At 39.7% G+C, this 56,771-nt stretch overlaps 2 protein-coding genes across 6 annotated transcripts; both read right to left on the reverse strand.

Annotated features, from left to right (window-relative positions):
• Positions 1-22,319: 22,319 nt before the first annotated feature.
• On the reverse strand, positions 22,320-34,510 carry zgc:158398 (uncharacterized protein LOC568894 homolog). Of its 5 annotated transcripts, none has more exons than XM_048985932.1 (7): positions 34,382-34,510; positions 33,534-33,713; positions 33,061-33,319; positions 32,697-32,841; positions 23,919-24,075; positions 23,662-23,802; positions 22,320-23,062 (listed from the first exon to the last, which is right to left on the reverse strand). In XM_048985932.1, the coding sequence occupies exons 2-7, from the start codon at positions 33,690-33,692 to the stop codon at positions 23,042-23,044; spliced, it is 882 nt and encodes a 293-aa protein (XP_048841889.1). In that variant the 5' UTR covers positions 33,693-33,713; positions 34,382-34,510; the 3' UTR covers positions 22,320-23,041. The 5 variants fall into 5 exon arrangements, with proteins under 5 accessions (XP_048841889.1, XP_048841897.1, XP_048841871.1 ...); XM_048985940.1 differs by lacking the exon at positions 34,382-34,510 and adding an exon at positions 34,003-34,371 and having other exon boundaries at positions 33,061-33,196; XM_048985914.1 differs by lacking the exon at positions 34,382-34,510 and adding an exon at positions 34,003-34,371.
• Positions 34,511-36,494: 1,984 nt separating this feature from the next.
• On the reverse strand, positions 36,495-47,215 carry plbd2 (phospholipase B domain containing 2). Its single transcript, XM_048985719.1, has 12 exons — positions 46,961-47,215; positions 46,382-46,475; positions 46,036-46,194; positions 43,869-43,969; positions 43,546-43,760; positions 43,327-43,421; positions 42,978-43,138; positions 42,315-42,410; positions 38,347-38,418; positions 37,819-37,971; positions 37,511-37,673; positions 36,495-37,098 (listed from the first exon to the last, which is right to left on the reverse strand). The coding sequence occupies exons 1-12, from the start codon at positions 47,131-47,133 to the stop codon at positions 36,931-36,933; spliced, it is 1,650 nt and encodes a 549-aa protein (XP_048841676.1). The 5' UTR covers positions 47,134-47,215; the 3' UTR covers positions 36,495-36,930.
• Between the last annotated feature and the right edge of the window lie 9,556 nt (positions 47,216-56,771).

Raw genomic sequence — 56,771 nt, forward strand, 5'->3', positions numbered from 1 at the left:
GGTTCCCCTGTCTTGTCCCGTCCGTCACCTCCTCCCGGGCGCGCCCGGTGAAGCGCGCCTTTGGGGGGGATTCTGTAATGCCCGGCCCGTCCACTCCTCTCCCACCGTCCGACCACCCGATCGCCCATCGACACTTCCCGGGTGTGACAAGTGTGATATAAGTCATTTAGGCAACAAGATTTGAGGAAGAACCTAAATCGCGGCTAGAAATGATCGACCAGGCAGGCAGAAGTGTGCTTTCCTTATCTCACAAGTCATGGAAGGGTGGGATGGGGGACACATAAGTGTGGGGTAGGAACTGTGAAATCATGCAAGGGTGTAAGAATTTAGGATATAGTCTTGTTATTTTAAAGAAGGTGTACATGATTATTTAATTACATTTAATAGCAACCAGTAAGCTGCATTTAGCACCATGCTGCAAATACACATTAAAAACTTTAAAGAATGGTAATATAACTTGACCATAGTTTTTAGTTACACAAATATTTTAAGACATAACATGAAAGTTTTTCAAAGTAAGATGTACAGATGTTTTAAAATGTAACATGAAAGTTTTTCAAAGTAAGATGTACAAATGTTTTAAAATGTGACATGAAAGTTTTTCAAAGTAAGATGTACAAATGTTTTAAAATGCAACATGAAAGTTTTTCAAAGTAAGATGTAACATGAAAGTTTTTCAAAGTAAGATGTACAAATGTTTTAAAATGTAACATGAAAGTTTTTCAAAGTAAGATGTACAAATGTGGGGCGGCATGGTGGTGCAGTGGTTAGCACTGTTGCCTCACACCTCTGGGACCCGGGTTCGAGTTTGCATGTTCTCCCCATGTCGTCGTGGGGTTTCCTCTGGGTACTCCGGTTTTCCCCCACAGTCCAAAAACATGCTGAGGCTAACTGGAGTTGCTAAATTGCCCATAGGTGTGCATGTGTGAGTGAATGGTGTGTGAGTGTGCCCTGCGATGGGCTGGCCCCCCATCCTGGGTTGTTCCCTGCCTCATGCCCATTGCTTCCGGGATAGGCTCCAGACCCCCCGCGACCCAATAGGATAAGCGGTTTGGAAAATGGATGGATGGATGTACAAATGTTTTAAGACGTAACATGAAAGTTTTTCAAAGTAAGATGTACAGATGTTTGGGTGTTTTACAAAAACATTTTGTTATGTGTTTGCAGCCCAAACGTATTTTTAAAATGTACAAGGTTTTATGCATTCATTTTGTGAATTAGTTTTGAAATCTAATATGAACATGGCTTTTATTTTACAAAAGCAAAGTTGTAAAATATTGTAGGCTTTTTATCAAAGGAGATTTTGTTAATGTAACATGAAGTTTTTTTTATTTTCAAAGTTGCACAAGCATTTTAAAATGTATGATTTATACGTGTGTTGTATTTTTCAAGCTTGTACAAAAATGTTTATGTACATTTATCAAATGAGTTTTTAAAATGTACCATGACTGGGTGTTTTATTATTCAAAATAAAAGTCGTACATATGTTTTGTTATATGTATGCAGCACGGTTGTGTTTTTAAAATGTACTAATTTTGTGGGGTGGTGGGAATAAAGTGTATTTAAAGGGGTACCTCTCATGGAATCTACCAATCTTTACCAGCTGATGAACCCTGAGCCACATGGGGACTGGGGGTTTTAACCGTGAGACTCGACACCTAGGCATTAGATCCTAATGTCAGCAATGGTCCCCATGCATGTACACAGTGTAGGGTCAGGTCCAGAGAAAGCTGTAACTACGAGTGCAGCTGATTAATAGCATTTAATTTATAACAGTAGGAGCTAGTAAACTGCATTTAGCAGTCGCATTAAAACACGTTAAAGACTTTAAAGAATAAAGCCTTAGTTATTTTTTAATAAAGATGGCTTTTCAGTAAATGTTGGCTTTCCTACAAGGTGACCCCCGAGGCCTATGCTTATAGCATCCGGGTGCCTGATTTGAGATGCTTACTGAGGATGCCATGTTAACACCGGTAACTGAGCTGCACCATGTGTCACACTTAATGAAACTTAGTCCTAATTCAACAGAACCAGTCGTCATCCACTTTGCAGTGAGATTTCTGAGCGAAAAGTGAGCGAAGTTTCATTTTCTTACTTTACCACCTATCGGTTAGTAAGGGAAATGGAGGCGGTAATATGTCGGACACGTCATTGGCACTGAGCGCGAGGGAATGTGCGGTGTGGCGCGAGCTGCTAGCTGATGTAACGCTGCGAACAGTGGGGCTCTTACGTTTTTAAGATGCAGCTAACTATCCCCGAGACACTTTAGCCAGGTTCGTGTATATTTGCTCTTAAAGCTGCTGTCAATGCCAGGAGGGAGCTGGCTAGCAATAACATTTTTAGCTGGTCTTAAAGCTTGCTGTATTTTTCAATCAGTACATACACAGTTTAGAAGAAAACCTAATCAACATTTAAATAAATAAAAAATAAACATACAAAACTATTGAAATCTACCAGAAGCATGTGCATATTTTTCTGGTTCGCATGTTGTGTATGTGTGTGTGTGTGTGTGTGTGAGTGTGTGTGTGGTTGTCTAAGCACCGTCGGCCTAGTGTTTGATAGGTGATGGAGAAGCATACGGTCTAAACTGCATGCGCTTATGCCAACAGGTGTTTAACATACAAACACAGACACTTTCTTTAACGTAAAACATTTAAAGGCTCATTCTGTTTTGTCGACATTCTTAATTTTATTCAAGTAGCCTAATCACCTTAAACTTGTTCTATTTTACTGTAGAGTATTTTAAAACAATGTCACTGAAATGTCACCACATGTCAAAGCTAACAAGGTAACATGATTGTATCAGCGGAACAAAAAGCCGTCGCCTGGATATGTATAGACAGATCATGTATTGCTCAGCAAATCGACAGCATTTTGAAATCAGACATTGAGGCCGAATTTAAGTTGGTCACGAATGTATTTTTCTTCTGCAGCTAGAAGCGTCGTCTGAGCCTGATTTTAACTGGCATGTCGGTGTGGGATTCTTATAGTAGAAGTTATGTGAATTGCGGTACTCTGAAATTAAGTGATATGTGTATTAGAATCGTGAAGTGTCATCTTCCTTTTGTTTTAGGTTCCCCCTGGGCATTTTTATGAACTGTATTGCAATATCAGACAGTGTGTCATGAATTTCTGAAGGCATGTTATATATGACCATTTTTTGGATACGTCTCTTGTACAGTAGTTGCAGTTTGTCAGGACAAGACTGTTTGCCTAATGTGACATGGTGAACAAGTCCTGTGATTAAAGCATGTCTGCTGCTTAAAACATTGTGTTGTATGCTGAAGGTTTCTTGCTGGTACACGCTGAATTACCGTTCCATTAGAATATTCAAGTGTTATTTTTTAAATCATTTACTGAAATAGGTATTTATCTCATCATTGATGACTGTGGTCCACCTGTATGACAAGTAACCTGTCCCGGACAGAGGTTTCTTCAAGGCCTGTTGTAGGAACCCCATGGTGTAGCATTATGAGAAAGCATACAGGGAGTAGTACAAATGATCAGTCGCCCTGCCCCTCTTTTACTCATTTTGGATGCTTAAATTACTAAATTATGTCTTTAATGCTAATCTGTATGATTCTATGGTCTGAGTGAGTCTCCAGTACTACATGAATGGTAAACTTAAAAACTCTACTTCTCTTAGCTTAATAATATTTTCTTTCTTGAGTTGAATTAGTTTGTGTCTGATTTTCATTTTATTGATTTTCTGCACACTTGGATTATTTATTTGCCCCCCTTGTCTTAAAGGCTAGAGGGGGTCTGTGCTTGTGACCTGGCAATTATTTTCGGTGTTTGTCACTAAACTTGCAATATAAAATTTGAAGACAGGTCTGTGACCTGTGCTTGCAACAAAAAACGTCTAAGTGGTAGTACGCAAAGCACAGCACTGCCTATACTTTCTGAAAAGGCTAATCTTTATGGCACAGGCAGGAAAAAGGTGATGATCCACTAGCAGCTCCAAGTGAAAATGGGGTTTATTAAAGAAAAACAGAGCACCCTGGGGTAAAATACTAAACAAAAGGACCGCGAGGGGTCCGAAACAAGCTGGGAGAAATAAGAATGAACTGAAGAAATCATTAAGTAACACAACTAAGGAACTGGGCTAAACAGAGAGCAGGACTAAAAAAAACCATGGAGCCACTTTCACCCTGGTCTCCAGACCCATGGGGACCAACACAATACTCATAGACAGACATGTCAGTGCCAGTGGTTGCACTGAAGTTACCCGTGGGCACCCTCCAACCACTGAGAGGAGTTGTGAGAAAAATGTCTCCCTCAATGAAAAATCACTCACCGCGGTAAAGCATACACTGAGACAACAGATGAGACACCCAAGGAGTTCCATAGCCTGAGTCTCATTATATGCTTTATAATTAATAGTCCACGGGTGGACCATGGTTCTAAATGGCAAACACTTATTTTAAAAATAAGTAGGCTATAATTTGATATATTTTTTGAAAACATAAAACACACATCCACAATCGATAGCTATATTTAAAATACATAAAATTCATAATAATGGATTTTTTGCCCTCCAAGAATACACTCTTTGAAATTACATGATCCATTTAACTGCAGTTGGTAAAATGGACAGCGAGGAATTGAGAAAATGGCTCAAGGAGGTTTCAAAATTATAGAAAACCAGGATTGCCAACTTCAGTCAGCTGGCTGGCATGAGATTTTTAAAATGAGACAAGTCTGCACATGCATTTACATAAATGTAATAGTTCTATTGCCTTGTACTGTAAATAGTCTGTAGGGTTTGTCAATGTACTGTCAATGTACTGTAGCTAATTTTAGGTTCATGATGGAATAATATAGATTTTCCATAAGATTTCTTGCGTGCGCTTGAGTCTGAAAAAATAACTGTCACGCCAGATGCATGAGAGTTGACCACCCTGGAAAACCTGCATCTAAAATAAAGTCTGCTATTTGAGAGAAATTTGTGGTTGTTGTTGATCACGAAAACAACATGGTAAATGGATTTGCAGCATGTAATAATGAAATTTTTAGCATACACTAAAATTTTTTTTACAGAAAATAACCGTCATTTTTTACAGTAGTTTCTCTCTTTTAAAAGCTGTCTGAAAAACTAAAAAAATTACAGATATTATCCCTGAATTAATAAACCAACTTTTATTTGACGCATAACTCCAGTAATGAAAAAATACACGTATTTCACATTTTTAAAAGGAAAAATAGTGTTTATACTGTATATTTCCCACTTTCCCAAATTACATGCATATATATGTAAAATCACAATTGACTGTAATTTAAAATGTAACTCATAATTTAAAGATTTATGACCATACTAAAATGTAGCATTTTTCCTTTGTAATTTTGAGGTAAATCCTATTAGCTTTACATTACTTTGACATTTAATTTCTAAGTCCAATGTTTTTTTTAAATTTTTTAAATTCATGTTTTTTTTCTTTGCATATTGTGGGCGTGTCTGTGTAAATTGTATAGGTTGCTATTCTTTATAGGCACTAAAGAAAGGTATAACATAATATTGGCATAAAAATACAACTTCCCTCATGTTTGTTGCGCCCCACCTGTCTGGTCTTTTCCCCACTAGTGGTGGCCGCCCCACACTTTGAGAGGAATGGAGCTATACCATTGTAGTAAACATTATGCATCTGGCTAGCACAGCATTTGGCAGAAAAATAGGAAGAATACCAATGGATGATCTAAGTCATTAAGGCTGACGTGCAATTCATATAGCGTTTATAGTGCATATGGTTACTTTGCTGTTTTGCAGTGCAAAGGGGAAAATGTCAGTTACGTTTTCATTATCCATTGTGTTGTTATTATGTGGAGGGCAAACATTTCTAGCCATCAATGATATGCACATAGTCAGACTGTGTTAACAAGTTCATTTTTCTATGAACTGAATTTAACAGATTGACTAAAGAACTTGAACTAGGGTGCGTTTCCCAAAACCATAGTTCGAACTACGAAGGTAACAATACTGCGGACATACGTAGTACGATACATCGTTAAACGACGCATGTGTTTCCAAAACTATAGTTCGAACCAACGTTCGCAAACACTGTAGTTAAATTGCGTAGTTCAAACTACAGCTCGCGAGCTGTAGTTAGAAGCGTAGTTTCGGGCAAATATGTCAGCGATGGTGGAAAATAAAGTCTAATAAGGGTACAGTCACCATCTAAGTAAGAAATGTAATAATCTTTAATACCTTATAAGGAATAATTTAGCTCTGCGATCACATATTGTCATGCCGTGCGCGTCCAGTCCTCGTGTGTACCACCCCCCGATCATCCACATGTGCTTCCCCGATTGTACCCATCTGTTTCCTGTTCTTTTTGACTTGTCTTGTATATATCAGTCCGCATCTGAGTCAGTTCCCCAGATCTGTCATTAATGTTAGTACGGTCGCCCCAAATAAACCCTCGCGCCCCGCAATCCTGCCTACCTGCCTCATCTTTCCCTGCTTCCTGCTTGCTCGTCAACCCGTGATCGTATTAGCATATGCAGTTAGTGTGTATTGCTTGGTAAAGGATGTTGTGTACCCAGTGGCCATTGTGCCATATGGTACACTTCGCCGCGTATAGTAAAAAAAATAGAGAAATAATAAGAAAAAAATACTAAAGAAAAGAATAAAACCCATTAATAATAATAATAATAATAATAATAATAAATCATTATCCTTTGTATGTGTACACGTGTGTATTTGTAGCCCTATGCAAACCATTGGGTGTTGTGCAGTTTCTTCATTACATAACTTCAGAGGGACAAGTCTCCTCGAAAAGAGTACAGCACTTTGATGAGGTACTCCTTCATCACTGACAGGTGTCAGTGCCATAATGGAAGAGCAGAATGACACTACAGCGATCAGATACGAATCCATGCCTTTTGTACTCGGGAAATGACGTCTGTGATGTTTGGCTATTACACGCACCTGTCTATTCCAGGCAGCCACTAACATTCTGTAAGCGACAACGTCAGACCAGGAATTTGTAAGTGTTCGTAGTGTGATTGAAACACTATGAACTGAAATCAATGTAATTACAGGTGGAGCGTCTTTCACAAAATGCAGTGTCATAGCTAAAAGAGCTTCTGTTTACCACTCCAAGAAGCGTCTCTTTATTTTACCGCCATATATTGCTATTTCTGAGTTATTAGTTATTAATTATTCATATTATTAATAATGAGTTATTAATATTCATATTATTGGTGTTATGTGACTGACATGATAAATTGATGACATTATACTGTATATTTGTGTGTGTGTGATTATATATGTATATGATATTTATTTACAACCCCAAATTAGAAAAAAGTTGGGTATGTAATATGACAATCAAAGTGAAAATAGTACTTTGTTAAATTATCTTTGACCTGTATTACATTGAAAACAATACAACAGCACATTATTTAATGTGTTCCTCATGAATGTTATTGCTTTTCTCAAAATAATTTTTGTTCTTACAACACATTTCAAAAAAAGTTGGGGCAGTAAAGCATTTACCACTTTGTAATGTTATTATTCCTTTTCACAACATTTTGTCCCATTCTTCCTGCAAACAAGTCTTAAGGTGGGCAACATCTCCTACATTCTTGCAACAAATCACCTTCAATAAAATGACCACACCAGAAGTTCAGCAGAGAAATACATTTATTTTACAGGTTATTTTTTAATATACAAATATCAAACAGGGGTGGCATGGTGGTGCAGTGGTTAGCACTATTGCCTCACATCTCTCGAACCCAGGTTCAAGTCAAGTTCAAGGGTTAGATGTGTGTGGAGATTGCATGTTCTCCCCATGTCGTCATGGGGTTTTCTCCAGTTTCCCCCCACAGTCCAAAAATTTCTGAATTGCCCGTGTGAGTGTGCCCTGAGATGGGCTGGCCCCCCATCCTGGGTTGTTCCCTGCCTCGTGCCCATTGCTTCTAGGATAGGCTCCAGACTCCCTGCAACCCAGAAGCATAAGTGATTTGGAAAATGGATGGATGGATATTTTTTTGAGCTTGGTTAGCTTGTGGAACTCCTAAAGCAGCTAACAGGTACTGGCAGGCAAAGCAGCTTTGGCAGTTGCTGAAACAAAAACCGGAGTGTGGGAGGAGTTTGGTGAGGCCATGGAGAAGGGCTTTTGAAAAGATTCTGACAAACCATCAAATGACCCAGGAGGGGAAAGCAGGACATTATCCATGCTGTTTACAGCAGGGTTGGAGAACTGTTGACCTCAAATGTGGATATAGACATGCAGGGAGAGGAAAGAATATTTCAAGGACCTCCTGAATCCCATTGATTAGCCTTCCTTGGAGGAAATAGAGCTGGAAGACCCAGAAGAGGACTTACAACTCCCTAATTAGGTCACTAATTAGAGGACTGATTGGCTGAAGAGTCCTCACACCTGGGTTTGAACAGCTGACCTAAAGGTTATCCCAAAAACTTGCATACACACCGGCCCTTTGCGGATAAGATTGGTCACCCCTGGGTTAATGCAATGCAACATTAAAAACGTATAAAGACGCACCACAACATGGAGAAACGTAAAATCAAAACGCAAAAAAATGTATGTGAAAAAATAAAAAACGAAGTCTAACGCATTGCACATTGCATTGTGTTTTTTTGGCTTCTCTAGTGTGAACATTCTCCGAGGGTGTAACCTGTGTCTGTAACGAGCATCATGCACCTGTACGTTTCTAAAATGCGCTGCTCAAATGCATTTAACAATGCACTACTAACTTTACGCGTGGTTTTTGTTGGTCAAAAGCATAATGCTATTTCGTTACCTTGAAATAGCAATGTGCCGACTAGGCTCCCGGCCATGTCTCACAAAACACACAAGCAGGAAGTGAGCGCAAAATGCATATGGCATGAAAATGGGCACCGGGCTAGTAGTAAACTAGCAAAACCACTTTGCGTCACACTTTGTGCAAGTGGAAAATATTGCCCTATGAGTCATGAAGCTTACAAGGATTCACACAGACTACTTGTGGCAAAAAAAATGCCTGTATACTAATGTTTAGGGGACCGATTGGTTAACCCATTGAATCGTATACCATGAAAGGACTTATTTATGCTCTAGTGGAAAAGAACTGATGCAGATGAAGTATACAGTATAATCAGGTAATTTAGGAACATGAACTCATCTTAATTCCATCTTCTTTGTTCATTGGTATATTTTTGTTATATATTTTCAGATTCAACATGTGATTCAAAATTTAGGGTTTCCTACCTGTGCAAAAACTCCACTGTTGCACTGAGTGCTAATGGGTAGGAAATATTCAGGCAGCAGTGTAAAGCACTTGGCATTGCAGATGTTGGTGATGTGTTCATTTACAATGGTCTAGCCTTCAGACAGCATTAAGTGTTTGCTGTGACAGAAGAAATACCTATTAGATATCAATAGGGTGAATTAGCATTCATATCAAACATGAACGCAGGGAACCAAACAAATACAAGTACAAAATTATACATGGGTCCAAAAGCTACCACTGTACCAACAATATTACAAAGTCTAAACTACATCTTAACACAAAACCACTCAGCAGTTTTAACAGTCCATCCATCTGGATGGATGTAGTCAAAGCAACAATTGGTGCTGGATAAATAATGTTGTTACTTATAACATGGTATGATAAACAGCAATTATTAGTTATATAATATGATTAAGGTATTTGTATTATTATTACCCTTATATAGTAATGTGCAACCTAACCCTGGTCCTGAGTTACAGTGTTTCCAGACACCGTCTGATTTTAAATCTTTCTCTGGTCTTAAAATTGTTTATCAAAATGTGCGTAGTTTATTATGGTCAGGATTTGGGTTAAATCAACAGATGCTGATATTGTTGTAATCTCTGAAACTTGACAAATTTTTTGCTGTTGATGATATTAACATATTTGGATACAATGTTTATCGTACTGAATGGCCCAAAAAAGGTGGCAGTGCAGGAAGTTAGTGCAGGAAGCTATTAAATCGTTAGATCATAGAAAATCTTCTGGACCTGCTTTAATAGATCTTTACTTTGTAGCAGAGCCTCTTACAATCCTTTTTAACCTAACAGTAGAAAATAATGAAATTCCTTCTGTATAGGAATGAGCTTTTGTTTTCCCTTTATGAAAAGGCGTGACACAGCGAATTTAACTAATTATAGACCAATATCCAATCTATCGGTGCTAGCCAAAATTCTTGAAGCTCTTGTGAGTGAGCAAGTAAAGGAGTTTTTATATTGCAATGCCATCTTATCAAAAAAATCAATCAGTTTTTAGAAAGCATTGTAGGACCATCACAGAAGTAATGATGGTGATAAATGACAATGACTATTGTTAAGGTAAGAAACAACACTGTGCATCGCACTTTATTGATTTGTCAAAAGTGTTTGACACAGTTGATCATAATATTTTAAAACTTAGACTCCTGTATTCAGGACTCTTAGAGCATGCAGTTGCTGGGTTCATTAATTATCATAGTGATAGGACTCAGTGCATTAAATATGATGATTTGTGATGAGAACTTCTTACTGTCCACAACGGGGTGCCACAAGATTCTATATTAGGTCCCCTCTTATTGATTATATATTTCAATGGTCTGGGTCTAAATGTGTCACATGCTAATTTGCATTTACTGCTGTGGATTAACTCTTGCTCAAGCCATTGAATCCCTGCAGAAAGCATTTGTTGCTGTCTAGCATTCATTACTTCACCTGAAAATTGTTCTCAATGCAGATAAGATTGAGCTTATGTTGTTTTCCAACTGTAGGAAGTAACCACAAATGCTCCTCTTAATGTCTATACTTGAGGGAAATGAAATAGAGGTGCTTCATACCTATAAATACCTGGGTGTCATGATTGATGACTCCCTAATTTTCAAGCCGCATGTGGAGATATTGATAAAGAAATTGGGTTTTTACTTTCGAAACAAGTTGTGCTTTTCTTGTAATTCAAAAAAGCAGCTTGTCGTTACGACTTTTGTCTGTGCTGGATTATGGGGATCTTTTGTACATGAATGTTTCTGCTCAATGTCTTCGAATGATTGACACTCTTTACCATGATTCCCTGAGGTTTATTAGTAATTGTAAAGAGTTCACAAACCAAGTTATATTCCCTGGTGGGATGGCCTGCTCTAGCCACCCGATGGATAAGTCATTGGTATACTTTTATATGCAAGGCAATTCTTGGACTATTGCCTATTTATATCTGTACCTTAATTGCACCGAGAATTGTTGATCTTTATTCCTTCCGTTTATGAGATTATTTGCTTTCTTTTCCATATGCCCATATATAAATTGGGTAGAAAGGCTTTTGTCCACTCTGCACCTTTTGTGTGGAATATGTTGCAGAAAGACTGGAAATTAACTGAGAAAATCTCATTGAGCACTTTTTAATCCAAACTGAGAGTTCTTGAGGCCGACTCCATTACATGTACCTTGGTTTGGAAGATGAGCAAAATTTTAAAATAAATTTTAACTTGATAAACGAGCGAGGTCTTGCAATATGAGTACTATGTATATGCTTTGTCTGCCAAGCGTTACATAATCACAACTGAGCCAATGGTTCTTCTCTCTCTCTCTCGCTGCAGGATTGTGGGTAATCGTTTCCCATGCTCGGTCTCAGTCAGCGTGCCTCACTTGTATAGTCAAAATTTAGTAGAAATGCACCACCCGAATAAGGGTGTAGCAGTGCGAGCGATGAATCTGTTTAACGACAATGCAATGTACACATTTCTGCAAAATCCAAAAGGAGGCAAAAGCAGCTGTCATTTGATAGGTTCCTTGTTAAAGTCGCACAAACATAAAAAGATTCCAGTGAGCCAACAGTGATTCCGTTATAGTGAATGTCGTCCTACAAAATAACCCTTCTCTTCTCCTCTCTCTCGTCTCCCTCACACCATCCACGATTCTTTTCAAAGGTAAAGTGCAGGTTAATTTGTTTTATGTACAGTGATCCCCCGCTATATTGTGGTTCAGCTATCGTGCTCCCGCTATATTGCGGAATTTTCCCTGACACGTCACAGTTCTCTGTGTATCTTGTACCTTGCTTGTGGTCCGATTGTTTTCGTTTTGTTTTAGGCCCTATGATAGCTCCCAAGTGTCCTGCATCTTCTAAGCCTTCTGGTAGTAGTCAGCCTAACCACCAGAGGAAGACCTTGACTATTTAGAAGAAGGTAAAACTCCTGGATATGCTTCAGGAAGGAAAGCGTTACGTGGACGTCACTCACCATTATGGCTTGAATGAATCAACGGTACGATTTTCACCTAACACTGAAGAGTCTAGAACACATCTTCCACGATAGGTGGAGGATCACTGTATTTTTACTTTACATTTTGCATTAATCATTTTTATATGAATATTTTCGGGTTGTGGAATGAATCATCTTTGTTTCTAATGGGAAAATTCACTTTGATATACGAGTGCTTTGGATTGCAAGCATATTTCCGGAACGAATTATGCTCACAATCCAACGTTTTACTGTACCTGTTTTTCATAATCTGTTTGTAAATTTAATCCTTTTTATTTCGACTTTTGCTTGTGTTGTAACTGTGAAATTTTGTAACTGTGTTTTGTATTTTACTGCTGCCTATCTTGGCTAGGACACCCTTGAAAAAGAGGTTTTTAAATCTCAATGGGATTTTCTTGGTTAAATAAAGGTTAATAAAATAAATAAAATGAAGGTTATGTTTTGCTTAAAAATATATGAGGATTAAGTCTGAGGATATATACATTGTATAGACAAAAGTATTGGGACAAGTGACCCTTACACCCAGAGGAACTTTTATGAAATCCCATTCTGTGCGGGTCAGTCAAGTTCTTCCACTTGATATGCATACCGAGACATTCTAGATAATTATATGCTTCCAGTTTTATAGGAACAGTTTGGGGGATGCCCCTTTCTATTCCAGCAAGACTGTTACCCAGGGCACAAGGCAAGGTTCACAAAAACATGGTTGGTGTGAAAGAATTTGACTGGCCTGCATAGGTCCTAACCTCAACCCCATCAAACACCTTTGGGTTGAACTAGAACAGATTGTGAGCGAGGCTTTCACTTCCAATATCAGTGCCTGACCTCACAAATGCTCTTCTGGATGAATGGGCAAATTTCCCAGAGATACATTCCAAAATCTTGCAAAAAGCTTTCTCAGAAGAGTGGCAGCTGTAAAGGGGGTAGCAACTGCATATTGATGCCTATATGGAATTAGAATGGGATGTTATGGGTGTAATGGCCAGGTGTCACAATACTTCTGTCCATATAGTGTATGTTTCAGAATGGTGTACAATGCTGTATGCGAGAATGTGAGAGTTCCTTTTTATTCAGCCTGGGTTGAAAATGAGCCAATCTTAAGTACTACAGAAAAAAAAGTATGACTACACAATATAATGCATGGGATACTTGGACATTCAGCACAGTCTACCTCAGAATACAGGGTTCTTTCATCTGCTTTAGGGAACATCTGGTCTTCTTGAAATATTTGCAAAATAGAAGAAACCCAGCTGCATTAGCACCTGAAACATTCTTGCTCGACATTTCAATTTCCGTGAAAATGGTTTCTTTTTTGCCTGCCTTGTCGCAACACTAAAAGTATGATATAGCTCTCGCGCATTTATTGGCATTTGCCTTCTCATCAGTATTCTTGCCTGTAAGCTCTTTAGGGGTGTTTTCAGACTATCAATTTTTAGTTTGGTGAAAATGGACTCTGGTTTGACTTCCCCCTCATTGCGATTTGTTTGGTCAGGTATGAAAACATAATCACATTTGGGTGTGGACCAAAACAACCATATTCAGACCCTTCAGAAGGGGTGGTCTGATCCTTACATAAACTTCAGTTGGTACAGAATGCAGCAGCCAGAGTTCTAACAAAAAAGTTGATTGCATTACACCGATCTTATCTTCCCTTCAAGTCTTGGATTAACTATTAAATACTGCTATTAACCTATAAAACACTGAATGACCTTGCACCAGAATACCTTAGTGATCTGCTGACCTCATACAACCCTCCACGCTTGCTTCGTTCTCAAGGCATGGGATATCTGTTAGTACCTAGGGTAGAAAGAGCTACGGCAGGCTGCAGAGCATTCTCTTTTAGAGCTCCTCGGTATTTAGCCATCTCTCCAATTTGACTCTCCTTGTCGGCCCCTGGAGGATGGGCTCCCCCTTTGAGTCTGGTCCCTCCCAAGGTTTCTTCCTTCTTGGGAGATTTTCCTTGCTACTGTTGCCTATGGCTTACTCACTGGGGGCTTTGGGTGGGGATGCTGTAAAGCGCTTTGAGGCAATGTAATGTTGTGATAACACACTATACAAAAATAAATTTGTTGTTGTTTGTTTGTTGAGTCCTGTCCCAAACAAACTCTAGAGTGGTTTGTTTGTGGTGTGAAAGTGATCTGCATGTTTGAGCTAAACAGCTCCTGTCGCCAGGTGTGCTTTGTATTGTGGGATAAGCCAGAGTATGAAAACCAGTAACAGCAGCTCGATGAAGGAGAAATTATCTGAGGTCGTACTTGGTCTAGCAGCAAGGTATGTTGCCTTCTTGAAATTTGGGCAGATGTCTACAGCTGTCAGCTCCTAAAACAACTCATAAAAACTGAAGTATTTGACTTGTTGAACAGTGCCGTGTGAAAGTAAAAAAAAGAAAAACAGCAGGATTAAGAGGAAGTGGAGACAGAGGTATGACTGGCATTATCACTAATAGCATTTGAGCTCACAGAACTGATATATTACCTTGTTATACCACATCGAATTACAAATCCAAACATAATAAGCAGTAAATGATCACTGGCACATCCAAAGCAACATGTCAGTGCAGGAAAACCTGTTGCTTTAAGGTCCTTAACTTACAGCCAAAACAACCCTGCAATAATGCAAAATATACTCAATAGCGACATTCACTGAATGAAAAGAAAAATTGAATGAAAAGAAAAATTGCACAATGATCTTTCAATGGGGAAACTTTTAATTTCCAATTTTTGCTCTAATGGTAAACTGCTAAATCTAACTCTTCATAAATTGTCCACTTGAGTCATTTTATTATCCTGCTAGCGGTGGCTAACATAACAGCTACCTGTTGATTGAAAAGACCAATAACATCTTGACATACATCAAATCCATTAGCGTTATAATTTGTTGGTTGCTATCAGCACGGGCCATCCTGATCATACCCCACAGCTCATTATTGAAAGAGCATTGAACAGGCTTAAACAATGGAATAGTGTTGCCTTTGATACTATAGACCATGCCATTCTCCTAGACAGGCTTGAACATACAGTAGACATAAAGGGAGTGGCACTCTCTTGGTTTAAATCTTACCTTTCAGACAACTATCAGTATGTGAATTTAAATAGTGATTCCTCAGAACATGTCATGGTCAGATATGGAGTGCCACAAGGTTCAGTTTTAGGTCCTCTACTATTTTCACTATACATGTAACCTTTAGGCTTAGTTATTCGTAAGCATGGAGTCAGCTTTCATTGCATTGCAGATGATACACAATTATATATATCGGCTTAACCAGAAGATAGGCACCAACTTCAGAGAATGGAAGAATGTTTAACATCAAAAAGTGGATGTCAGGCAGCTACCTCCAGTTAATTCTAGACAAGACTGAGGTTCTCCTTACTGGCACTAAAGCCACCAGAAGTAAACTATCTGACATCATAATCAGTCAATTTGAATGGACTATCTATTGCACCAAGTACTGTTGTTAAAAACTTTGGTGTTAGTCTAGATTCTGATCTTTTGTTTGATGTACATGCTTCTAACATAGCCGTATTGCCTTCTTTCACCTGCGTAATATTGCCAAATTAAGAAACATGCTATCCTTTCAAGATGCAGAGAAATTAGTTCATGCGTTTATTACCTCCAGGCTCGATTACTGTAATGTCTTATTCTCCGGCTGTCCAAAGAGGTCATTAAATAAACTCCAGCTAGTCCAGAATGCAGCATCCAGAGTCCTCACCAAAACTAAAAAATATGATCATATTGCCCCAATTTTATCTTCACTGCACTGGCTGCCAGTTAGATTCTGTGTTGACTACAAAATATTACTCAACTTATAAAGCTGTAAATGGTCTTGCACCGCAGTTTGAGTGACCTCATTTGCAACTACATTCCGAATCATACACTTCGATCGCAAGATGCAGGTCTTCTATTCATACCCAGAATAAAGAACGTTACCGTTGAAGGAAGAGCATTTGCTCATAAAGCACCACAGCTATGGAATAAACTTCCTATTAGTGTTCGGAACTCAGACACAATCTCTGCCTTTAAGTCAAGGCTTAAGACGTACCTCTTTAGCCAGTCTTTTGGATAGTTAAATCCACTTTTCTAAGGTGAAGGGGAAATCTGGAGATTCATAGTCATTTGAGATCAAAGATGAAAGGGGGGATTGGTGCTGTCGTCCTGCCACTCTCACCGATCACTTAAGCTGTGGACAGTAGTTTGGCTTGATGCCAAAACCCCTGAAAACCCTCATGTCTGTGCTTCCTTCCAGGTCTCTCTTTTAGCCAGGCTGCCACAGTTACTTCAGTACTGCCGGAGGTTAGGTTAGGTGTAGGGCAATAACTCTTCTCCATTTTCCGACCTGATCCCGAGCCGACACTACACCGCTTGAACCCTCACATGAAACCAACTGGGACTTTGAAAACTATATGGACTGAAATTAATGTCAATGTAAATACAGTTTCATGCTCCCCAGTTGCCCAGAGGAGGATGGGGCATCCTTCCGAGTCTAGGTTCCTCTCAAGGTTTCTTCCTGATAGAGGGAGTTTTTCCTTGCCACTGTCGCCTCAGGCTTGCTTGGTGGGGTTTGAGCCGGTTATACTGTATGTACTTTGTGACAATGACTGTTGTTAAAAGCTCTATATACATAAAATTGAATGGAATTGAACTGAATGACCCCATGCAGACCAAAAGAAGACTGCTAGGAACAGCCCCAACTTTGATGCAATATATGATATAGCAAGATATTTGGAATGCATGGCAGTGCTACCAATGTCATATGTAATAAATTCACAATAATATGCTAGTTGTGAAGAAAATTATACTGTGGCGACTGCCCAGGGTTGGTTTCTGCCTGCGCTCATTGTTCCCAGCAGTGGTTGGCACTGTTGCCTCATACCTCTGGCATCTGGGTTCAAGTCTCTGCCTGGGTTCTATGTGTGTGGAGTTTGCATGTCCTCCCTGTGTCGTCATGAGGTATCATCCTGGTTTCCCCCCACATTCCAAAAACATGCTGAGGATGATTAGAGCTGCCAAATTTCTAAGTGAGCTATTGACACAAAATGTTGCCATCAAGTCAAATATTTAATTCATAAAAGAAATCAGAACATTTAAGTATACAAGTTGAGTCATAATAAATGAAGTGAAATGACATAGGGAATAAGTATTGAACACATGAAGATAAGGTGCAAAATGGCATAGAAAGCCAGGCGATTACCTGAAATCTGTCAGCATTGAGAGAGAAACCCTGCCCCCTATCAGTACTAATTGATATCAGCTGCTTTAGTCCCAATTAATTGATGGCCTATAAAGTCTTCTCATTACCCAGGAGGCACACAGGAAAGACTTCATAATGGGTAAGAGCAAAGAACTCTCCCAAGATCTTTGTAATCTTATTGTTGAAAAGCATTCTGATGGGAATGGTTATAGGCGCATTTCCAGAATGCTGAATGTTCCTGTGAGCACTGTGGGGGTCATTATCCAGAAATGGAAAGAGCATCAGTTCACCATAAATCGGCCACGATCAGGTGCTCCATGTAAGATCCCTGTCCGAGGAGTTCAAAGAATAATCAGGAGAGTTCTCCAAAAGCCAAGAACCACTCAGAGAGAACTTCAGGAAGACCTTGCATCAGCAGGTACTGTTGTTTCAAAGAAAACTATAAGCAATGCACTGAACCGCCAGGACATCCATGCACGCTCACCACGCAAGACTCCATTGCTGAACAAAAAGCATGTTGAGACTCGGTTAAAGTTTGCGAAACAGCATTTGAAGAAGCCTGTGGATTACTGGAAGACTATAGTATAGTCAGATGAAAGCAAAATTGAACTTTTTGGCTGTCATTCTACACACCATGTTTGGTGAAGAAATGGCACTGCCCACCACCCCAAGAACACCATAACAAAAGTTTGGGGGTGGAAGCAACATGGTTTGGGGCTGCTTTTCAGCAAGGGGTACTGGCAGACGTCATATTATTGAAGGCAGGATGAATGGAGAAATGTACCAGGACATTCTGGATCAAAATCTGCTGCCATCTACCAGAAAGCTGAGAATGAAAAGAGGGTGGACATTTCAGCAAGACAATGATGCCAAACACAACGCCAAGGAAACAATGAACTGGTTTCAAAGAAAGAAAATCAAGTTGCTTGAATGGCCCAGTCAATCACCTGACCTAAATCCCATAGAAAATCTAAGGAGAGAACTGAAGATCAAAGTTCATAAACGAGGCCCAGGGAACCTTCAAGATTTAAAGTTTGTGTGGAAGAATGGGCTAGAATCACTCCTGAGTGATGCAGACGACTGGTCTCTCCATACAAGAGGCGTCTACAAGCTGTAATCACCAACAAAGGCTTTTCTACAAAATATTAAAGTGTGTTCAATACTTATTCCCTGTGTCATTTCACTTTATTTATTATCACTCAACTTGTATACTTAAATGTTCTGATTTCTTTGTATGAATTCAATATTTGGCTTGATGGCAACATCTGGTGGAAATTTTGTGTCAATAGCCCACTTAGAAATCCCCTAACTGATAAAAATGCTGATGTGTTGAATACTTATTTTCCCCACTGTATATCTTAACACTCATGGGAGTGTCTGAATGACACTTAGTCTGGCCGCTCACCTATAACCAATATGTCTTGGGAGACCCTACCAGGGGCAGCTGCCACCAAAAACATTGCTCCTAGGATCATGGAGGCACACAAACCCCTCCACCACAATACGGTGGTGATTCATGGAAGTGGCTCAGGCGGTTGCTGAGGTAAAAACTTGGGCGTGAGAGGAGTTTAATAAGGCTATGGAGAAGGACTTTCAGTTAGGCTTGAAAGGTTTGGGCAAACTGTCAGGCAATGATTGGAGTGGAGAGCTGTTGACCTCAATTGGAGATATAGTCAGGCGGTGGAAGATTAGGAGATTTCGAGAATCTCCTAAATCCCAGAGATGTGCTGGAGGAACAATGTGGATTTTGTCCTGGTTGCAGAACAATGGACCATCTCTTAATCTTCACAAGGATACTGGAGGGTTCACATGAGTTTGCCCAGTCTACATGTGTTTTATGGACATGGAAATAGCAGGGGGGTACTCCAGGAATATGGGGTACAGGAACCGTTGTTACAGGCCATCAGTTCCATATACAAACAGAGCAAGAGTTTAGTTCACATTGCCAACAGTAAGTCAGATGATTCTGTTCACAACTTTTATGGACAAAATTTCTAGATGTAGCCAAGGAGCAGAGGAGGTCCAGCTTGGGGGTCTCATGATTACATCTTTGCTTTTTGCAGGTGATGGGGTCCTGTTGGCGTCATTGAGCTGTGACCTGCAACAGGCACTGGGGCGGTTTGCACCTGAGTGTGAGGCAGCTGGGATGAGCATCAGCTCCTCCAAGTCTGAGGCCATAGTTCTCGTCTGGAAAAGTGGATTGCCAACTCCTGGTGGGGCATGAGTTACTGCCTCAAGTGGAGGACATCAAGTATCATGGGGTCTTGTTCACGAGTGAGGGAAAAAAGAAGCAGGAGATCGACAGATGGATCAGTACAATGATGACGGTAATGCAGATGCTGTAACATTCTGTTTTGGTGAAGAGGGAGCTGCTCTCAATTTACTGGTGGATCTACGTTCCTACCCTCACCTATGGTCAGGAGCTCTGGGTGGTGACTGAAAGAAAGATCATGGGTACAAGTGGCCAAAAAAAGCTTCCTCCCCAGGCAGGCTGGGCCCAGCCTTAGAGATAGGTGAGGAGCTCAGATATTCAGAAGGGGCTCAAAGTAGAGCTGCTGTCCCTCCGCATCAACAGGAGCCAGTTGAGGTGGTTCAGGCACCTATCCAAGGATGCCTCCTGGATGGCTCCCTGGGGAGGTGTTTCGGGCATGTTCAACTGCGAGAAGGCCCTGGGGCAGACCCAAGACCCAGACCAGTCTCTTGGATAGCCTGAGAAGACCTTATATTCCCCCCAGTGGAGCTGGAGAAAGTGGTGAGTGAAAGGGAGGTCTGGGCATCCCTGCTTAAGCTGCTGCCCCCGCAACCCAACCCCAGAAGCAGCAGAAAATGGATGGATACACTAAATATGTGTCTTCTGGCGGCGCCACGAGCAGGCAACGGCTAACAGAGCTCCGGTGAATTCAGTGTTTTATCTTCAACACATATTCAGCCAGATGATCGTCCCAGCATGCTTCAAATCCACCACCATCATCCCAGTGCCAAAGAAGTCTTCAGTCTCCTGCCTGAATGACTACCGTCCCATCGCTCTGACACCCATCGCCATGAAGTGCTTCGAAAGACTCGTCATGTCACAGGTGAAAAGCAACCTCCCCCGATCACTGGACCCGCTACAGTTCATAGTGCCTATCGCACAAATAGGTCAACCGAGGACGCCATATCCACCGCACTTCACCTTTCCCTCTCTCATCTGGACAATAAAGACTCTTACGTGCGACTACTGTTCATAGACTTTAGTTCAGCCTTCAACACCATCATTCCACAAAGACTGTGTGTGAAGCTGAGCGGATTGGGACTAGGCACCTCACTCTGCAACTGGATTCTGGATTTTCTCTCAGAGAGGCCTCAGTCTGTCCGAATCGGCAACAGCGTTTCCAGCACCATCAGACTGAGCACAGGTGCTCCTCAGGGCTGCGTTCTCAGTCCACTTCTGTTCACACTCCTGACCCATGACTGCACCGCCCTGCACAGCTCAAACCACATCATCAAAATTCGCAGACGACACGACGGTGGTAGGGCTCATCAGCAACAACGATGAGTCGGCGTACAGAGACGAGGTTCAGCAGCTGTCCACGTGGTGCAGTGAGAATAACCAGTCGCTGAATGTGGACAAAACCAAGGAAATGGTTGTCGACTTCAGGAGAACTCGCCCCAGCCACACACCACTCAGCATCCACGGTTCCACGGTTGAGATGGTAAAAAAACACCAAGTTCCTGGGAGTTCACATCTCAGACGACCTCACCTGGATGACCAACACCACCTCCATCACCAAAAAGGCCCAGCAACATCTCCACTTCCTGAGACGGCTTAAGCGAGCCAACCTTCCACCTCCCACCCTCACCGTGTTCTACAGGGGCGCCATAGAGAGCGTCCTGACCAGCTGCATCTCCGTCTGGTTTGGAAACAGCACGGTTTCCGATAACTGACGGCTTCAAAGGATCGTCAAAGCAGCTGGGAACATCATCGGTGCGTCTCCCATCGCTGCAAGACATCTTCAACAAGCGCTGCAACAGGAGGGCCTCCTGCATCGTGCTTGACTCCTCTCATCCTTTACACGGACTCTTCACACTCCTCCCGACTCGATCTTCCAGGCTGCGGGATAGCTTTTTCCCACTAGCCATTAGACTCCTGAACACACTTACCCCCCCACACACACCCGGACTGCGAACAAATTGACTCCTGCACATCTGCACTTTACACACAAACTCTGCTACAAGCATTTTTGCACTTCTGCCACTTATTTGCACATTTTCCATATACAACTATTGTAACCTCCTCTACCTCTATCTCCAATATATATATTTTTTTGTATACCTTATATTTATTTACTTTGTTTACCACGTGCCTATTTGTTACATGTCTTTCTCGTCTGCACTGGAAAAAAAAACTGGAGCCACGTCATCTCGTCTCTCTATGTACCTGTACAGTATATAGCAGAGATGACAATAAAGTTTACTTTGACTTTGAATAACGTCATATGCTTTTAAAAGGAGCTGAATTACACATACACATTGATGTTTTAACCCTTGGTTTTACATTTCACCTTTTTCGTCTAATCTCAGTTGCAACATGAAAAGGTAGTGAGCTAGCAAAATGCTGCTAAGTGTGAAATATGCTAGCTGCAAAATCTAGATATAAAACACAAGAAACATTACATTAGATTCCTACTAAAAGTTACAAATGGAATAATTCATGTTTTGTGAAATAACTCAAGGGCACAGAACATGTGTTCATCCAGTAGTTGTCAATCAGGTTCAATGTTAAGTGCAGCTACCTGGAGGAGTAGTGCATGTCATTGCAGACAGCCTGATCTTGATTAGAACTCAAAAAATCCAGAGGATATATGTGGAAGATTCATCACTATGAATGTGTCACAATTGTGTTAGATATAGTCAGATATACTCCAATTGAAAACACGCTCAGACGTTAGGTTTTTTCATTATGGAAAATTCCTACTTTAAGACCCACACCATCCATCCATCTTCCACCTACTTATCTTGGACATGATAACAAGAAGCCTGCATAGGATACCAGTCCATCACAGCTTACATGCACTCACAAAAGTACACACCATGGGCATTTTAGAAATGGAAGTTAACCGAACTGCACATCTTTGGATTTTGGGAGAAAACAGGAGGACCCATAAAAAATCTGTGTAACGCAGGAAGAATATGGGAGCTCTGCAAGGAAACAGTGGGCTGCTGGAATTGTGAGGCAATAATGCTATGCATGAAACGACCAAGTAAACTGTAAGATCTGCTCTATTTAACAAAATATGTACACATTCATATAGTCTTAAGAAACGGAATAAAATTCAAAGGAAATAAACATTACTAAGCATATTTTGTGAAAGGTGTTGCCAAAAAAACAAAGTTTTTCTTCGTATAACAATCAGTCCAGACCAACCAAACACTTGATCCCTAAAAGGTCTTCCACGTTTAACATTACACTATTGTCTAGATGACCATGTTCTAGAGGTAGACTCATTCATCATTTTGTTGCCCAGCAGTTCAGGTAAATCACTTAATCAGTGGAATACAAGTTCAGTTCCAGTTATTCACCCATCCTTTTCAATATGACTTGGTTACTTATGTTGGTCGATGGGATAAAAACTAGAAAAAATTAGATGACTTGATAACATTCAGGAGTGGAGTAATGATTCCTGGAAATAAAAACGAAAAATGAGTGATTAATGAGAGATGAATATGCACAGAATATAATAACCATAATAAAATTGTGCATAAACACAAACACACACACACACATATTCCAATATACACCGACCAGCCATAATAATAAAACCACCTGCCCAATATTGCGTAAGTCCCCCTCGTGCCGCCAAAACAGCTCTGACGTAATTTTTTTCTCCTTCAAACATATCAATTTCAAGAACTGACTGTTCGCTTTTGTAATATATAATGGTATTCCTCACCTGTGCCATTGTAACAAGATAATCAATGTTCATTTCATTTGACAGAGGTTTTAATGTTATGGCTGATCAGTGTATTTTAATATTAGTTAATCTGCAACACTTATGCCTTATGTCAGGTTCAGTGAATTATAATCTAAAACAAAAATTATTTTAAAGAAAAACTAAATTACAAATAAGTATTAAGCTTAAAAATAACAATACGTAACTAGATGATCTGAAGCAACTGAATGAAATTAAGTGACAAAAATGATGCACAACATATAACAGAACACAAGTTCGGAATATATCCTATCATAACCATCTAGCATAAGATTTGTCATGAAGCATACCTTTTGTAGATCCTGCCCATTGCTCTGGTTTTTCCGAGACATAGAAAATGAGAAGCTCCCAGCAAAACAAAGCACAGCACATAAACTTAGCAAGCATCCAGCGAAAATCATTAAATGATGAACAGCCAGGTCTCTGTCTCCCTATAATTGAAACAGGTAAAAATAGGGTTGTGGGATTTGTGTGGTTATTACTGGAAAAAATGAAAACATCTGTGGTCCATACTGTTCACCCGTTTCTTGCATAAATGTATACTCACCTGGGAAAGCATGATAAGTTCAGGGTCTGGGTTAAACTCCATGCGGTAACAAGGCTCAGCTGACTGGGCATCTTGCTTATACTGGTCTGATGTCATGGCTGTTACAACAGAATGATCTGTATACGGTTCTTCTCTTGCTGGGCACAATGGAGGCATCCTGTTCAGTTACAAAAAATGTTCATCATGAGTTTTCTTTGAATTTAAAGCAGTTTCTGAGTGGCAGACCCACCATAAATTCCAGCTTTGTGAATCTCACAATGCAGTGTTTATTGCACCTAGATCCCAGAGGTTCTCAGTCAGGTCTGTCATTTTTTTCCCTCTGATGCATAGTACCTATCTTAAGTTTATATCTCTTAAGTATATGCCACATGCAGAATTATTAGGCGAGTGTGTATTTTGCTTATATCATTTCTTCTAACCAATAGTTTCACCCCAGATTTTTCACCAATTAAGAACGGACTGCTTAAAAATAAAGCATGCTCAGTACAGTATTTGGTCTGAGTTTTGGTCTGAGTACTTACTCTATGTAGTAAAATAGGAAAGAACATAATAATTCTGCACAGGGAAGTATAAGTAAATTAATATTACTATTAAAATGGGCCAAAAAGGACCTTACAGAGAGTGGAAAAAAACGAAACAGTAAGTGAAAGTCAGGGAGAGGTAAAACAATCGAGAATAGCAAAGTTTTAAAATGTGATCACTGCACAATTAAAGGGGAGACTTCCAGAGAAACTTTAGAATGAAAACTGCAATCAGAAGGAAATCTCCAGAAGTACTAAATGCAGTGTGCTACGTGAAATTGCTAAAATCACAAAGGCTGAAACACGACTTCAATAAGGCACACAAGCTACATCATCAAGAATGGGCATGGACACCTTCTCCAAGCACCAATAAGATGGTGGAGGAGTGATAATATGAGCTGCAATTATTAGTGATGAACTTGGCCAACCATTCAGACTTGCAGATGGTGTAAAAATGAAGAAGATCTACTACCAAATTCTAGAAGATACCTTCTTCAAACACTTGTCACCAGCTTTCAAAGAGGTTTTGCTATTTATGCAGGACAAGGTCCCTTACAATACATCAAAGAATTCCATACATTGGCCAAGAAAAGCTTGAAAGGTGATTGAATTATGACCTGGAAAGTCTCATCACCTAATTTAACCCCCATTAAGAACTACTGGACCGTATTAAAGTATGAGAACTTCACTGGTTTAATGTGTAAAAGGCTCATGATAGTCACTGAGGAGAAAGGTGACTACAAAAGGACATTAAACTTGGTAAAGTCGACTGTATAAAACAGCCGATAGTTTGTTATTCCTTATACAGACTGAACAGCAAACCGCTATTATTAGTTCTCTTGAACAGAGAAAAATCTGTGAATAATTGTGCAAACTGATAAATGACTTTCTTTTATTTTTGTTTGTGACAGACTAATGCACGGAACCCCTGAAGGGACCTGTGCAAAAGAATAAAATGCTCTTACTTTTGCATGCACATCTGAAAGTAACATCATTTTACTTTTTTGCACAGGTCCCTTCAGGGGCTCCATATTAATGTATTAATGCAATATTTTCTCTCTAAATAAATTTACCTTGAGCAAAAGAAAAAAAACTGCTGAATTCACTTTTACAGTATGTCCAATTTGTGCTAAAAAATCTCTGTCAGCAAATTTTGACTTATGACTGTTTCCCCTTTGCTGATGCAGTCTGTCCATACTTGGCATTAGGGCTGCATAATATATCATTTTGGCATCGTCATCTAGATGTATGTACGTGCAATAGTCACATCGACGGACGGGCTATGTCAAGTAAACACAAATTAAATTAAGCAGCGTAGACAATGCCTTTGGTGTTTTTGCTAAACTAACAAATGTCACACTGTTCTTATTCTTAAACAATCCACAAAAGTCTGTGTAATATAATCTAGGTCAATTTAAAGGTTTTTGGATACTTGCACGCGCAGCTAACAAACATGTCGATTGTTTTACATTGGTGATGTAAAAAAGTTCATTTAAGTATGAGAAACAATGGTCCTTTGTTGGTAATAATTATTTAGCACAAGTTTTATTTATTGCAATGTGTATTTACTTTTAAGTTGTATTTGCCATACGCGGAGCAGGCACAGGGCAGGGAAGCAGGTGAAGGGAGTCGGGTAAATGAGGGATTTATTAAGGGATCACGCACTCAGGTAACACACAGCAACGTCAAGATGTTAATGACCGGACTGGAGAAATATACTCTAACGCGGACTTAAAAACACAACAACAATGAGCATGACTCAGAACAGCTGGTAACGCGGGAATTCCACACGGGGTAGATGTGGGGGCATGGTACGCAAGAGGATCGGCATGATCGGGGCATGACGGTATTTTATTTTATGTTCACTGTGGCAATAAAAAAGGTTCAATTGGACAATAAAATCTATTTTTTCACTCGTTAACTCCCATATGCGATAAGCTTCCTTAGTTTAATGCTTATGCTCTGTTTAGTACTGATTAAGTTATCATTACCATTATACTTGGGCAATATCAGTTCAGTCTTTCTAGAATGATTAATTATAGCAATAGAGCTAATCGAACTAATTCGATTTTTTTAAATCCTAATATCACAATATACATCACAGAAAGAATAAATATTGTAATGTGATTTTTTTCCCCCCAATATCGTGCAGCTCTACTTGGCATATGTTATTAAGATTAAAGTTATTGATCTCAAGGGGAAATTCTGGTGCATATTTCAGCAAGAACATTGTCTATGCACTAACATACCTATAATGCCAAACAGTGTACAAAGACAGAACAAACAGTGCAAAGAAACTAAAGTGCAAACCGATATATAAAGCACACAGTACATAACTAAATTTGGTGTTACCAAAAATAAAGGGAGGAATAATAATAATGTGTAAATTAGGACAAAATGCACCAGACTGTATTGTAACATCTTTTAATGCAAGACAGAATGCTTCCTTAGGTTATGGCTGCAGGGATAATGGCATCCTGTGAGGAAATGTTGTGGTGTCTGATGGCAGCAGGCAGGAACGATCCCCCATAGTGTTTTTAGTCCACCATGGTGGAATAGCCAATGGCTTAATGTACTCCAGGATAGTGGCCCCTGAAGAGAATGGGTTGAACTGTTCATGATATTGTCCAATTTTGTTAACATCGCCTTCTCTGTTAATGCCTCCAGTGGGTCCAGGAACAGTTCTGTGATGGAGCTGTTGTTCCTGGTGGGTTTGTTCATGCATTTGACATCATTAGCATTGATGGCACTTCCCCAGGAGGGCACGACGTAGAACAGCACACTGGTCGCTGTGGACTACTAAAACATACACAGCAGCTTGCCACACACGTCAGAAGACCCAAACTTCCTCAGAAAGTACAGTCTGCGCTTCCCTTTTTTGTACAGTGCCACTGTGTTGTCACTTTGCTGTTCAGACGGACCCCCAGGATCGTGTAGCCCTGCACCACCTCCACTTGAATGGTTACTGGTCTCAGGAGCTCCCTGTTATGCTGGAAGTCCACTGCCAGCTCCTTTGTCTTGCTCATGTTGAGCTGCAGATTGTCTTGAGGTGCAGAGGGAACAAAGTTCCACTACTAGTCCTCTGTTCTCTGACTCGTATCCATTGCAGATATATCATACAATGGAGCAGTCATAAAAGAACATAAGCAGATGGCAATAGCTGAAGTTGTACTGGAAGTCTGATGTGCAGAAGACAAACAGGAAAGGGGACAGGATACTTCCCTGAAGTGCCCCAGTGTTTCTCACCATCATCTCTGACACAGTCCCAGAGCCTTGCAAAATGTCACCTGTTACTTAGATAGTCCATGATCCAGGAGACTGTGGGGAGATCAAGCTGCAATGCCCTACATTGGAGAGGCTGGATAGTGTTAAAGGCAGTGGAGGAGTCAAAGAACATGACCCTGACTAGTTCCAGCTTTGTCTATGTTGGAGCTGGCCCTATGAAGCTAGTAGTTCAGAGCATTGTCCAAACCTTGTGTGTGCCTGGTAGGTAAAATGCAGGGTATCCAACTGATCTGTTGCCAGTAGGCATGAAACGATGAATTGCGAATCAGTTAAAAATCGATGAAAAACTGGTGTAATATTACGCTTGATTTCACAATGTCAGTTCAACATCAGATGTCACTGCGTACACACGTCAATGTCATACATTTTTGGTTTTGACCGAAAGCGAGTTTGAATTTGAAATTGAGGACGCGATGCCCGATCTAAAATCGACGGTGTGGCAGCATTATAGCTTTCCGGTAATGACAAACAAAAATGGCGAGAAAAACACAGACAAGACAAAAACTGGGTGTAAACATGGTAAAAGACTGAAAACATACACAGATAGCACAACGAACCTTCTTCAGCATGTCCACCGGCACCACAATGAGTTCAATTCACCACTGCCAGAGCAAAGATTACTAAAAGGGCAAACCACGGTAAAAAGCTGCACATGCAAGCCTTAGTCTATTTGGTAACGCTTTATATTAAGTGCACCTTCATAATGCATTCATAGATCATTCATAAGCAACATGCAAGTACACCTTAACATCCTAACATCCCTTAACAGCTTAAACAAGTTAGGATGTAAAGGTATACATGCATGATGTTTATGAATGATTTCTGAATACTTAATGAATACATTATGAAGGTGTACTTAACGTTTTATGAATGCAATATAAAGCATTATGAAGGTGCCGTTAATGTAAAGCGTTACCATTTATTTGAATATTTTTTTTTCCATTTACTTTAGTTTGATTTGTGATTCTTTTAAAAACAGTATTTTATTCAATTTCAGTTGCAGTGACAAGAAGGGGACACATTTTGCACAGTTTACAAAGATAAAGGAATATTTTTCAATAAATTTGTCTGCAGCTCATTCTGTTAAAAAATCATGATAAATTTCGTATTGTGAACTCGTATCAAAACGTGAGTTGAGTGTATCATTACATCCCTAGTTGCCAGTGGTCAAAGTTGTATCAGTACCATCCTCTCGAAGGCCTTCATGATACGTGAAGTGAGAGCAACTGGTCTGAAGTCCTTAAGTTAGCTTGAGCACCCTCTCTTTGGAATGTGCACTACACAGAATGTCTTCCAGAGCTAGGGCACCTTCTGCAGACTCAGGAAGAGGAAGAACAGCTACTGTAGGACTGTATACTCATTTCCACTGGTTAAAAACAACATGTATACCAGACGAGGAGTATGTACACAACGACAGGCATTTTTAGTTCATTAAATGTTTTTGGCAGAGAATATTTCTAACTTAAGTGCCAAATCTTAAAGGTGCAAATAGAGTGAAAATCTCAAAATTTCCCTCGGTTGAATAAAGAAAGTTTGACACGTGGAACTGACATACCTTGAATCTCAAATACTTTTGTTCCCTCTTACTAATATAAATCCCACATGTAAGAGAAGATAATAAAACAGGATCATTCAAAAATCCTAGACTTGTGTAACAGTATTAACTATGCCCCCAAACATAACATACAACAGCCCATTTTCAAGCCCAATGGACAATCAGAATGTGCAACACATCTTCTTTCTCGAGAGGCAAGCATGCATGCATAGTTCCACTTTGTTATACTACCAAGTACAGGTGATCCATTGAATATCTAGCAGGGAAGAAATTTCAGGAACTAACTTATTGCAAAGGTGGCATCCTATGACAGCACCACACTTAAATTCACCAAGCTCTTCAGAATGACCCATTTTTTCACAAATATTTGTAAAGCTGACTGCATGGCTAGATGTTATACACCGGTCGCAATGGGCCTGAATTGAATTCACTTGAATTCAATGATTAAGAGGTATGTCCCAATACTTTTGTCCATATAGCAAATGCCACGAGCCTAGGACTTTGGAAAAAAAAATCCCTTGTCCTACATTAAGGAATATGGCTGATCGTCCAATGCAATCAACTGCATTATTTTAGTAGCTGTATCTTTAGATCTAATGCTGCCAACGTTGAATATTGATTTAGTTTAAATATCAGCCAGAAATATCAACCAAGACTGACACAATGGCCTGATGCCAATATCTAGATTTTTCTATCGATCGATACCAACGTTAAGCAAAATATTCTGCATCTATCATCTCTACGGCAGAAGCGTTCGAGTCACAAAATTAGTCTTCAATGTGGTTCCAATTTGACATTACTATTTATCAAATATTTAACCGCTTATTTTTTTCTATTAGTAACTGATGCAGCTACATGGGAATCACCACTTGAACAGATCAAAAACTATGTCTCAGTTTCTTAGGCTTATATACATTTTCAAAGCAATTGTTATTTCAAATGTCTTTGAAGCAATACAATTTTTATAAGAATTTGGGTACTTTTCTAATATAGATTTTAAAACTACTACTTTCTCAAAAATAACATTATTATCTTGCAGGAAATTTTGGCATAAACTAAGTTGGACCATACGTGTATGCATACATTACTGCGCTAAAATAATGTCAGACTGGCCCTGCTCTGGAACTCTGCTCAGACCAAACCATGCTGGACCCCACCCTCAACTATGTTAAAGTGATGTGATTGGCTAATGAATAAGTATTACCCAGGCTTGGTTTGTTGTGCTGCTAAAGTAAATGCATGTATACAGTAAATAACGATTTCCATTTTTACACACCATTCTAAAGCAAAAATTCCAATTAATGCATACAATTGATTTGTCTCTCAGCTTGTGTGTGTTCGCGCAATTAAAAAAATTATTATGCAAATAACACTGCAAAACTCCATGGTAAGAAGTTAAAATAATGTGTGCAGTCATGCTGCTCTTTTAGTTATGGGAGAGTAGTCAGCTACATTACTGTTCAGTCGAATTATTTGCTGGTGTTATGCTTTTACTTTATTAAAACTGTTAAGTTTGAATGCATGACAGAACTCCAAATAATTTAAGACATAACACTACACGCCATACGCCAGGCACAATGAAGAGGTGTGGGCACTTTCTACATTGTAAGACAATATAACTTGACTTGGAAGGGTATGTCAGAAATGAAAAATTGTTTTTGGGACATATCTGCCGAATTATCAGATTCATCCCAATCTATGTTACTGTATATTAACACAATGTATATATAATTTATGACACAGGTTAAGGAATGCCTATATGCCAATCTGTGTTACTGTATAACAATGTATATAAACTCAGTGACAAAAAAAAAAAGTTAAGCACCCAGACGGAGTGGTGGAAATTAAATTAATCTGCAGATGGTGAAAGGTCATGTCACTGTATTATAATGATTATAATATGAGATCAAACGGACAACAGAGTTAGCAGTATGAGCACACTGCTGGTCCCATGTTAGTTGGGAGTGGCACCTGCCCCGGGCCTCAATAGATGTGGCGATACAGTGGGGAAGAGAATGTTACAACCGTTGTATTCTGTCCTGCGTTAAGTTGGCCCACAGGCTGTTGTAACTGGCCCTCAAGATCCTGCAGATTAGCACTGGGCCAGAACTGACGTCTAAGCTGATCCCACACATGTTCAATTGGGGAAAGATTAGGGGACCTGGCACAAGCAGTCCGTAAACGCACGACGTGTGTGGGTGGGCGTTGTCTTTTTGAAAGACTGTACCAGGGTGCTGTCTCAGGAAGGGTAAGACATGCAGCCGCAGGATGTCATTGACATAGTGCTGTGCCATCAGGGTTCCCCGTATATCACTCCCAGACACAACCTGAAGTCATAACCTATGGCTCCCCACATCATGATGCCAGGAGTAACGCTGGTGTGTCTCTCCAGAAAATTGGCAGGATTAGTCCTTTCCCCTCGGTGCCTCTATACACACACACACACACACACACACACACACACACACACACACAACGGTCATGCATGGTAATGCAGAACCGAAATTCATCACTGAACATGGTACTATGCCATTTATCATTAGTCCATGCATCCCGGTTATGGCCCACTCCAAAAGCAGCCATCCCTGCACCGTTATTAACCGCAGCCTAGGCATGGGTCGGTGAACCCATAGTTTGCGCTGATGCCAGTCATCAAGTCACAGTGCAGGATGACTTGGTGTGGAGTATAGAGTCCAATACCTGTGTCCATAAGGCAGTCTTTCCTGAGCAGCCGGAACCTTCATTACATATGTGGGTGCCCTCACGTGTCCACTGATTCCAACATCGGGCGACTGTATGCCCCACATGCTGGGCAACTGTGCAATACGACCACATGCAAACCCACAATGGTACCCCTATCAAACTCTGTCAAGTGCTGGTAATGCTGTCTAATGCGTCTATGATGCATCCTCTGTGTCTGGTGACTAGACATGCCAGCTCCTTCCAAATCGAATCATTTACATACCCATCGCTGGTCTGCACGTGTACCAAATTACATTCAAACTGGACCATTACTTCTGGGAGCTTAACTTTTTTTGTCACTGAGTGTGTAATTTACAACACAGGATAAGCAATGCCCACTTATAAGTGGTGCCTTCTATTGTAAAATAAAACTCGGAATAACATTCGGAATATCCCGCGCTTTATCAGATCGGGTCTGCAATTTGTACTAGTGGCAAAACAGAAAAAGCGTGTTGCATGTTGATATCGCCTGATGTCGCGCTTCTCCGACACCAGGACCTATGCTCTATGAACAGCTGAATCACAAACTCATATGACAAACTCGAGTCCCCATCTCTGCTCTACGGGTAACATTAGTTTATATTTAGCTAGCTACACCAGAGTGGCATAGGAAAAATAAAAAGGGATGGATATCTTCAGATTATAAACCTCCATGTCATCATGAAATAGACTCACCTGGTATGAGGCACGAAGTGTGCAGGTGCCATGAAGCTCAAACAGGTGGATCCGGAGCTACTTCCATCACCTGCATGACTGGCATTCAGCTCCCGCTCAGTGAGGAAATGAAGTGTCAGGTTGAGTACTGTTTTCCCTGCTGGACCTTTGAATAAAATTGTGATAAACATAATAGCCTGATTTAGTATATTTATGTAAATAAACCATTTCTACCATACAATATGAGCATTGCGCATCTGGATACAATATTTTGTTGCCTAAATAAAGGACCTAAAATTAAAATTACAGGCATCTAATGTTGAAGAAGATATACAAGCTTATAAAACAGAGGTTTCAGAGAATGAGCTTTTGAGATAACACTCACCTTTCAAGCCCAGCAAACTTCCCCTGAGGGCCATTTTAAAGCTGGCAGGATGTTGTTTAGGAGTGCTTCCACTCAAGACCAGGGGTACTAGCAGGGACCAATGGCTGTAATTAGTTGAGACTTCACCTGCAGCCTCCTGCCCCAGCAACAGAGATTTGCTTACATGCTGCGCATCTGCAGAAGGAACCTTGTCCTCTGTGTCAGTATCCAATGCACATAACTTCAAGGCTGCTAAAGATCTTAAAATCTGATTCCAGTCCTGGAAGATTTTGGGGAGCAAAGTGAGGAACATAATTGAACTGATTCAACTAATATTTATTTTTGACAATACATTTATAGCATAATACTGTGTAATATTTACACCGTTTTCCATCGTAAACTTTACAGGTTTGTGTGATAGAGAAAGCTAATAGCTAATACTTTACGTCTCATCTTACATTGCTCGCGCACGTGTAAAAATAAACAGAGCTCACCTGAGCCACGTCTGGGTCCCTAACTTCGTATTTTTTAGTATAGGCTCCGAAGCCTATGAAAGCTGTGGCAATTGACACCATACACAGGAAAAATACGACAACTGGTGGATTATTCATCAGGTTAGTCCGTATGTTTTGAAACGGATGCCACTTTCCCATGGCCGTTCTACGGTCGCAGGCCTGCAAAATACAAGCTAAATGTTAATTCTTTACGTGTATGTGTACTACTGTACGCTAATCGATGCAGAAAACATGTAGCTAATACATACGCATGCACGCAAACTTGCTGTAAATGGGTTGGGGAGTCACTGGCTTTAGAATTCAGTTAAAACACATACAGCCAAAAGCCAAAGTTTTCTTATGACGTCTGTAGTATGATTTGTGTGATTCAACCCCCTTTGATTACTGTGACTGCAAGTCAACAAGCTATATAGTTAGCTTGCTAGGTTAAACATGTTGGAAAACTTACCAGCGAAAATTCCTGAGCGAAATACGTATATACAACACAAAATAACTTTAAACAAACTCGAAACGGAATAAATTACGGAATGGCAAGTAATTAGACAGAGATACAGCTATATAACGTCAACTTCTACACTTAGTCCCGACTGCTGGCTAGCACTGGTTAGCGATCTGCCTGACGGTGACATCCCCCATATCTGACATTCGCCTTGCAGACATTTCAGGCTAGAGATATTTTAAAATTCACTTTTATTTAAAAAAATATATATATCTAATTTTCAAAACAGAATTAATCAACCGTTTCAACGAGCTATACCATCAACTCAAGCAATTTCCCGACTACTACTACAACGTTTAGCACTGTGGGAAATGCTGTCGTCACTCACCTAATAACGGCAAGCTGGGACTTTACGAACGCGTCAGCGGACGCACATAAGACGCAACTCGCCATTAACTTTGGACAGACAAGGAAGGACTTGTTTCGGAACACAGAGTATGGGAACAAATAATATTGTCGAAAAACAAGTTGATCCTGTTTGATTTTGGGGTACACCCCACCATATACGTTTTTATTCACGACGTACCTGCTAATCTTGTTCAGGAGCCTGTCCCAGGCAGAATAGTACAAATCAATTTTAATTAATTAACAGTTCAACTTAATATACAGTATATTTTCTCTTAATGGACATAATACCAATGTGTATCGCTTGCTGTTACTTGAATAGCTTTTTTGCTAATATGTTGTATAGTGTTTTGTGTCTCTTTTTCCTGTAATCTTACGCTTCCTGCTGATTAGATCTGAAGTTTGGCCTAGTAGCATACGTGCCTACGTTGACTCCATGACAGCTGTATGCTTGTATTATCTACCTCACTTGTACGCCACTTAGGGCAAAAACATCTGCTAAATAATTACATGGAGATATATTATTTTTATCCTCAACGGGTGTTTTTTATGTACTTATTTCTGCTGATTTAAGAAATATATTCAGAATTTTGCTATCAACCATAATTTTTGAATGTCGTAATTACTTGACTATATCGATATTACATAATTCTTTATTAAGAATGCATGCGTATATTTAGGAGGATCTTATTTCCGTTTTTGAAATTTTATATTACTTTACAGAAGAGCGCAACGTACCCGTTTACCAGAGTTTCCAAGTTGTACGTATTTGGACATGCTAAGACATGTCCAGCTCTCTCACTGATATAGAAAATGAGATCAAGGCAAGTGGAGTCCCAGTATTCTTGCTTACGTCTGCTGGACCTTTAAGGGGGATGTTACTGAGGCCAAATACAGTAGAAAATCATACACTATATACATATACTGTAAATATGCGTATTGCTCATAATTTCACTTAAATAGTTATATTCCTATTATATATTTGACTTTTGGATAAAAATACTGTAGGATTCACCTGTTTTGATTTCATAACTTTGTTGACCAGTGTTATTAAATTTCTGACCATTTTCTATCAAAAATACCCATATTGGTGTGAAGATGTCTTTTCCTTTATATATATATATATATATATATATATATAAAATAATGGCACAATGCAGCTTGATGCCCCCCAGTCTTCTGGGTCATGGACTATCTAACAGTTTGTGAGGCTCCAGGACTATGAGTCGGAGATGACAGTGAGAAACACTTGGGAACTTCAAGAAACTGTCCTGCCCCCCTTCTGGTTTGTCTTCTACACGTCAGACTTCCAGTACAACTTCAGCTATTGCCATCTACATAAGTTCTTTGATGTCTCCTCCATTGTAGAATATATCTACAATGGAGATGAGTCAGAGTACAGAGGACTAGTAGAGGATCTTGTCTTGAGGTACCAAGGGAACAACCTTCAATTCAACATCAGCAAGACAAAGGAACTGGAGGTGGACTTCCACCATAATGGAGCTCCTGAGACCAGTAACCATCCAAGGGGAGGAAGTGGAGGTGGTGTAGGGCTGCCCAATCCTGGGGGTCCACCTGAACAGCAGAGTGACAACACAGTGGCACTGTACAAAAAAGGGAAGCACAAACTACTTTCTGAGGAAGTTCGGGTCTTCTGATGTGTGTGGCAAGCTGCTGTGTATGTTTTATTAGTCCATAGTGACCAGTGTGCTGTTCTACATCATGCCTGCTGGGGAAGTGCCATCAATGCAAGTGATGTCAAATGCATGAACAAACCCACCAGGAAGAACAGCTCAATCACTGAACTGTCCCTGGACCTACTAGAGCCAGTAACAGAGAAGACGATGTTGGCAAAATTAGACAATATTATGAACAATTATGCCCATCATCTTCAGGGGATTCTATATTGGAGCACATTTAGCCACTAGCTCATTCCACCATGGTGTGCTAAAAACACTACAGGGGATTGTTCCTGCCTATTACCATCATACACTATAAGGCCTCCTCATAACATGCCTGTCTTATATTACAAGACGTTACAATACAATCAGGTGAATTGTCCTAACTGCACATACAATTATACAATTAAACACAAGTATTATTCTTATCTTGAAATATTTATTTTTAGTAACACATTGTTTTAAAACTGTTTGCACTTACATTCCACATTTCACTTTATCATCATGTTTCTGCGAAATTAAGAATTAAAATACCTGGAAAATTTTGCATTTTGAAACAGCAAGTCTTTAATTTGTTATACTGTTATCTGGTACAAATAGATGTCTCCAAGTATTAAGCAAAATTCCTCTTAAAATGAATTATTTTCCACCTTTATTGCCATTTCATTAAATGCATAATTCTAATCTTTGGCAAAAGAGCTATCCAGCATGCTTTTAAGAAATAATTTGTCCGTAGCTCAAGACCTTTGCTGGGATGGTCATGGGAACATTTCCCTTTAAATTGTGTTACAGCTGAAACACCCCTGTGAATGTCACAGTTAAAGCGAAGAGCAGCAGAAAGAGTGGGAACAGTTCACCCCCAATGCACATGCACTGTGGGGAAAGCCCAGCGGTCGGGGTGGCCCATGTGAGACAGGTTGCTGTAAGGGGAAGTGCTCCACTGGAAGGCTGGGAGCTGGTCCCATGTGGGGCCACTTAGAGCCAGCATCTGGAATTCCCTGTACATTGTGAAGGAAGTTACCTGTGGGCACAAAGACACAATCAGCAAGGCATCCTCAGGGACATAAAAACACCAAACAGAAGTCATTAGGTGTTACCATCATGGTTAAAATACATATTAACATTTACATTTGATCGATTTAACAGATTTTTGATAAAGCAGGATCAGACAGTCCCTGGAACAAATGAGATTAATAGCCTTGCTGAAGGACCCAATGGTGACATCACTCTGTTGATGAACCTATGACCTTCTGATGTACAGTGTCCTAACCAAAGACACCACACACCACTCCCCGCTGCAGGTGTGTATAAACAGAGCTCAGGAAAGGAAACATGCTGTATCCTGGTGTAGACACCCATGGATCACTGAATTTAGAGGAGGCTGTGGTAAGCTGTAAATAGTGGTCTACTCCAAACAGGTACAGAAAGCTTACCTTCATATCTGTGCCCCCATGAGGCCTCTGTTTCAGAGCCCCAAAAGGGTAGGTGCCATTAGATGGGTTAAGGTCAGAGCGGGCGGATATGGCATTCTCTCCATTATTGGTGGGGTCACAACCCTGACATTTAGATAGAGGGTCTTCTTTGAAGTTGTTGTACCTGAGTGAACAACATGCAGAAAAGCAGCAGCTGACAATCACTGTAATTAAAATAAGAACAATGACAGAAGAACAATGCAAAAAGGTCCCACGCTTATTTAGGAATGTGGGGAAGGCACAAGACAACACAGGGAAAATAAACAGACCTCATGAGAAGGATCATGGAATCCATGTCAGTGATGAGACTTTGGTTCCGCCAGAAGATCTGGGCTCGTGGATTCATGTCAAAGGAGAACCAGTCTCCGTACTTCTCAACTAACTCATTGCAGCCACTAGTATTGAAAACTTCCTGATAATACCTATAAGAAGCAAGATGTCTTTATAGACTTCCTTGAAATATATTTGTTAACTGCCGCAGCAACTCAACACATCTTGGCAAATGTGCATCAAAGCACTTCACATACTTTTCTTGCACTTTAGTTCAACGCTAAGATGTCAGTGCTCGCACTTTAAAATGCCAAAAAGTGCTGATAAAGAAACAAGACAGCACTGAGTGCCAGTATTTATATTTGTTACATTATGCATATTTATATACAAAGGGCAAAGAGATACAAATGAAAGGTATATGCAAATTCAGCTGGTGTTTCCCAGTGTATATTACACTGAGAAATAGCTTGTATATAAGAGCCTGTCTCCATTTATGAATATCATACCATTTTATGGACAACACTTACGGAATATTATAACTGGCCCAGTATCCCTTCTGAAATAGCTCTTTGGTTTTGTCCTGAGCTACAATTAAACCTCTGTAACAGAAAAAAATACCACAAGGTAATTAACTTGCATATAAATATTTTCTTAATTTTGTTCACTTTGCTAATTTCATTATACTTGTATGTTAGATGTGACCAAATCATTCATCCATGCACCATCCACTGCTTATCCGGGTTGCAGGGGCAGCAGACTAAGCAGAGATGACCTCTCTCTCCCCGGTCACCTCCTCCAGCGGAATACCTTGGCGCTCATTAGCAAGCTGAGAAATATAATCTATCCAGCATATCCTCAGTCTGCCCTGGGATATCCTCCTGGTTGGATATGCCTACAGCACCTCCCCCCAAGGAGACATCATGGAGGAATACTAGACAGATGCCCAAACCACCTCGGCTGGCTCCTTATAATGCAGTGTTTCGGTAACTACCCAAAGCTTGTGACCATAGGAATGTAGATCGATCAGGTGAATCAACAGCTTTGCCTTTTGGCTCAGCTCTCTTCACCACAACAGACCAATACAATGTCCACATAACTGCTAACACTGCACTGATCAAGGTCCAGCTCCGTTCTTCCCACTGTATATAACAATATTCAGTGCAGGTCTAACCTTGATGATAGAGTAATTAACAAACCTAGGATGGAGGATCTGGCAGCAGATCGATTGTAATGCATCTGGGCAACTTCCCCTTTCGCCCCACTTATGGGTTGCCCTGCCCAATAGTAGTCCATGTCCTGCTCCTTATAATTATAAGCCTATATTTAACTTACAAGGTTAAAATTGTAATATTTTAACATTAGAATCAATTTGCATAAAATGAAAACATTCAAATCATAAGAATCCATAGCCTGTCTTTATCTATTGACAAGAGCTACAGTATATCAAACTGTTTTCAGCGGTTCTGGTTCCTTGTGTTTATGTTGGTTTTTCATCTTTTATTTTGTAACATGCCTCTTGGATTAAATTACACTGGTTTCTCTATTCCTGTAATTAAAAAACTGATACATATTAATTTCCTGAAATACTGCTAAATCCACTTTCTGAAATACCCCTGTAGTTATTGAACTTATAATAGATGGATACATCCAAAGCTCTTTTTGAACTGGATATATCATGTATAATTGCCCTTTTCTGTTTGCTCAAAAGCAAACTTGGTGTCATTGCTGTTAGTGCTTGTCATTAGCTGACAGTTTCTTCATGTATGCAAACTTCTTTCAATCTGTTGCAGAAAATGTTGATGAGAAAGGTTTAGATCAGTCATACTCACATCCAAATATTTTGCAGATTTGTGTTTTATCAAGTTGCATTCAGTGTCAAAAAGGGCTTTAGTCTGGCTTCTCACCTAGTACCCATTTGGCATGGAAGACCCTACCTTGGGCAGTTGCCCTGAACAACATAGCTCTTAGAATTTCAGGGGAAATGTTACATGCCAACCAATCATGCTTAAGAAGATTTTGTAGGGGGGGTGGGGAGGTATTTTTCTTTTGGGGGGTGTGCAAGCATCCAGGTTATATGGAGTACTTTGTCCCGCTAATTTGCATCATCTCACTAATAAAGAAGACTACCTTACCAAACCTTTACCTTATCAATCAGACTTATGGAGTTATTTTTCTGTCTAAAGGTAGGATATAGGAGGGGCGTTCGGAGATAAATTTTTTCATCCACAATCTGGTGCCCATTGCAGGGCAACTGAGATTTCTGGTTGTTTCCAATGGAGGGATCCTGGGTAGAGACGGGTAGGACGTAGAGTCTAACAGGACCGGATCCAGATTGTAATTAGGACCGGCCTGGTCCCTCATTGGGAAACATCTGAAACCACGGTGCCCTGGACCCAACATCCCTGACAGAATTAGAGCCGAATTGGGTTGAAATCTCGGTAAAGTCTCCATTTTTCATACTCGCTGTATTGCTTTGGATTTTTGTGAAGAGACCTTGTGTTTGTGTGTGTGTGTATTGGTGTAACTGAAGTTTTGGAGAGAGGCTAATCATGTGTGACATGTGGATAAGGTTCCGAGCATGGACACGGAGAGTCGGGGACCCTGGGGGTGAGAATGTCCACAAAGGGAGAGAACCCGTGGGGTGGGCATTGCTTGTCAAGGATGGGCTTCAGTATCCTCTCTGTCCCAAAGGGAGTAGCGGAACCGTGTGTGGGTGTTATATTGTCTGTGTTATAAAAGATCGTGTTAATTGTTACCCAGGGTGTTCCTATTCTCGGATGAATGAATAACTGGATCGTATGTGCGTGTTGTTTAGATTAAATGTTTTATGCGAGTGGTGCTGTGTTAGCTGTTACAGCAGTTTCAAGCAAGTGGTGAAGTCTGATCCCAGCGCAGAATCCAGATTAACATTTAATCTACAGTATCTCACAAAAGTGAGTACACCCCTCACATTTTTCTAATTTTTTCATTCATATTTTACAATATCTTTTCATGGGACAACACTGAAGATGACACAATGTAAAGTAGTCAGTGTACAGCTTGTATAACAGTGTAAATTTCTGGCACCCTCAAAATAACTAAACACACAGCCATTAATGTCTAAACCACTGGCAATAAAAGTGAGTACACCCCTAAGTGAAAATGTCCAAATTGTGCCCAACTAGCCATTTTCCCTCCCTGGTGTCATGCAGAGTACTTCATGGTACTTTAACAGAAAAACTTATATAATATTACATTTGATTTCACAACGTCAGTTCAACGTCAGATGTCACTGTGTATTCATTTCGACGTCTCGCATCAGTTTTTGGCTTTGACCGAACATGAGATGGTGAGCGAATTTGAAATTGAGCACACACCCCCTGATCTTGAATCAGCAGTGTGGCAGCATTTTAGCTTTCCGGTAATCACAAACGAGCATGTCCACTGGAACCACAGTGAGCTCAATTCACCACCGCCAGAGTGAAGATTATTAAAAGGGCAAACCACGGTAAAAAGCTGCACATGCAAGCCTTAGTTTATTTGGTAACACTTGATATTAAGTGCACCTTCATAATGCATTCATAGAACATTCATAAGCAGCATGCAAGTACACTTTAACATCCTAACATCCCTTAACAGCTTTAATATACATTAATAACAAACATTACACGATTATACTATTATAATGTGTGTTATTATTATATGTTTGTTATTAATGAATATTACAGCTGTTAAGGGATGTTAGGATGTAAAGCTATGCATGCATGATGCTTATGAATGATTTCTGAATACTTAATGAATATATTATGAAGGTATACTGAACATTTTATGAATGCAATATAAAAGCATTATGAAGGTACAGTTAATGTAAAGCGTTACCGTTTATTTGAAGATTTGTTTTATTTATTTTGATTTGGGATTTTTTTAAACAGTATTTTATTCAATTTCAGTTGCACTGTTAAGAGGGCACGCTTTGCACAGTTTAGAAAGATAAAGGAATTTTTTAAAATAAATTTGTCTGCAGCTCATTCTGTTAAAAAACTGTGAGAAAATCGTCTTGTGAATCATGAATCGTATTGAATCGTGAGTTGAGTGTATTGTTACATCCCTACTGACTACTTTACATTGTATCACAGTGTCATATCTTAAATGTTGTCTCATGAAAAGAAATAATAAAATATTTACAAGAATGTGAGAGGCACTCTACTATTTTTAGTAGCTTTGAGGATAATATACTGTGGTTAAGGGAAATAAGAAACGGAAAGTGTAGGTAGAATTAAGCCCATTGAACAGTGGTTTTATAAGTTCTGTGTGCAGCACTTATTACTATATAGCTCAATTGTGATTATCCTAACCCTGTAGTTTTTCATTTCTGTCTATTTTCTAAGTTGTTTTATTTCAAAGTAAATAATAACAAACCAAAAAAGAATTGTGAAGACCCTATATGAAACATTCAAGATGACTGTGTTACTATTTGTGTGGACAAAAATGTCAAACAAGGCAAGGTCTGACTCACGGAATCTGTTCCAAAACTGTGAAGAGCTGGCTATCAGCAACTGCTTGTCCTGGTTTAAAGAACTTATAATCAACAATCATCCATTGATTATTGTACCTTAAGGATCAACAAGACATAGTATCAACTTGTTATCAACAATCAGATGTAGTAACAAAACATCAATTCCATAATAATGCTTAAAGAAAATTTAGAACACAGATTTTTCAAGTAGTACTTACAACATAACCAAAGTTAATCAGCCAAAAAAAAATCTAATCTGTTTTTCAGTGCAGCTATCAAATGGTAAATGGACTGCATTTATATAGCGCTTTTCTACTCCTACGAGTACTCAAAGCGCTTTACATTTCATGCCTCACATTCACCCATCCACACACTCATTCACACACCGGTGGCGGAGGCTGCCATGCAAGGTGCCATCCTTCTCACCGGGAGCAATTTGGGGTTCAGTGTCTTGCTCAAGGACACTTTGATGGGGTCAGGAGGAACCAGGGCTCGAATCTGCAACCTTCCAGTTGCCGAACGAGAGCACTACCTCCTGTGCCACAATCTTCCCCATCAAAGATCCCTGATGTCAGCTATACCAGTTCAACATCTCATTACAACATCACTGTCTGCTGACTGAGCACACAAATGACCTACAGGACAGAATCAACACTGACTTACGTCCCACTGTTGTATTTGCTGAAAATGTCTGCCCACTCCTTGCCGCTTTCTGCAAGCCTATTGGCCACAACATTCCTTAGCCACTCCATAACTGTTCCCTTTGGGGTCACAAACTTCCATAAGGCAAGGTTATTGTTGCCTATGGTGGTCTCTAGGGTAACCTGACATTTAAAAGCACAGCAAAAAGAAAAATCAGTGCACAAGGTACACTATCACATTTCTTTTGTTTCATTCTCTGCAGGCATATGCCTAATAATCACAGAGGCAGTGGAATGTTCATCCTCTAAACCTAGTGTGTGAAATTATCAACATTGTATGTCTCATTAGGTACGTCATACTGAACTCTCACCAAACCACTACTAAGGATGTAGAAATCATCCCCTGAGAAGATAGAGCCTGGATATGATGAAAAAGCCTGGGTCCCTCCAGGAATAGGCACAACATCTAGAAAAAAGAACATACCAGAACACGTACACACAGCCTGTTTTTCAAAAACAGTTAATAGTTAACTAAACAAGCACTAATCAGGTGTTTGTCACAAGAAAGACCAAAGTGGTGGGCCTATTACCTTTAGGGGAAGTCCTGTATCCAAAAGAGTATTTTTTTATGATCCTGAGCATACTCTGATAGTTGTTCCAAGTGTCATGGGAAACAAGCAGATCTTTGTTTCCAGGCAACAACTTGACGAGGGCAGAACATGAGCCCGAACCCAGTGTTTTGGACAGTGTGGTTTTGTTGAGTGCTGCTTCCAAGTCCTCCAAGTCTCCACCCATCTGGAACAACCTGACAATGAAGGAAAAGCATCTGGACACAAAGCCAATATGAGATAGCAAAATGCTACTTCAGTCTCAAACAGTTTTTGTATGGCAGAAACTTAAGGTGGCAACTTACAGAAAGCCGAAAGGATTAATGGAGAACTGGCCACTTGGGAAGTTGACCTGGTCATTGTAGCCATCCTCCAAGCCTTTGAGTTGCAGCAGGGCAAGCCGGATCTGCAGGAGGGTTCCAATGACAAAGGAAATTTCCCAAAAACATCCAAATTTCAGAAAAGACTAGGAGTGTAACAGTGTACAAAAATCACAGTTCAGTATACACCTCAGTTTTGGGTTTAAAGTTTGATGCGATTTGGATATTTCTTCTTAAATTATTTATTATTAAAACCTCAGACAAAAAGACGTTTAGGAACAGTAAACCAAAGGCAATATTTGTTGATCTGGTGGGGTCAAAAATGACAGAACTGTATTCCTTGAACAGGCCCATCATCTCCGCTGGCCATCTAATCCGTATACATCCCACACTCACAAACTTGCACAACTTCTAAATGTACTAGATGGATCACCTGGAAATGTGAAAATTAATAAATGCTTTCACATGGAAGCTCCAATTTTGCTGCCCTCTGTCAATGCAGTTACAATTTTGAGGTGATGTTGAATCTGATCAAGTGTACATTTTTAGGTGTAGGTTTAGATACCTACAATGTTTTTAATAAGTAATTAAAGTAATAAAATACATCAAAGACTAAATAGAGTAAGAATAACAAATAATAAGAAATAGCTTGATCCTGATCACAAGGATAAGCCTCTAATCATCTTATGCTTCTCTTTTCAATTCTGGTGCAATTTGAGTCAAAATTTGAAAAGGTCCAGACCGGCACTCAGTGTTTGGAAAAGATTGACAAAATAGTTTTTGAGTTAACATGCTCACAATATCAAGTGTCTGAGCTTGTTATCACTGTGTTGTGCCATTTCAGTTTTGGTGCAATTTGTGTCATAATTTGAGCAGGGTAAACCTTCAAGCTTACAATATGTTTGCAATGGTTCAAATACATCTAGCAAATACTTTTTGAGTTATCATGCTAATGGGATAAAATGTATGAAACTACTCTCTTTTTGCTATCATTATGTGGCACTGCTTCTATTTGGGGGTGATCTGCCTCAAAATTTCAATTTGTTTTCTCCACAGCCCCGCAAAGTTTGAAAAAGATCCATACCATACTTTTAGAGATACTGTGATCAAAAGACCTAGTGTCTTCTACAGCTGCCATTTCCTTCCTTTGTTGCCACACAATATTGCTACTTCATTTTTGGAACAATTTGTCTGAAAATGAAACCAGGTGTAGATCTTCATTTCAAGTTATTGCCTTACATACCAAAGTGTCAGACAGTGAACAGGTACTAAAATCATATGTATTCCCTGAAGTCCAGGGGATACAATGACAAAACATACAGGATGCTTATTTGCACACTGTATAAATAAGTATGGAAAATAAATTTTACACATCAAAAATACAAAATCACTACAATCACAATGAACTAAATCCTGTCTAAATCCCGTGTTTGATATTACAGAGTTTGGTTGCATATCTGTAGCACAAAAGACACTCATAATCATTTTGTTTGCCCAGTCTGAATTACCAGGGAAGGGGTAGCTAACTTGAAGAGGTTGTTCCAGCCTTGCTCTGGTCATATACACATCAGATGATGTCATCGCAAATGAGCTAGCATGTCAGCTGTGTTTCCAGCAACATATCCAAGTCTGGCATAATGGAGCTGACTAACAGTCTTGCTCTTATCAATCACTCTTCTCCAGTTTCAGTGTAATTAATTGGGAAGTTAAACTGCTGATTATGACTGTAATGAACCAGCATTAGCCATAACCAATTCACAGCCACATTTAGCATATCTGTAATCTGTGATCTGTAACGAACTGAAAATTATGCAAATGGTACATGATGGATATGTGTCCCATTACATCCCTAGAACAGACCGAATAGCAAAACCGAATAATTAATGAACAAATTGTTACAAGCTGTAAAGTGCTAGCTCTATGTTTCAGAAGAGAAATCACTGCCAAAAGTGGGATTACAAATTGTATTAAATGTTAACTTCTTCATGTATTCTGGTACGGCTCAAAAATTGAAATGACATATCTTAAGGGAATTCAAAACCTACTGGTTCACAGTTGACAAATAATGGTTTGATAGCTGTCAAGCAGCCATTTTGTTATCATTGACAGACTCACTGGCTATCTAGCACCAAAAATCTATAACTTAATGAACCTGATGCCAATATTGAACGTCAACCCCCTTTTCCATCTGCGCTTCCATCCACTGAAGATTGGTGACGATGTAATTCCTCAGGTGCTCACAGTAGCTACTGCCAGAAGTTAATGAACCACAGTACCCTTCGATGGTATTCATCCAGTGCTTGTAGAGAAGCTTCAAGTAGTTGCCACCAAAAAAAAAAGAAGTGAAACAATAAAGAACCATATTTAAGGGTTATTTTTCCCAGAAATCACTTATACATCTACCATTTAAGTCTGTTTTATAAAATGTATTGATATAACTACCAGACAAATCTGCATTCTTATATAATTCTCCTCTTTTTAAGGTCTTTGCAACAAACCTGAGAAGTTACAGAAGCCTCTACGACTCCAGCTGCATACGCCTGCAGGCTGTCATTGTATCGGGGGTTAGTGGTCACTTCCAAATAAGCCCATCTGGTGGAAACGAAAATGCTGATATTGACGTACTAATAAAATACGATTATAGCAGAATTCGTGTGCATATAAAATATATTACATCAAAAGCAGAAGTCCTCAAACTATGTAGTGACAACCAAGTTCGTAGCCAAAAATACATTTCCTAAGGGGTCGTCAAAACAACCGACATGTCTCCTGCATAGACTTTTCCGACCGGAGGGGCTGATTTTGCAGGGAGTTCAAACAATTTTACTAAATGCCTATGTGTCTGACCAGTGATCAGTAACAAAAAAAGGATTCGAAGAGAGTTCCAATTAACTTTGGCGTTACAAACCGAAAAAAATTACATTAATAAACACAACAGGACAAAGCACGTGTTGCATCATAAAGCAGATTTAGTGCGCAATTTCTCCAAGATGTTGCTGCTATATAAAAAATGCTAGTGCAGCACACACAAAACGGTTACTGAATTTACAAACAACACAGCATAAGTAAGAATTTACCCTGTATTCTTAATGTCGTCGGTGAAATTTGCCTGTGCGATGTAGTCGAGTTGTGGTCCATTCTTGAGAGATAATTTACCCGTATCGAAAACTGCTGAATGAACGGTACCTAGGGTCGTACACAGGCAATACGACATAAAGAAATAAAACGATACAACAAGCTGTCCATACATTATCACACTGCTGCGCCGCGAAACTCTAACATATGTGTCACATAACTGGCTTCAACATCACATTTAGTAATGTGATCTATGACGTAAAGAAATATTAGAATTATGGGTAATGTAGTTGTGTCTTGGTTGTAGCAGGCGTCTTTAGCACTGGTGTAATATACTGTACAGCCGCTTGATGGAAGCATTGCGCTATTTATAGTATTCAGGGGCGCGTTTCCCGAAAGCTTCGTGACAGTCAGCAGTGCGCCATCTCGCTCTTAGCATCGACTGTTAGTTATGGAGTGTTTCTCGAATCCCTTCGTATTTATAGTAGTGAGTAATTTACGACTGTTCTGACCCACTCGTTATTTGCTATGTCTTTCTTTATTTGAATTTTTTGTATCATCCTGTCACAGAGACACAGAGGTCGCCCGTAACGGATCGCACAAACACACAGACGCTCGTTTTTGGATAATAATAATGGGTCAATATTGTAATATAAAATTATAATGCAGAATTCAAATTATTACAAGAGGGCTATATACCCCGTGTATGATTGTATGAGTAGATGGGTTGTGCACCATTCGGAACTGAATTGGGAATGGCCTATTCAATTCAATTCAATTCATATAACTGGTCAAAATCAGGATGCAGAATTGCATTTTTAATTTGAGTATAAGAAAGTGGAATTAAAATAGAATAGAATTCACATAAATGCATATTCATAGTGTAGGTGCAACTGTAACAATTAAGTATAATATCTGAATATGAATTATACATACACATGTTAACTTACAGAGGGCCCACCCCAAAGAGCAAAAATTACCAGTCGCCATGCCTCCTTGTTTGAGTACTTGCCAGAAAGTTGATGCACATCACTGTTATTCAGAATGAAAGAAGGCTATATTTGAAGTGTTACCTAATTTAGCTGTCATTTTGTGGACCATGGTGGAAGAGCACTTCATACATACGTCATACAAGTAACCCTGTCACAACCCTCTTGATCTGACAATCCAGACTCCTCACAAATGCTAGCACACAAAACAGTTAAATATACAGAAATAATAAACATTTGTCCATGGAAAATGACTTGGCATATTGTTAGATCAGACTAAAACAATTACAGTTTTTATCTTACAGTCTTGTAAATATAAAGTTACTCACTAGAACATCAATATTCACATCTGTCATCTTGAAAGTACTATTATATAATTATTTATGTTTTGCTAGATTGAATGATATTCTTGTATTATGTGATTGCATTAATTTTTTTTAAATGAGATGAATTTAATTATTCTTTCTGGTATTCCAAGTAGAAATCTTGTGGGTGTAGCCAGTTCAATTCACAGTATAATTCATAAACGGAATGGGGTACTTAATGAACTATCCAATGAAACTTCCTATATATTCAGTCTTATCCTTTAAAATGGGAAGGATGAATCACCCCTTACTACCAGCAATGACAATGCCAGCTATCCCGAGAACTCAACCAGAGATATCATTGAGACAGCACCATCCAAGAAGCCTAGCTGTTGCTCTAAAAGTTGTTTTGTGGGTGAACATGAACCCCATAATTAATAGAGAAATACAAGCTGGCCTGGGATGAAATAATGAGCCTCCTTAGTCTGATGCAGGTTAAGTAGAGCACACTGGAATTTTGCCCACAGTCCCACTATGCAGCTTCTGACAATTCTCTGCTTCTATGTCACCAATGGATTCCTGCAAACCATCGGTGATGCACATGGCCTCAGCAAGGCTGCTGTGTGTAAATCTGTTCATGCACTGATCACATTCTTATTGCACCATGTGTAGAACTACACACAGTTTCCAGCAGGAGGGGATGCCTTGCATGACACAAAAATTGATTTTCATGCCATTGCGGACATACATGGCATTTTAGGTGCAGTGGATGGAACCCACTCATATTCCCAGCCATTTGAATCCCTTATGCACCTGTCAAAAAGGGTTCTTGGCACTAGGTCTAAATGTCAAGGTAGTATGTGACCATCAAGGACATTTTACAGGGATTGTGTCCAAGTAGCCTAGAAGTACACATGATGCTTATATTTGGTCCATGTTTGGAGTGTGTCAGATGGCAAAGGATGTTGCGCTTGCTGATGGCTGGTTATTGAGAGCTGCGATGGGTTGGCGCCCGGTCCTGGGTTGTTCCCTGCCTTGCGCCCATAGCCTCCGGGATTGACGCTGGACCCCCGTGACCCTGAATTTGACAAGAGGTTTCAGACAATGGATGGATGGATGGTTATTGAGAGAGATCAGGTATGCTTTTACTGAATACCTGCTGACTCCAGTGTTGAATCCACAAACTGTGACTGAGGAGAGGTATAAGACCACACACCAAAGAACATACACTGTTGTGGAGAATGCTCTGGGCATGTGGACGTCCTCAAGAGCTTTAACATTTCCCCCTGAATGCTGCTGTGCCACTCTTGTTGTGTGCACTATGGTGCACAACATTGCAGTAATTTTTACATAAAAATTTATTTTCGGCCACCTCCACAGCAGGCTGTTTTAAATCAGCTATCCAGGAGTGCTGCTTTTTCCTACTGCTGCTCGCCATTGTTCTTCTTTACAAGGAAGCAACATCATGTTTTGAGCCCATATATAAATTTTTTGATACATAAGTTAATTTATTTTGGTCTTAATTTTGTTTTTGTGCGCTTTCACATGTTTTCATAAATTTTTTAATTGTGTGCTTTTGCATGATATGCATATGATTTTCATTGATTTTTTTTTACATTTGCAAATGTCTGACGTGGCAATAACAGGTCTATTTCACTATTGAAATACATGTGATTAGTGTACTCATTATTAACAGTCTGTGCTTTTCTCACATTGGACATGGGGTGTGTTAGGTAACAAAAAAACTACATTAAATTCATTTGCTAAATCTGGAATAATGAAAGCTTCCTCATTATTTGCTAAGATTGATCATTATTTGGGGTGAATAAATGTTGCTAGAGGTGCCACAGGCAGCTCAGTAGCTGGGCACGTAGTCACGTAAATAATGGGTTTCATGATGTAGTCATGAAATAAAGTGTTTTATCCCCCCCCCCCCCCCGAAATGCTTTTGTTACCAATTAGGCACATAGTCAGGTAGTAAAATTAAGAGTCTGAACCCCTTGCAAAACTTGCTGTAGCCCCCTGGTCAGCGAAATCTATGGAAGGGGACCCTGCTCCCGGGTCAGCAAAGTCCTTGGAGGGTTGCCAGACCCCCCAATAAATTTATGTCTGACTACGGGCCTATCAGTAGATACCACTACAATCATGTACTTCCAGGGAGGAGGATGGAATAGCAGTTCTGCATGTGGGATTTGTGATTGTGTGGGTTTTGTTCTGGAATCCAAACAGAGTAAATGGAAGGAATTGATTTCTCAAAATTTCCCAGAGATTATGCTTGTATGACTTGTGATGGATTCATATGCCTTCCTTGATGTTCCCATATCTTAGGCTCACTAGTGGAATCTCTTCATGGGTAATGTAATCGTATGGGGCCATGTGCATTTTTGACGTATGCATTACATTTGGTGAAACTCGAATACAGTATGCCAGTGAACCATTTTTTTTCATTGTAGGTAGTAGCAATAATTTTTATACACAACTTCAGTAATAAAATCTAATTGAGTAAGCAGTTTAGATTTTTTTCCACTATATTTTCACATTTTCCTACTCCTATATGTTTTGCTATTAAAAATTTTCTTGAAATTTTCTGACTGATTTTTATACTCTTTTCAAAATACAGGAATGAATCTACACGAAATTGATTCATTTTGAGATATTTCCCACTCATTAGTCCATGGCAAAACAAAAATCGAGAGGTCAATTGCGAAAGAAATGTTCCTGTTCTGGTCCATAAGCTATGGGCGCAAGGCAGGGAACAAGGGAACAACCAAAGATGAGGCACCAACCCATCACAGTGAGAGAAATCATGAGAAAGAATAGAATTTTGCAATATAATTTTGTGTTTCTTTTTTTAAGTTAAAATATGAACAACAGGTTTAACTAAACTCAAAAATTTCTAATTAAAAGGGAATCTTATCAAAATGTTATAGTTAGAATTGAAGGTGTGCTGTGGTATCTGGTACCAAGATGTTAGCAGCAGAACCTTTATATCGTGTAAGAACCTTTATATCCTGTAAGGTAGGGCCTCCATGCATGGGGCTTGTTTGTCCAGAACATCCCACAGATCCTCAATCAGATTGTGATCTGCACAATGTAGAGGCCAAGTCAACAGCTTGAACTTTTTCATTTTCCTCAAACTATTCCTGAACAATTTTAGCAGTGCGACAGAGGGCGTTATTCTGCTGAAGGAGGCCACTGCCATTGGGGAATACTGTTATCATGATAGGGCGTATTTGGTCTGGAACAATGTTTAGGTAGGTGGTACATTCAAAGTAACATCCACATGAATGCCAGAAGCCAAGGGTTCCCAGCAGAATATTGCGCAGAGCATCACACTGCCACCACCCACTTGGCTTCTTCCCATAGTGCACTCCCAGGTAAGCAACACACATGCTGTAACACCATCCACATGATGTAACAGAAAACATGATTCATCAAACCAGACCATCTTCTTGCATTGCTCCATAATCAAGTCCCTACTCTCACATGCCCATTGTAGGCGCTTTTGCAGGAGAACAGGGGTCAGCATGGGCACGCTGACCGGACTGCAGCTATGCAGTCCTATACGCACAAAGCTGAGATGCACTGTCTGTTCTGACACCTGTCTATCATAGCAGCATTAATGTTTTCAGCAATTTGTGCTACAGTAGCTCTCCTGTGGGATTGGACCAGACGGACTAGCCTTTGCTCCGCACAAATATCAATAAACCTTTGATGCCCATGACCTCATTGCCTGTTCACTGGTTAACCTTCTTTGGATCACTTTTGGTGGGTACTGACCACTGCATACTGGGAACACCCTAGAATACCTGGCATATTGAAGATGCTCTAATCCAGTAATCACACTTTGGCCCTTGCTCAGATCCTCACACTTTCCCATGTTTCTTGCTTAAAACATATCAACTTGAAGAACTGACTGTTCACTGGCCTTATATACAATGGTCCCCTTGATAGGTGCCATGGTAACATGATCATCAATGTTATTCACCTCTCAGTGGTTTTAATGTTATGGCTATTATTTAAAAATTCTATATTTTTATGAATATTGGCAATTTTTTTAAGTGTTTTTTTATTATTTGTCACAAGCATTGCTATTACAAGTAACATTGATAGTGGGTGCAGGTGTACTTGTATCACTTATTGTGACTGTATCACTTGTGCTGAATTCATTACTAATGATTTTTAAATGTAAATGTACATCAATGACGTTAATGATGTACATAAATGTAAAAAAATTGAAAATTAGCATTTAAAATAGAAATACAAATGCATGAAATATGATAGAAACAATTTATACACATATAATATTCTAAATTATTTACAAAAAACATTTTTAATTTATTCCTACCTTAAATTTTCAAATTGATCAAAATTGTTTTAGGGCTACAAATATTGGCAGTGAAAGTCTATATTAATACATCAAAATTTGGAACTGAAGTTTGTATTCAATACCTATTCATCAGTGCATGACCTTGAAACAAATAGCTGTGTGTTTTCCAGTGGGCAGTTGTACACACTTCAGTGTTTCCCAGCGTTCCCAGCATTCCCTGGGAATAGAAAGATCCATAGAGCCTCCCGCCCTTCCCCCCAGGAAATACAAAAGCAGCTGCCTACTATTTTACAACCCACTATAGAAGTGGAAGGGTCCTTAATTGTGTGCTCATTATCAAATAAAGAATTCAGTGATTCTGCCATTGCTCGCCGCCCTGAAGCTGGAGGTAGCAGGTAGTGTGTGTGAGCGTGATCAGCAGCCCTCAGAATGGCAGAATGGGCCTTGCTACTCTTTGTGTACTCAGGATATCAAGGCTGCTCAGCTGTTCGGGTTCCCTTAACCCCCGCCCAGCTCCCGCTACCCCATCCCATCCCATTCTCCCTACTAAGCAGCTCACAGCTGTGATAGCACATCCAGTGAGTTGGGAACAAAAAAGCTCCAGGTGTAGGTTAGCAGCAGACATATTGGCCTGTATTAGCAAAACAAAGGCGGTCTACAACCCCTGTCCATTCTTGGATACGTTAAATAATTCCAGGAACAGCTTTACTTCCTCTCTGTCCACACTACTATGCATAAAAACATTAGCCAGTCATAACATCAGCCCAGTAGTACTAGAGACAAAAGACAAAACTTAAATTACATACATGGTACCTAACTCCCTAAGCTTAAAACCAAGTTACCTTCCTTATAGCCCCCCGTAATTCATTGCAGACCTTAATAGCACTGCTCAACACATTTTTACTTTCTTTTCATTACACAAAATAAAATAGTTGAATCTTACAGGACTGGTTGTGCTGAATTCAAATATCTAATCAGAATTTACCAAATCACACAAGACTTTAAGTGATTCACAATTAAGCACAAAGATATTTGCATGGCAGAAATGATTAATCTTAAAGGTATGACTTTCTGTTTACATGGCTTCAGTAACGTCTCTCTTAAGAGTCCAGCAGAAGTCAGGAAGCATATCGGGACTCCACTTGCCTTCATATCATTTTTCCATATTCAAGAGAGAACAGGACCCCGTCTCCACATGTCCAAACATGTCCAAACTAAATTACTCTTAAATATGCACGCACATTCTTAATAAGGAATTATATACTACCGATATAAACTAAAAATGACAACACTGAAAAATTATGGATGAGAGGAAAATCCATAGCAAATTTCATAAATCAGCATTAAAGAGTAGATAAAAAAAACCCTTAGTTTCCTGAAAAAATCTTTGTTGACCAGAGTTATACAAGCAGGCAGGGGCTACAGATTTTGGGCCCCATGAAATCATATCATATTGGGCCCCTAAACCCAGACCAATCCAATGTTCCAAATTAATCACCCCTTTTACAGTACTTCTGGATGCCAGGTTACCCTTGCAAACTGTGAATACTGCCAATCACAGTCCTACCCATAACCTGATCGTACCTCCATAACTCCAGAGGAGTTCTATGGAACAGAGTACTATCACTGAGAAAAGGTTTGTTCATAGACATTGATTTTAGTATTTGTGATCATGCAAAGACACCCACAAGTAAACACACTTCTCACACAGGCATACTCACATGCATACATTTAAACAGACACGTACATGCACTGCAGACATGCACACACACACACTCACATATAGGGATTACGAGGCTTATACACACAACGTAGACACACATGCACACTTCCCGAAGACCATTATTGCTGAACCCTTTCTATAATGCATTTCCCTTTGCTGTGTTCCTGTGGGAGGGGGCAGCACAATGCAGCTCTTATAAATCACCTGCCTGGGCCCCACAACCCCCCCCCCCCCCTTATCAGTGCTGGCACAGGGGATCTCCCGGACGCAGCCTAGGGCTGGAAAATCCTATTACCCTGCAAATGGAAGACGCTGGGAAGGTCACGTCATTAATTACAGTGGAATCCAAATGCATCACTGACAGGCTTTAGCAGGCTCCCATGCAGCACAGTGTCTAACCCTAACTTACTGTGTAAAGCCTTATCAAAGCTCACACCCCACACTACTTTATTAAAGATGACAAGATCACCTTATACACATTGTTTCTGATCTGCCTAAATTAACATACTAAATTACTATAGAATCCCAGTGTAAAGTCTGTCAAAAACCTGTCCTGATGAGTGTAGTTTCAAAATGTAATCAAAATCTAGCAAACAAATGCAGAAAAAGCATGCTGATAAATAGTAACTCTGTATGATTCTTGTAGCATAAAGTCCTTCTTCTGCATAAGTTGTCCTTACTGCAACATTTTCACATTATTGAAAATATGCGCGTATTAGTATATAACATCACTCAATGAAAATCAGTCTTATTGGAGAAAATGCACATGAGGTTGTGTCAGTATTTGGATTTGTAATGTACATTAATGTACATTAACAAGATGTTAATACGCTGAATGTCTTAATAAAAACATCAAGCTTTGTAAATGTGTAAAATTATAAATGTGTAAATAGTTCCTTTGTTTATAATGTTTTGGGTTATTACACCTCCCAAACATTAATTAATGATCAGGTTTTAAGAAGTTTATATTGTCTCTTTAATATTCTGACCATCATAACATTTAATTCTTCCGAATGCAAATTTGTTCTTTGTATCTTCTTGTTAATTAATATCAAAATTCAAAATCAGCACTCATAAAGTATTTTGAAGTCTTAGGTTAAAATGGAGCTTTACATTTCTCCTGCTATATACATATTTAAAAATTCTAAGGGAATTATGAGCACAGTCATGCACTCATTCTCTCCCTAATCAGACAATCAGGAGTCATGGGCACACACGTCAGCATGGCATTCACTCGAACTGCAAAGATGGTGACATTATTAGAAAGATGGCAGGTTCCTGTCTCTCGTTGGTGGTGTGAAGGCATCTGCGCATCTGGGAGGCGTCTGTGGAGGTGGGAGATACGTCAATGTCTGGCCCTTGTGGGGATGGATTTCAGGATGGGGGAGGTACTCAGCTAGGGGTGTGCAGAATGTGAGGGACCCTCAGTGCCTCTCATTACTCTTACATTAAAACTAGTCATGGGGAAAATTGCAGTGGACCCCCCTCCCACTATGAGACCACCTGGACCCTTCTAGCCAGTGTGTGACAGGATGCCTAGCAGGGACTGTATCGCCATTCCAATCTCCTTCACCTCCTTTGATCTCTCCCAAGAGAGGCCCCAAGCTCAGCAACTGAATTTATTCCAAGCCAACCAACAGCATATATATTACAAAACCTCTTTTCTAGAAACATCTGTGCAGATAATAAACAAACAAAACAAACAAATGTTGAGATCTGCATTGATGTCTGATTGAACATATATATATATATGTATATATATATACAGGAACAACAGACTAATTTCTGTTCTGTGTCTATAGTCTGCATCACAGCATGATAGACATACAATAAAACCACAATCATAGAAGTCTAACCTATGGCAGACAGGATAGGTTGACTTTCATGTAGCTAAAATGTCATTTTATTGATTTAATTCACATGGAAATAACAGAAACAGCAACATATATTTACTCCTCTGCTAATTCAGGGACCCTGCCTCTTCTCTCACAGCACCACACACTGACCCTTACTCAGACATTCCATAATAAAAAGACATCTAAACAAAAGGTAATCCTTTCACCTAGTGTCCAGACTGAATAACAAACTGTTTCCATGAAATGGAGAACAAAATATTTGTAGGTATTTATAAGTATGTACAGACACAGACAACTTACTTGTTGGACAGCAAATGTTGATAAATCCCATTTCTTTACTTTTATTATTTCTAAGAATATTAAAGTGAAATGGAGGAAACATAGTGCAGTGGAGGAAACATAGTCAGGCTGGTTTTGGCTAGAAATGCGCTTTGATTCTGGACCTTGTGGAAACCAGCAATAAAGGCAGAGAATTCAATGCATTTGATTTAATGGAAGTTCTTTCATTTTCCCCGACCTTGGAGAGACTGCAGAGCAACTGCATGCAGTACATTCATATGCGACTTACTGCTGCCTCCAGCAATGACCTTAAATACACCCAGTGACAAAA

This window comes from Brienomyrus brachyistius, chromosome 2, assembly GCF_023856365.1.
Source record: "Brienomyrus brachyistius isolate T26 chromosome 2, BBRACH_0.4, whole genome shotgun sequence".
Taxonomy (NCBI): domain Eukaryota; kingdom Metazoa; phylum Chordata; class Actinopteri; order Osteoglossiformes; family Mormyridae; genus Brienomyrus; species Brienomyrus brachyistius.

Excerpts from the sequence above, each read along its gene's own strand:
- zgc:158398 (XM_048985932.1), bottom strand. The coding sequence starts at position 33,692 with ATGGGAAAGTGGCATCCGTTTCAAAACATACGGACTAACCTGATGAAT. Across the intron at positions 32,842-33,060 it reads AAGTTTGCTGGGCTTGAAAG|GTCCAGCAGGGAAAACAGTA; the intron begins GTGAGTGTTATC and ends TTTTATTCAAAG. Across the intron at positions 24,076-32,696 it reads CACTTCGTGCCTCATACCAG|GATGCCTCCATTGTGCCCAG; the intron begins GTGAGTCTATTT and ends GTAACTGAACAG.
- plbd2 (XM_048985719.1), bottom strand. The coding sequence starts at position 47,133 with ATGTATGGACAGCTTGTTGTATCGTTTTATTTCTTTATGTCGTATTGC. Across the intron at positions 43,970-46,035 it reads ACGTTCAATATTGGCATCAG|ATCCGGCTTGCCCTGCTGCA; the intron begins GTTCATTAAGTT and ends ACCCTCCTGCAG. Across the intron at positions 42,411-42,977 it reads AGCAAATACAACAGTGGGAC|GTACAATAATCAATGGATGA; the intron begins GTAAGTCAGTGT and ends TTGATCCTTAAG.